The sequence below is a fragment of the Thermobia domestica genome, chromosome 9 (genome assembly GCF_964235325.1).
Source record: "Thermobia domestica chromosome 9, izTheDome1.hap1.1, whole genome shotgun sequence".
Lineage (NCBI taxonomy): Eukaryota > Metazoa > Arthropoda > Insecta > Zygentoma > Lepismatidae > Thermobia > Thermobia domestica.
Window position 1 is genome coordinate 60182712 of NC_137462.1, and position 72089 is coordinate 60254800.

Consider the following 72089-nt stretch of genomic DNA (forward strand, 5'->3'; position numbering starts at 1 on the left):
ACCTTAAAAGCCACGATTTTAAGTATGATACTCCATCATAAACAACGAAGGGGAGGGAAAAACCACTCGCACTCAGAAAGGCTTAACACTACAAATAAAATTTCGTTGTGTGTGTTTTTTCTCTAAATAATAATCTATTATGAAAGATAAAATAAACATATCTACTGAGGAAAGATGGTAATAATTTTTATAGAATTCAATATCAAGCTTCAATTTCAACATATCAGTTTGCAATTCCAGTGCAACTAGCTTTCTTTATCTTTATTTCTTTATTTTCCTTCTACGTCTGTTAACATTATTTTAAAAAAATTGTTTCTATGTTCAGTGAGAAGGAACTTGTTTCTGACAAAGGCAAGCCTAGTTTTCATATCAAAACTGTGATAATTAACTAAATGGAACAGGTGTTGACTACTTGTTCGAGAATTCAGTTCATGTATTTGACAGCAATTCATGCTGGGATTTGTTTGTCTATTTCCTTTAGCACTGCCCATGTAACCTTAAGCGAATGCGACCTAAACATGCTTTATAAATGTAATAATCAAATTGTAGGTCAGATTAGTAAATTTAACTACCATCATATTCAAGTCTGTTTCCAACAAGATTTTTTTTTATTTTAACCCTTAAAGCACCAAGCCTAATTCGTCAACGTTGTTTACCAAGCTGTAGTCTTCTAGAGACCCCAAGTATTATTTTAATTTCTCAACTTATTTTTTTAGCGCATTTTTAACGAACGTATCACTGATCTAATTATGTAGCAGATATCCTAAAAGGATGCAGGGCACATATAAAAATCAAGAATAAATTGGTTCTTATAGTTGCAGCAGTATATTAAATATCACCCTCTGGGGTCCCTAGAGGACCCCATTTAGTGTGTTAAGGGTTAAACAATATAGTTATGACAGATTGTGCTGCCCCGTGCAAATGCACGTGTTGCACATATGGTAGAGCTGACACTGTATGAGCTGTCCCTGTTTGATTACTGGTGGGAGAGCATCAAACGTATTGTGATTCAGATCTCACTTTAAAGTGTGGGTTTAACATACTAACCAATCAATTTATTAGAGCCATGATGGTTTACGGGTAGAGTGTTTGTCTCTGCTGCGATCCCACGCCATATAAGCTTGTGGTAGACATCGAGGACCTGTTTCTTTTCGGTATCATTCCAGCTCCTTCCATTGTATTCATTTAAGCAGCACATTCACGGTAATTTATTTGAATTTATTTAGTCTTCCAAGGCCTAACGGTCATAATTTTATTTTCCTGCCTAGAATACAATTATTAAAAGGTCAGATTGAGGCCAGTATTTAAACACAGGTACAGAGATGTGGGCCGAGGATGGCAAATTTCGAGAGATGGCACATTAATAATAATAATAATAATAATAATAATAATAATAATAATAATAATAATAATAATAATAATAATAATAATAATAATAATAAAGAATGAAGTGTGATATATGAAAATAAGAGAATATATTGAAGAGAAACACTTAAGGGAAATAAAAATGCTATTATACCATAGCTATTATAAGGAATTTTCTTGTTACGATGCTATTGGCGGTAGAAGAAGCTGCTGCTGTTGCATATTGACTGCCACTTTAATCCATGTATTGATTCTGTACGTCCATTCCGTAGCTAGTGACTCAATAGCCCAGTCACTAGAAGTTTTAATCTAGTAAAAAAAAAGAAAAGAAAGGAAAAAGAAAAAATAGCTTGAGCTGAATGAAGACTGTTATATTTGTTTCATTTGATGCCCTATACAACATAGACCTATCAAATATTCCAAAGTTTTCCCTATCCTTGTCATGGATTACCAGGCAATTCAATGTATGGAGCGCTGGAGAAACGCGAATTATCACTGCAATAGTGGTTACATGCAAACAGCTGGGCACACGCGGTTGAAATTAGATTTAAATGAAAGAGAAGTATATAGGTTTTAGATTTAATTATATATTGTTTTATTTGAGCTTCATATGGTGCCACAGTAACCGATTCAAGTCTACAAACCATAAAAGAGAAAAGCCTTTTATCTTTGGACGCTTCAATATCGCAGATCTTTCGAAAACACTCAATATACAAGCTTTTTGCACTGCCTTAGCTTTCCATAAACACAAATTTCATGTGTATGCTGCCAAAAGTTACAGAGCTATAGGCATTTGAATGGAAACACCAAACGCCGATGTGGTGGTATTATTCTAGGCTCGTAGAAATTTGTAACCAGTTATGCTTAGGGATGCACACGAGTTGAGACATGTCTCGAATCTTGACTCGGCTCTACTCGAATTCGAGTCGAGATTCGAGACGAGACACACTTTATAAAATTCGAAACGACTAGTTGAAGACCGACCGTGACCCGAATTGACCGACCCGACCCGACCCGAGTGATCCGACCCGTGATCCGATCCGATTGACCTGACCCGACATCCCGACCCGAGCTGACCCGATTGACCCGACCCGACAACCCGACCCGATGACCCGAACCGATCCGTAACCCGACCTGAGCTGACCCGACCCGTTTGAGAGTACTAGGTCACGACACTGAGTGAACGCCAAAATGCACTCCCATTGGGAATTAAGCCCGGACCAAGTGTACCGAAGTCTTACACGTTAACCACTAGCTAGATTCGTATATGCATCAAGCGGGGGATTTGTATATGCATCTTAATGAATATTTGGCACTATGGTCTTTCATACTATACGGAAATCAAGAAAATATGCTCATCGCTACTTCGTGATTATCAAAACAAGGCCAAGAGCAAGCTTACTATGCACTTCGTCTTGCATATCCAATCTTTATCTTATTCTTGTATCGATGTTCTTGGGCTTGGTGAAATAAAATGAAATATTCAGTTTAAGGTCCCTCGATTCTGCACCGAGGCTAAGGGATATGGTGACCATGAGAAATGAATGCAATGGTGGAATGAAGAAAGTGGGAGGAAACAGGAGAACCTCGAGAAAACCCACTACATGACGTTTCTCCGCCACAAAGCCCACTTAGCACAAGCTGGGATCGAACCATGGACACCATGCACCAGAGATGAATTCCCTACCACTGAGCTACCGCAGCCCTGTTTGGGCTTGGTCGTCCATATCCAATCTCTCTTTTGGTCTTGCTTAAACAACTTCTAGTTTTGTACTAAATCCAGACTCCATATTGGCGTAGATATTAATATTACAGTCGATTGGAAAAATTAATCTTCCACATTTAAAAATTAAAGTACACACAAGCACAAAAATAAGCATTTACCATAAAAACATTAGCTGCAAGTGTTCAAAATAGATTTATGGCTTCTATAAAATCAATTCAAAATAGCTATTTTTAATTAGGCAGCTAGTGAAAAACAGCAGCTTTAGACTGCAGCCGAGTTTAAGCTCAACCTAAACTCAGTTGACCAAAATGAACTGACCCGACTGACCCGACCCGATAAACCGACCCGAGCTGACCCGATTGACCTGAACCGACCCGAATAAAGCGACCCGAGCTGACTCGACTGACCCGACCCGACAACCCGACCCGAGCTGACCCGACAACCCGATCCAACCCGACCCGACCCGTAACCCGAATCGATCTGACCCGACCCGATCCGTAACCCGACTCGATCTGACCCGACTGATCCGACCCGATAACACGACCCGAGTGTACCTGGCCCGACCTGACCCGTAACCCGACTCGAGCTGACCCGACAAGACTTTAGTCGGGTCGGGTAACGGGTCGGGGCGGGTCAACTCGACCCGTTTGAGAGCACTACTCGATACAAACGTATTTCTCGACTCGAATTTTCGAGTGAGACTGCTCGTAAAAGTCTCGACTCGACTCGAATCTTTCGAAAATCTTTCTATAATTTTAAATATTATTTTGAAAAAGTGAAAGGAACTAACATCAGACTTTAATGCTGGGCAAAGTGCAAGTGTGTTTTTAAACACAGTGCACCGAACACTCCTAACGATGGGCGACGACCTATCCATGTGCGAATGTTAACACTGAAATGAACACGTGACCATCGTCACTGGACCTTGGCACGATGGCAGAGCGTTGCAATGTCTGGTGAATCCTGATACCATCTTCTTCATGATGATGTGAGGGTGCGAATCGGTCGTGTTCCAAGGAAACAGCTCCTTGACACCTGTACTGCGGGACGGAGAAAGCTGGCCGCGGCTTAATTATGCTCTGGGGAACATTCACGTGAGCTTCCATGTGTCTAGTGGAGCTCGAGCAAGGCACCATGACGGCCAAGGCATATCGCACACTTCTTGCAGACTATGTACACCCCTTCATGACGACCTGTTTCCCAACGGTAGTGGCATTTTTCGACAACATGATGCACCATGTCACAAGGCCAGGAGTGTGATGCAGTGGTTCGAGAAACACAGGGGCTAGTTCCAAATGATATGCGGCCCCCCAACTCGCCGGATCTGAACTCAATCGAACACATCTGGGATTTGATTGAACGTAACATCAGAGCACATCACCCCTTCCCCGAAATTTAAGGGAAGTAGGTGACCTGTGTGTGTACATGTGGTGGTATCTCTCTCCAGCGACCTACCAAAGACCATTGCGTCCATACCAAGACGCGTCGGCGTTGTTATCTGTGCCAAAGGTGAAGATACTGACAATTAGATAGGTAGTCATAATGTTCTTGCTGATGTGTGCGTATATTTAACTCGTATATTTTGTCTCGACTCGAATTTCGAGACGTCTAGTCTCGAATTCGAGTCGAGTCGAGACAGAAACATATTTTTGAGTCGAGACAGCATTTTCTCGTGACAAGTCGAGACAGGCTTAAATCTCGACATCCCTCGTTATGCTCTGGTTCATGAACACTTTTTAACTTGAATACATGATGATTTTGGAGAGAGTATATAATCGAAATTACGGTTGGTGTTAACAATGAAATTTGACATATCTCCTTTGTACTCAACATTCCAGCGAATTTCGTTTCACTTTCATGAGTGTATATCATTACTAGTGTTGTGTGTATGTGTATCGGATAGTCAGTTAAAAAATCTTTATTTGGAAATCTATATATTAATTTTCAAAACTACAGAATAACAATCCAATTAAACTAACAGTATTTTGTTTAATTTGAATATCCAATATGATAAAGCTTGGCAAATTACTATATAACTTCCTGTATTCAGCTCTTATAAATTATTATTGAAGTTCTCAGGGGAAAAATAACCTTCTTTCATTCAAGTTAAAATTCGTTGTCATCTTTTCATCTATCTTTGCAACGTTAATAAAGCTATCGGTATTTGCTATGGATATTTGCCAATAGATGGTCAGCGTATTTGCTTTATTACAGTTGATCAACCATTATTTGAAGAATGCTATTGTGTGTCTGGGAGGATTTCATTTTCTCATTTATCTTTATGAAATCGATAGAGCATATCATAGACGGTAAAAGGATACCAGATCTATAGCACGAGGCCTATGCTAAGACCTCGATAGTTCATATACTGACAGGAGACTTATTTGCATGATACATCAAGAGAATTTAATTAAGCTTTCGCCTAAAACAGTGATGGCCAAACCGTCGATCCCGAGCTAGTAGTAGCTCACCGGGACGTTTTCGGTAGATCGCGTTAACGGCCTGCTTGGGTATCCTTGGTTCTTCCACTGATTCCTCCATAAAGAAATGTTTTCTTAAAAAAAAAAAAGACGTTGGTAGTTCTTTTGGTTGGTAGCTCACTTTAGAATTTAAAAATGGTAGCTCAGAAGATGGTTGTGGTTATATGTTATGTTTGGCGACCACTGATCTAAAAGATCATTCCTAGCTGATGTTCAAGAAACACAACACAATACAACACAACACAACAACACAACACAACACAACAACACAACACAACACAACACAACACAACACAACACAACACAACACAACACAACACAACACAACACAACACAACACAACACAACACAACACAACACAACACAACACAACACAACAGAATTCCTTAATAGCCAAGTCTCTTGTAGTAATATCTACAAATCCTCTTGAGACACTATATAGAGCCTTGGGAAACGAATGCAACTGTCAACTAATAGTTATATGTCAGCATTTTGGATACAACATTGGCTGTAAAATAATCTAAATAATTCAAAAAGGTAAAAGTGGTAAATTTCTTCCTCAGCCCACCTTATTGCCATCTGCTCCTGACATACTTTGCTACTGTATCAAACAACATTTTGTACTGTTGCCGACATTGTTTCGTTCAATCTTGATCGGACTGAGTGTAGCGAGTCTCTCGTTAACATGACATCAAATCTGCTGATTATTATTTTTGGATATACGTGAATAGCAGGTGAATAATGATGAAAGAATTGGTGGAATGAAAAAGTAGGAGGAGTATCCCGAGAAAACCCATGGACACGATGTTTTCCACCACAAACTTACTTGGCAGGGAACCGAACTAGGACCCCCCGCACCAGGGGTAAGCTGTCTACTACTAAGCCATTGTGCCCTCTGAGGTGTGAAGGTAAGTTTTGCATCTGCCCAATTTGTGCCGATATTTTCATCCCATTTGCTAGCGTTGATTTTCCAATGTAATCGTTTAATACGGAAATGAATCAGTTAACCAAGTATGTGAAGTGAGTGGATATATAAATGGAAATGTTAAAATTTTAAAAAAATCTTTAATAGAAATTTAATATAAATATTTTTACTAACAGAATGACCTATTTTCTAACGGAAAAATAAAGGTTATGAAAAGTGAATTTGAAAGATATGTTTCATAAAAATTCAAGCCCTCTTCCCATTTGAGAAGACTCTTTTGGATAGCCCTTCCTGCGAAAGTATGGATTTTTCCCCAGACGCCAACACGAACTTTCTTTTCTTGTTTTGAAGCTATCGATCACTTCTAGCAGTTCTATAGTACATAAACACCCTATATATAAGATTATATTATGTCCAAGGTTTCTCATCACCACTATTTCGGCATGTAAGGAAGTGATGTAAACACCACCACGTTCTGATCGCTTTTACTTCGCACCCACATTGTCTCAGGGACACATTTGACAGAGCTTCTGAGCTGCATTAGGACAAAGGTAAAAGAAGGAACATTTTTCATCCCGCCGGGAATTAAATCCAGGTTGCATGGCTTATGAGTAAACGCCTTACCAATTAAACCACCGCGACTTTTATACGCATATTTCACTTATAATTCAACTTTTAAAAATGTGGAATCCGTAGTGCTTACCTCCTTTTACAGCATCGCAGTGGTGTACATAGGACTTCATCAAAAGCTAGAGGTTTAATTACCTATGTTGATATCGTTTCTGAACGTGCACGATTTTTGTAGACATAAAATAATATAGTAAAGTTTTAATTTTACATAACATTTGTTGAAAGGAGTTTAATATCCGTAACCCCGCCCCCTTTTCCATATACCATTTCATCATTGATGTTGTATAAAGCGTGAATATTACTTGTACTAACTAACTAACTCTATGGCCTATGGAACCCGGAGGTTCAATGCCGCGTTCACAAAAGCTCTCCACTGACTTCTATCCTTAGCTAACTGCATCCAGTTTCTACTTTGTATTCCAATCTCTGCGAGATCCATTTTAATATAGTCCTCCCATCTGCACCTAGGTCTTCCTAATGGTCGTTTTCCGATTGGTCTTCCAGTCAAGACTTCGAAAGCGTTTCTACTTTCTTCCATTCTAGCTACATGACCCGCCCACCTAAGCCTCCTAGACTTGACGACCCTAACAATGTTGGGTAAACCGTATAAATTATGTAGTTCCTCGTTATGAAGTTTCCGCCATTCCCCATTCCCGTTCCTCTTGGGTCCGAATCCGAATATTCTTCTCAGGATTTTGTTCTCAAATACTTTCAGTCTATGTTCTTCCCTCAGAGTAAGTGACCATGCTTCGCAGCCATACAGAACAACAGGCATGATTATCGTTTTGTATATTTTAAGCTTCAAATTCCTCGACAGAATTCGCGACGACAAGAGATTTTGAACCGAATAGTAACACGAATATTACTTGTACTCCCACCGAAAAATGAACCCAACCTTCTGTGTCAGAAACCACAGAACGACAGCTATGTGTAATGCGTTCGTTGAATGAAATTAATCATTTACAGGGCTTGTTATTGCAGCTATATACGATCAACGTAAGTAGCTCAATTGTTCTATGAAAAAAATTAATATTGATACAGAGAGATTGTTATTTTATTTAATTTTCAAATGCTGCATTGTAAATTAGTTTCTAATGTTTCTTTGATGTCTGTTAATCTAGAATTATTATCACGGAAAGAGAATTAATATTTAATTAATTTAGGTATATGAAAAGCTTAGTTTTTCTCTTCGTAATGAATATATTTACTTTATACATATAAATTATCGAGAGGTACATTAGCATTTTTATGAATTATAAATATTCATAGTTTTAAAGAGCATGAAGAGATTTTTGTAACATAAGAATATGAATTTACGGTATTTCTCTTTTCATTATTATTATTATTATTATTATTATTATTATTATTATTATTATTATTATTATTATTATTATTATTATTATTAATATTATTATTATTATTAGAAACACTACTCAATGATAAGTTAGAGAATGAAGCAGAAAGTGGGCATCAATGGTTCAATACAAGATATAAACAAGGTGACTAGACGTCCCGTTTTAGCCGGGACAGTCCCTTTTTTCACACCGTTGTCCCGTTTTTTTTCTGATTCTCGAACGGGACGCCTAAATGTCCCGTTTTAAAGTAAAAATGGCCTAGGTGTCCCGTAATTATTATTCAAAACATAAATCTTCAATGCAAATTCTACTCTCTTCCGTACCAACACTCGTTGCCAAGGTTCAGCCGTGTCTAGAACTTCTGAATTTTCAAATGGGAATTGTGTGTTCGTGGTTCAAGTGGGAATTGAGTGGGAATTCTGAGCGTTCAACTAGTTAAAAGAATTGTTGGGTTGAACTTGCAATCGTGAACCATTATTTGTTGTGCGGTACACGTAAAGTTAGAAACGGTGTCTTATCACTCTTACCTGTGTATTTTGTAAATTGAGAACACTGCTGAGTCCCAAACTGCAATCTGGAAGTCAGATATCCCCTCCCCCCCGTAGCCGATTCGTATGCGTCCCGTTTTCGCAAGTGAAAATTCTGGTCACCTTGGATATGAATCATGTTTATTTACACGGAAGTGTCAGAAAATATTTTACTTAATGTATGGCCATTACTCCTCGCTTTTCAATCTTCACTTTTTCTGCAAAAAATAAAACATTGATTTGCACACTTTCTTTTCCCTTTCTTTTGACTTGGTTAGAACATTGAAAGTAAGTAGCTGGAATACCTGTAGTAATATCTTCACTTATTATATAGTTTAAAACGAATTATACAGGGTGTTACAAAAAAGGGGTCGCAATATTTTGGGAACGATTCCTCACATCAAAATAAGTATAAAAGTTCATATGGACCTGCGCTCAAAAGTGGGTAGTTTCGGAGTTATAGGGTGCCAAAAACGTGAAACTAGTGAATTTTAGAAGTTCATAGCTCCACTACTATGGGACCTATTAGTCGGGTCAAGATATCACTGAGGAACTGGTATGTGAACTATCCAAATGTTCATGCTTAAGAATATCCAGTACTCACACACCAATTTTTAAAGGTGTAGGTGGAGAATGACCAAAACAATCTCTCTAAAAATGATTGTGCAAGTACCGGAGGTTCTAAAAGATGGATATTTGGATAATTCACATACTAAACATACGCCACATTGACTTGATCCCTAGTCTTCCGTTGCAAGCGCTGCTATCGGTTGAAGGAATCCCACTCGCTTTCTCTCGCTTAGCAACAGCTGAACCCTTATTGGCTCAACGCGTGGGTGTGTGTGCTTTAGTTCGCATTTTTGCCACGACTCAAGACATTTTGGCAGCACAATAGTTCCTCAGTGATGTCTTAACCCGACTTCTTGGCCGCAATTTCATCCCTAAGTAATAGTAATTTTCACGTCTGTAAGAAACACAATATATTTCAGTAAAATGTTTTCTTTTTACGAAATTTGTTTTGAAACTCAACACTGAGATGAACTTACGGTTACTCTTGACCGACTTCAACCAGTTGACCAATGAGGAAGGTCAAATAATTCTAGAACTTTTTTTAAAAAAGCAATAATAATAAATTCTTTTATTATGTGTATGTAGAAATTTATACCTTTATTTTGAATTTTATTTTATTTATTTTATTTTATTTTATTCAACACAACAGGCTCTAGGCCCAGTTGCAGTGTTGTTCCTTACAAATACATTTACCCTTAGTAAAATATATTTACCAGATGGAAGGTTATACATTTATATATTTTCATTATCACATATTTTTCAGGCTATTCTTGTATACTGTCTCCGACATTCCAAAAACATCTATAGAAGTTATCCTTTCAATTGCATTGTAGGAAGCACTCATTCTTCATATAGGAGACTTAGCGAGGATATTTGTTCTTGCCTTTCTGCAGTAAAATGTACTGCTATTTCCTACGCGGGTTTTACCTGATGGGACATGCAATTGAACCTTCGAAGTAAGACTAGGACAGTCAATTTCACCATGTAGTAATTTGTGTAAAAATAAAAGATCCGTATGTTATCTCCGTTGTTCCAACGTGTTGATATTGAAGTTTTGAATTTATCTCCCTCCCAAATCCATTTATCTTTTGTTACTTATTGACAGAAGCAATTAAACTGATTAGAAAGGCTTAAAGAAAGTACACATAAACAATGTTGAATCAAAGCCTTTTTTTAAAAGAAAATTTACAGCGAAACATGGTTTTGTTATCACATTATGTACATATGTTCAAACTTCCCATTTAAATTGAAATTAAATGAAATCTCTCAGTTTAACGAGCTGCGATAATTATAATCAATGCCGTGCCGTGGAAAATCAGCGCTCGGGGCGAGACTATACGACGGCGCCCCCAGTACATATGAGTGAGGTCGACAGACAGCGCGTAAGAAAATTTTCAAAAAATTACAAAAATAACCCTGTTTTTCCTTGATTTTGCGTAAGAAAACTTTCAAAAATAAGCTCTGTTTTTTCCTTGTTTTTGCGCACTTTGCATTACTTTTCTCCTTCCATTTTATATATGTGCACAAGTATAAATCTGATTCTCATCAAATTAAACATTAGATTGAAAAATACTACTGTTGATCTAAAATATTCCAAGTAATTTTTCCTATCTCTATTTTTATTTCCTTCTTTTCTTTTCTTTTCCCTGTCGAATTTTGTCCCCCCCTTACTTCGGCGCCCGGGACCATCGTCCCCCTAACGGCACGGCACTGGCGATAATGCCGTTTAGGCAAAGGGAGGTGGATGACTAAGGGAAGTCAATGATGATGGAATATTTGGTGGAATGAGAATGTAGGACTAAACGAGAGTACTAAGAAAAAACTTCTCGGACACAAAACTTCCAATTTAAGATTGGAAGTTAATTATCTCTTAATTTTAACCTTATTATATACGGATTTCAACCTCAATCAATATACGTATTTCCTAGACTCAATGTAAACACATAGGGTCTACCAAACATTCAAATTGGATGAAACTTCTGAAGAAAAGAAGACGCAAATGTTTCTTAAGTCGAATAGCAGAAGTTTGCTTTAACAGTGTTCTTACATTAAAATATAATTAGATAATAAGCCCACGAAGTATCTAATGATCTCGAAATAAAAATAAAATACCATACTTTTCGTGTGTTCGTCTGGTTACAAGACAAGTAGTAGCACTCTACGCTCTTACGTCAAAAGATGTTTGCTTACGTCATTAGAGAGAGCTAGAGTGTGATAAGGGTATTCGTCTGCTGTTTGTGGCGGCTCTTCTCAGCTGGAAATACGAAGAAGAAAATAAAGATGTTACCCTACTGAGCTGATATTTTCTCGTTTTTTTTCTTTCTTTCTTTCTTGATTTTCAGCAAAGCAGACGCTCTGCAGGGGCCGAAAAGGAAGAAAGGTCACGTGAAATGAAAGTTTTCTTCACTAGATGACATTTTTGTACTCTGCATTTGTAAGTATTTCGTTGCCTTTGGTCCAAACGGTAAACGAACGAACCTCATAATGGACCTTTAAATTGCTACATTTCCGCTTCCAGTTTCTTAAAATCCTTCACAGTTTCCCCTGAAAGACCCAGAAGAAGAATCCTGTTGCGGTAGCTGACACGTGGAGAAATGATTTTTCTCCCTTTTCTGTCTTTCTATTATTTCTTTTTATCTTCTGAGAAATGTCTCTGTGTTGCTGTTTTTGTTATTTCATTCTTCCCCTTTCGTACTTTTCGTGTTTACAACAAAGTCATTCAAAGAAATGTCAAAGGTAAACATTTTTTTTAAAAAGAAAAATTCTTTCCAATTTTATTTTGATAAGTATGAATGATAGAACGACCGTAGCGTACCCGGTAAGGCCTCTATTTACCAAGCAGACTTCCTGATTCCGATCTCAGTGGAATTAAAAATCCTGCAAATACACACTTATTTTTGTAGACCACTTAAACTATACTCTGGGGTCTGGCAGACCCTGGAGAAATCGGTTTAAATACGGTTTTGGAGATAAGTAATAAAACTATGTGAGTGGAATATGTCTCGACATACGATTATAATAAGTAGAGAGTTAGTTTTAGAACAGTCACGTGAATTTCTAGCGTAGACGATCACAAAGTCAGCTTATCATTGGTGCTCGATTCAAAACAAAGCGTACTGTAATGTAATGATTTTAGTAACATCTAGTTGTGATATATAACAATATATGTGTGATGAATTACGAGTTGTAGACAATATATATATATATATATATATATATATATATATATATATATATATATATATATATATATATATATATATATATATACAGGTAGTAGGCATTAAAATTGAAACATCTGGTAGAAAGGCATAGTTTGTATTTAATAAAGTGTTGAAACGCTTTTGGTGGCCAGTACAGCTGCAACGCAACTTGGGAAGGATTGAAAGAAGTCCTGTACCGTTTGCAGAGTAATTTTCAGCCATTCTTCTTGAAGCACAGAGACAAGTTCAGCACGTGCACTTGGTGAAGGGAAACGTTCCTAACTTAACCTTTAACAAACCCATACAGGATCAATAATGTTGAGATCCGGCGATTGAGTGGGCCATGGCAGATGTTCAACCTCACTGTCATACCCATTGAACCACTTTGTGACAAATTAAACAGTGTGAATGGAGCAGTTACAATCCTGGAACACTGCACCATCGGCCGGGAAGAGTGTGCGAACCGTATGGTCCTAGAATCCTTAGCAGTGAAACGACCCTATAGAACAATTAATGGGCTAATTGCACGATATTGCATCCCAATAATCACGGATCCTCCTCCATGTTGGACTGTGGGCCCAGCAGTCTGGGTTCAATGATCAGAGAGGCTTTTCCAAAAGAACACTCTCCCAGTTTTTGGCAAAACAGTGTAGCTGGACTCATCCGAGAATATAACACGTTTTAGGTCATCCAAGGTCCAGGTTTTATGCTTCTGACACCTCTGAACCAGCTTTGCAGCATTTGTGCTAGTGGCTAAAAGTATCTGTATAGCAACCCTTTTATAGATGTTGGCCTTACTCAGGTATCGACGGACGTTTTCTTGCATGTAGGTTCTATGAGGTGTGTATTCACTTCTGCAATGATTACCGATGCAGTGGTTTTCCTTTTTCGTGCAATAACTTTCCTAGATAATGTCTTGATGTCCCTTCCAGACAACTTCTATTTTCCCCTTTAGTTGCTCCTACTGGATGTGATTTTTCCTTCCTGTTTGTGTGACACTCATACTGGATATTGTAGCACGTAAGACGTCACAAAGTATTGCAGTTTTGGTCACAGATGCACAGTGCTAGACGCGCTCCTACGATCTGCTCTCATTTGAAGTCGGATATGTCCCTTACTATACCGCTTTACCCACACGATTTGACGTTCACTGACGAACCTCTTCAAGTAGAGTGACTACCAATTACCCGAACACATGACTCGTTGCCGAAAATACCATATAATCTACCAGATTGCTCTGACTCGCCTGTGGTACATGGGGTTCCGGATTCGGTTCCCGATGGTAAAGAATTAAACATACTATAGTGATACAGATTCTACTTCAGAAGACATAGACTTGAGTCCCACGTAGACTCCTTACTAGGGTAAAAAGGACACTAAACCTCAACAAACGAAGTACATAAACAAATGATTTCAGAAGCAGACTGGAAACTGAATTTATGTCAAGTTTTATTCACCATGTTGGTAAAATCAATTCACAGTACAAATTTAAAATGTGATTTGTACAACTACAGAAGAAGCTTGAGCTGGGAAGATAAGGAAATAGTGGGAATAAAGACTTGAGAAAAAGTATTGTACTGTGTGGGTCGGAAACATGGACATTACACAAAAATGATGAAGAACGACTGACAGCTTTCGAAATGTGGATGTGGAGAAGAATGGAGATAATTAGCTGGGTCGAGGGGAGAACGAATGAGAGGGTATTAGAAATAGTAGGGGAGAAAAGAACAATTTTAGATATAATTATTAAGAATAAGAGAAATTGGTTGCGACATTGGCTAAGAAGGAACTGTGCTAGAGACGTGCTAGAGAGGGTATGATATCAGGAAAGAGAGGGAGGGCGCAATGGAGACTAATTAATCGACGATATCAAAACAGAAAAATTGTACGAGAAGACGAAGTTTTTTGTCAATTTTGAGATATTTTATTTTTATTTATTTATTTAAATCATAGTGGAAGACCATGGAGATTTAAGCTTCTCAGTTGCGGCAAGTGGTCTGTCAGTAATGGCAGAATACCTATGATATATACAAATCACAACGATTTCACTAAAGACAACAATGTATAAGTTTGTTGTTCTCTTCGGAACATCACTGCACTCAAATAATCATTTCTAATTAACGTCCAATTTGGGTAATTGTTTCAAGTTGAGCTGAAAATAAAGCTGAACTTGCAACTGTCGAGTAAAAACTTATTAAAACTTTATAGCAACGGTTCTAATAATAACAGTAACTATATAGTTATAGTTGAATCGTCGCTGTCTAAAGTGACACTAAATAGTGATATGAAATCTTTGAGTTTTACGTCCCACGCTTATGCCGGTTAGGCTGAAGGAGACGGTGATGATGAGTAATGAATTAAATGGTGGAATGAAGAAAGTGGGAGGAAACCCACGCACACGGTGTTTGTCCACCACAAGGTTCACTTGGCGGGGGCTGGGATCGAACCCAGAACCCCAAGCACCAGAGGTGAACGCTCTACCACTGAACCACCGCGGCCCCACACTAAATACTGAGTGTAAGATAGTTATAAACTGATGAATGAGTTTATAACTCTCATGACCACTGATGAATACCAACTAATCTAAGGGTAAAAGTTCAACACACCCCATGATTGTCACTTGAAATTCACTGACAGATACTCCTGTCTTCCATTTTTCAACCTTGTGCGTCTCTTAAACGTATAGGCTCTCACTGCTGTTATCTGTTTTTAAACCTATCTTTTTCTAAAGGTGAACGGTTCTTCCGGGATGATGTATCTCTATTTTCAATTGCCTTGACTTTGTTAATTAATATCAATGTAATTATTACTAATTGTCATCTCTTTTTGATTATCGAAAAATATACAGTATTACAAACTTTGTTTGCTTCTTTTGATACCTCAAACACTGCAGTACCTTTCTTATTTTACATATAAATCATAAAACCAAAATGTTATAGGTATCTGTTTATTTTCCTTGTGACTTGATATTTCTCCTCTTTACAGCTGCCTAGTCAAAGCTTTCCTCTAGCGGAGAAAAATGTGAAATAGTATCGAACACAGTGACATGTGGTTCTTGTTTTGAAACTTCTGCTAGATTCTGAAATTTTTACTAATAACAACTTAATAAATTGAATTAAGCTTACATATAGTTTACAAACAAATAGTTTTGTGTATTTTATAACTATAATATATATCATTGTGATATGGAGATGTCATCCTCCAGAAATTTTGAAAACAGTTAATTTTCTCTGTATTGGTAATCAGTGTTACTGCTTTCAAGTGGTTTGAACAGTTCCACTCACTCAATATCAGACGCATATTTAAGTTTCTTTTTTTTTTTCTTTTTACGCGGCTAAAAGACAAACTTTTAACAATAATAAAAAAAGGAAGGTAACGGAAATAAACAAATATGATACCTGCGTTACGTTTCAGAAACATGAGCACCTATATTAATAATAATTGAAGCCATGACTTTCATAACGACACAAGTCCAGCTGAAGAGTTAATGGAAAAATCAATAAAATGTGATTATTTCTTGGAAATGTGAAGTTGAAAATCAGATTCATTTTTTCATACTTACACTTTGCTGAATAACAAATGTCACTAAGTATTAAAATAACGAGTATTACAAGTAATTTGTCTATAATAAAGTAATGAAAATACTGGACTTGTGTTATTATGGAACTCATTCGTCTGTTACATTGGTTTTAGACACTATAACTCTGATTTCGAAAAGGAATATACTGATGTTTAAGCAATAATGTCTGGAAATGAAACAACAAACAGTCACTGTAGGATAGACACTCCAAACTGCTGAAGTTAGCAAAACCAAATTTGGCATGAATGTTGATCAGAAAGCGCAGGTGACGAAAAGATACAAAATGTTCAAAAACGCGAAATCTCTTACTAATTTATGTATGATACAAACAGGATAGAAAATAAAAGTGATAATGACAAAGAAATAAAAAATAATGGAAATGGCAAATACATTAAAAAAAAATAGTAGTATGCGTTCTATGATGCTTCCAATCTCTGCTGCGACTTCTAGACAGTGTTGAATTCAGACATTTTCACCCGGGGGGGGGGGAATGTGAATTCCTCGGGGGATGTTTTTTTTTTTGTATTTTTGCAAGAAAGCAGCATATTTAACAATTCCATTCACATGCACATCCTACCTAATATTGAGACTAATTGCTGATAAATATTTAATGTGAGATTATAATTAAAAAAAAGAAAACAATCGATTGATTTTATCTACAACATTAAATAAAGACTGGTAAAAATATTTTAGACTAAATTTTAACTGCTATTTACAGTAGCTATTTTTGTTATTATTTCCTATATTCAGTAGTTACTGTTTGTTACTAATGTAGAAGTTTTTAAAAAGATTTAAATTAACTCAAATATTTTTTGTCCTAAAACAAACATACATAGGAATATCTTAACAAAAAGTTATCATTCTTTCTCACACTTCTGATTCTAAATCAAGCATATTAGCCTTAGTTTCTTCACTGCATACACATCAATAGTTTAGTTTACGAAATCTTCAGTAGATTAGTGCCGTGTCGTGGAAAATCAGCGCTTGGAGCGAGAGTAACAGTTATACGACTAGGGATGCGCTCGAGTCGAGACATGTCTCGAATCTCGACTCGACTCGACTCGAATTCGAGTCGAGATTCGAGTCGAGACACACTTTGTAAAATTCGAGACGAGTCGAGACAAACGTATTTCTCGACTCGAATTTTCGAGTCGAGACACGAGTCGAGTCGAGACGGCTCTTAAAAATCTCGACTCGACTCGAATGTCTCGAAAATCTTTCTATAATTTTTAATATTATTTTGAAGAAAGTATTCACTCAGAAACAGCCTTGAAACCAATTCCAGCTTTTATTCCTTCAGAAAGGTACAGAACGCATAAAATTAATAGTTAATCTTTAAAGATGAAGATTTAATTTTCAGCTCAATTCAGTTAATTAGAACTAATAGTTAATGTCGTTGTATTTGGTTGTACTGCAAATATAATGATAATAATAATAATAATTGATTATCTAGTTTGTATAAAACTATTATCCGTAGTCTAAATCTAGTTTGTATAAAACTATTGCGATAAAGTGAACTTCATAAATTCTCTGAATGAGCAGTTGGTAGTCTATAGTAATTTAGCATAGTTATAAATATTGTGTTTTCGTTCCCATGAACGCAATAGGGTTACGTAACTTCTGGATTATTCGCTTGCCCAACTATTCTGAGGCTTTAATATGTTGCAGCATATCACGAGCTACGGATAATATATAATGTAACATTTGTTGTAAATCACATATTATGATACGAGACTATTTTTCATAGTATATCTTATCTAATATAAATAAAATAAAGAGTTTGTTTGTGTGTTTGTCTGTCTGTCTGTGTGCGACCTGGGGACCAGACGAGTGGACCGAGAGTTCCCAAAATTTGGTCACGGATACCTTAGTCCAGGCCCCAGATCAAGACGAAGAGTTTTTTTTAAATTTCGAACCAGGGGGGTCTCGGGGGGACGTTTACTGGGACCGACCTGGGGACCAGACAAGTTGACCGAGAGTTACGAAATTTTGGTCACGGATACCTTGGTCCAGGTCCCAGTCTAAGGCGAAGCGTTTTTGTCAAAATTGGAACCAGGGGGTCTCAGGGGGGCGTTTAGCGAGACATGTAGTAAAAGTAATCCAAATTGACCGACATTAGTGTCAAATCCATAGTTTTCACGGTCGCTGAGATCAATGGTGACACTTCCATCAGCGATGACTTGCAAATTCCGCTACTACTGTATGCGGGCCGGGTGTCAGCGGGTGAGGAATACCGAGACATGTATAAATAGCCCATATTGATTGATACTAGTGTCAAATCCATAGTTTTCGCGGTCACTGAAATGAATGGTGATACTTCCACAGGTGTTGACTTCCAAATACAGCCCCCATGCGAAGAATGGGTATATTAAGCTAGTATTACAATAAATGGACTCCTTGGATGCCAAGAACTAGTACAGATAAGTACCATTTACTTCTATGAATAGGTATTTTTTAAAAGGATTTTTGTAAACACTAAGTTATAAAACAATGAACTACATACAGTAGTTACGGTTTTGGTTCCCAACATAAAAGAAATATGGATTGTTCATGAGATATTGAACTTCAACTTTCACTCCTGGAAAATTTCAATTTTGGAGTTAGGCCACTTGGCATCCGCACATTAGTAACATAGTTGTTCAGGGGCCTTCGATTTCCATCCTCTCAAATGAAAGCTGAACGATTGCTTGATACATGGAGAAATAGGAGGAGAAATAGTGTATTAAGCTTTCGAGCTTTGGTGCGTATCCGTATTTACACTCTGATATAACTTTAAGTTCACACTCAAATCGAGCTAATTGTTTAATGCATTTCGAAAGCTTTTGTTTTTATGCAGCTCATAAGGAAAATCTATTTCATAATCGTAACATTTATGTACTAAGAAACTATGAACGTAAAGTGGACTCGACCTAGCCCCGTGGCCGCTGTGACTCAGTGGCACAGCTCTCACCCTTGATGTGTGAGGACTCTGATTCTGTGTGTGTGTGTGAACTCCGCGGCTAGTGTACGCGTCTTTGCCGTGGAAGACTCGGGTTCAATTCCCGGCGCGAGCTCATGTAGTTCGGATTCCACGTTAATCAGTAGGTCTACATTTCATATATCCTCGCTGCTGAAAGAGACGGTAAAGTCAAAATCAACTCAACAATATATATGTGTGTGTGCTTATGTGAATTTCCTCGTGGCTGTATGGTTAACACTTACACCTTGATCGCGGGAGACTCTGGTTCAATTTACGGTGGAAGCTCATGAAGTTGTTACCGGTATCCCACTTTAAACTGTAGATCCATGCCTCATATAACCATAGATATAATATATATGCCTTTGATACACTTATTTTCCGACTTGGAAGCCATCGAAAAGTCCCGTAGACCAAAAATGAGAAACATTTGTACAGAGTAAAACAGCCATAGAAATTTAAGCTTTTTAGGCTAACTTAATCCTTACATATAATGCAACTAGCTTGGCCAAGTTATAATGGAGGAAATGCTATCATTGCAACACTCTGAGAATAGAAAATGTTCGTCAGGTATTACTATCCCCCCCTCTCCTGCAGAATGAAAACCCTGACTAAAACTCAATATATATATATATAAAACTATTTTGTGTAATGTAACAAACAGTGGCGGATAGTATTCATGTTTCCTTGCAGAGGTCCTTACGAGGGTTCGCTTCAATCTTCCTCTCCCCAAGAACTAAAATAAAAAAATTGCTATTACTTGTTAATCTTGTACAAAGGACGCAATTAAAGTCCCAGTGTAACACCCCTTCACATTTAGATTTTTCCCCTGGAAGAAAACCAATTATTATTGTTTCTTGATTTCTCAGTCTCACCTACATAAACATACGAATAGAATTACAGGATAGGACATGTTTAGATTGCTTGCACGTGACATCTAACTATATTTCTCATCAAATGTGTCACAGATGAAAATTTCCGTTTGTACTGTCTCTGTTTTCTGGTACATATGTTTCATTTATGTTATGTTGCTAAAGTTCGTTAGGAAACAAGTACAGACTGCGCCTATGTGCCTGACAAAACGTAAATGTACTGGATAATTATTTCTTCACTTTCTTCCAGAAAAAAAAGTAACCCATCTCATGTCGGCTAACAAAAGGAGGTAGCGGACCAAAGATAGCCGTTGTTTACCTAAGGTCGTTACACAGCAGGGGTTTCATTCAGTCAGAGGGACAAGAAAAAATAATTTAAGGTTTCTACATTTGTTTTGAACTGCAATATACTTCTTCCTTTTATTTTAAGAACCATTTCCTTCTCATTTGTCTGCATCAGAAAAAAACTGCAAAAAAATCACTAGAATGTGCCTATTTACGAAAAGTACGTACTAGATCACTAGTTCAATAGTAAAATCACTAAACCTAGTACGAAATCATAAATGTGGCATCCCTGGGTTGGAGCGAAAGTAATGGTTGGAGTAAAAACTAGTCCGTATTTCTACTGCGTTCTGTTGTTGAATTCACAGAAATGTTCAAAAATAAATTCAAGAAGTAAAACACGATCCTACAAAAGACTGTTTACTTGCTCACTGGTTTTCGTATTGTGAACTGAAACTCAAGTGCGCAGTCATGTTGAATACTTCTGTCCCTTTCTACTTTACAACTTGAGGTGGGATGAGGGTCAGAATAGATCTAGTGATATACCGCTAAAGGAAGTGCTTCAGTACAGAGTCGGAAGCGGTATGTATTGTTTATACTAATTACAACGTTACCCCCCACATAAAATATAAATTCACCCTTTCTCCCTTCCCTTTTTCGAATACAATGAACCGACTCTTTTGCTGAAGAAAGATGCTAAAAGAAAATTGAAACATCTGTGTGTAAACTTTCTTTGAAGCGCAGTCTTTTGTATTTGTAAGGTTTTGCGAGTGTTTTCGAGATAGCCAAATCTTTTACCAAGGACTCCTGCTGCGAACTGACCGTGAGTAAACACCCGATCTCGCTGTGCTCAATTTCTCTCGCACACGTGAAATGGGTTTGATGTTTCCAAACCAAATAGGAAGTTACCTTGTGCTTTTGCATTTCTGCACGCACACAGGTACCATTGTTGTTTTAATGATCAGAAGAAATATCAAAACCATCCGATATATATGATACAAAACAGCTAACAGAGGGAGGCAAAGATAAAAGTAGGCCTATACCAAGTTTTCCGGGTGGTACCATTACGGAGAATAAATATTTGATAAAGTCACGTAGATGCGCTTAAACCTATTCCATCTGTCCTTATAACTTTTCTGGTCTCATCAATTTCTCAGGAGAATACGTACAACATACGTCCAAATTTCATATATACTCTTTCTAAACTAATGAGTAAACTCATTAAGAACACCAACTGATATCAATAAACAGGAAAGAAAACAATACTTTATACTTCTATCATTTGGTACACATCTCTATGAAGCACAGCTTGTTTCTTTTCGAAATAGCTCCTTCGTGTCACAGCTGTGGTTAGTTTGGTTTTGTGTTAGGATGAAAGAGAGAAATGCAACATTTGCTTCGCGGTGAAGTTATATATATTATTAAGATGAGCGGTGATAAGCGAGGTTTAACAAAGAGTGCCTTTCGGATGCACAATTTAACGGGTAGTTGCAGTCCGTGTTGAGAATCGAACCAAAGCTTTCTAAGACATGTTATGACAAATCCAAAAGGTGTGTTGTATCGGTACAGTACCAGTTTTTCACGTTTTTCAAAATGTTCCAAAACCCAAAGAATAATCTTTAATTTCTGATATTTTAGTCGTCACAAATTACAATTTTATAATGTAGTCAATGTTTATAATTACTGGGCAGTTGGGCGTTTAAACTAATGACATCATAATAAAGTCAAAACCATAATTTTGAGTTGAATTGTTTCTGAGTTTAACGTCCCGTTCAGCAGCGATGCTATGTGAGACGTGGACCTACTGATTAACGTGGAATCCGAACCACATGAACTCCCACCGGGAAGAAAGCCCAGGTTTCCCACGCCAAAGGCAAGTATGCTAACCGTTAGCCACGAAAGAGCTCCACCATAATTTTAGTGGGCGTTAAGAAATATCTCGCCAGTGCTTTTACAATAAATAAAATTTTATAAGTATTAAAGAATAGTGGTAAGAGATTTTATAATAGCTCTTTTATTAATGAGATATGAGTATTTTGAAAAAAACAACTAAAGAATAGGTTGGCGGAACCACAAAAGACTTTCTTATAAATACATACGCACCTTACTCACCTTTTATAATTGCCATGCTTACGTTCTCCATAAAAACAGAAATTCTCTTTTAGTGATACTTTACACAAGATCATGAAGTGGATTCAAATTTAATTAAAGGCAAAATACAATACAATAATCCACAAATATTGCCTCAAGTGAGTTTAAAGATTTCTAAACACTAGTGCGAAACCGGGCTCTGCCGTTGCGATCGATTTACAGGTCTTGAGACGAAAGTAAGAAGGGACTTACGCACACAGTAAGTAAAAACAATTAATATGACTGTAACTCTCCCCCAAATGAGTGTATCTTAAAACTAACCTCACCATTATTTTTCTAATTAAAATCTAGCCCGAAATTATGTATCATATTACCCTATTCCCATTTTGAAAACTTGACCTTAATTAAAAATGGCGGATTTCAAGATGGCTGCCATCAAGGTCATATCTACCATACGACTTGCCCCCAGGACTTATATGTATCTACATGGTTTTTCTTCACTTTTCTTCGTTAACGCTCCGTTTACAAAGGGTAGTAAGGGACTTCTGTAGTAATCTCTAATAAGCACGTCACAACTCTTAAAAGTTATTAAAAAAATAGAAAACATGCACCATGGCAAAAATTTGTCATCACAAGTAATGATGCATACATGCCTTCTATCAGCAAAAAAAGTTTCATTGAAATTGGAGCCGGACATTTGAGTGATGTCCCTTGTGGGATGTGATTGAAGGTGACGTCAGAGCACATCGCCCCCCTTCCCGGAATTTACGGGAATTAGGTGACGTGAGTGAGCACATGTGGTGCCAGCTCTCTCCAGCGGCCTATCAAGGATCATTGCGTGTATGCCAAGACATGTCGCCGTTTTTATCCATGCCAAAAGTCGACATACTGACAATTAGGTAGGTAGTCATGATGGTCTGGCTGATGTGTGCGTATATTTTAACTCGTACATTTTGTCTCGACTCGAATTTCGAGACGTCTCGACTCGAATTCGAGTCGAGTCGAGACAGAGACTGTCGAGTCGAGACAGGAACATATTTTCGAGTCGAGACACGAGTCGAGACAACATTTTCTCGAGACGAGTCGAGACAGGATTAAATCTCGACTCGACTCGACTCGAATGCATCCCTATATACGACGGCACCCCCGTACATATGAGTGAGGTCGACAGACCAGTCGCAAAAGGTGAGAAAATTTAAAAAGTAAATCCTGCTCTTCCTTGATTTTGAGCACTTTTGATTACTTTTTTCCTTTCATTTTATATATGTGCACATGCCGACATGTGCACATATGTTTCATTCCTCTCTTTTTCTTTCCTTCTTTTCTTTTTTCCTCCCCAATTTTGCGCCCCTTACTTCGGCGCCAGGGGCCGTCGCCCCGTTTGCTCCTCCCCCATGGCACGGCAGTGAGCAGGATCTTCGTAACCTTCAATAGCAATCTTTCACTTATATACTACTATTATAGTGATAAATTCTAGATAAATATCGAACCCAGGAGGGATAACTTTTCCTCCCTGATCTCTCTGAATCTCACCCTTTAACTGACTTATTTTTAATTAAAGAAAGATGTGTTTATCTTAATCGTCAAACAAATTTAGGTATACGTCTGTTACTTCCGATGCGAGAAATGGAATTTAGGCGCTTTATTTCAAATAATGCAAGAACTGTACATTTTCAAGAACTGAAGTCTGCTGTCATCAGAGATCATATGGAATGATCGAAAGATCTTCCCTATCTTTCCTTTCGTATCTCAATATATGCTAGTGCTACCTACTAATATATAATACAGGGCGTAAGTATAATACCTACTAAAATACAAACCTTTCTTCAACAGTTAACAATTTCATGTTCTGCCAAACTCGCTCATAGCGTTAAGAAACACAGGGTTTATTGACTATTTGGTATTCTATCTTAGATGTTACATGTTTAATATTTATATAGACTGCATCTGCGTCATTTATATGTATATTGAGAGATCGGATTTCGTCTGCACGTGCACGGAAAGAAAAGCAAATAATTGAGTAAAGTAATTTCTACACTTTGTGATTGAAATTTTGGGAGTTTCTCCGGGGGGAATAAATTTTCTTCGGGGGGAGATTCCCCCCGGACTACCCCCTGAATTCATCCCTGTTTCTAGATCTTCTTTGAAAATAGTGTCACATGTATTTTTCTGTTTTCATATTTGTCTCACCGTTTCCGATTTATAGGGGTGCCCATAGACTTTTCAATTAGTTTTTGTTTACATTTTGACCCACCGCCATTTTGCACAGGGTTGTCGTAGAGTCGAGACTTGCTCCATCTTCTTTCACTTAACAACAGCTTTCAAACGATGTGCTACTTAACCCATATTACCATTTGAAACGTTTTAGTTGAACCCCACCTGGAACCCTGGCGCAAACTTTTTTCCCCAAAAAGTGTGCTCTTGAAAATGATGGGATACGTGTTCGCCGAGGTTACCATCTACCCACTGTTTCCGAACAAATGACCTGGTTCAAACTATTCTGCCAGCTTTGTAGCTTTCATGTTACAACATGTGCTCTAACTCACGATATCCCGACCGATGGCACGTATAACTTTAGGATTCCTCTAGTTATATAACATATGAAATGCAAACAAAATTATCTTGTTCGGATCTCAGCGGAGCCATTTCGTGACCTTCTCTTGTAAGATTGACTATGCGAATAAAATATTCAAATGCAAATATTTACATGTTAATTTACATATTAATATGTAAAATAAATGAATAAAAAGAATTTACATATTGATACGCAAAAATATGAATATAGGCCTATATAACTACATGAATTCACTCACTCACTGACATAAAATGACAGGTATTTTCGGTTGACGTGGAAAGTTGAAATTTGGCATGATTGTAGCTTATCGGGACTAATTGCCGAAAGTGAATATTTTTAATTTTTAGCGGGTCTAATAGGGGGATGAAGAAATTTCCAGTTTTATTTAAAAGGGCGTTATTTTAGACCCATAATCTCATGTTTTATGCACTTGGAATTAAAATAAACTTGAAATTCGGTTTGCATGTACGTTTTCGTTAGCGTTAAGTAAGTAAATCATTAAAAAAAATCACCCAATCATCAGTGGTGGGGTTTTATGGGCAATAGAAAAACTCCTATAAATTTCCCATGTTATTTATATGGCACATCTTCTACACCCTAAAATATTCAGGCACTTTCACATTTAGAATGATGAAATTTGGCACGATAATAGTGTTCTGAGACTAACGCACAAGGAAATTACTAAAACTGAATATTTTTGTTTTTAGAGGTCTAAAGGGAAAGAGGAAAAATTTCCATGTTATTTAAATGGGTGTTTTTATTGAGATACAAAAGCTTATCTTTTGGGTAGTTGAAATAGGAAAAGAAACTTGAAATTCGGTAGAATTGTGAGTTTAAGAGGTGTGAGACCGTAGGCCGAACTCACGGGAGTCTGGGGAGAGGTCCCCAGCTGTCGAAATGCAGGAAATATTAAGTGAAGAGGCACGAAATTCACTCTTGAAGCTAAAACTGATTTATATGAGATGTGAGGCCATAGACCGAACAAACGTGGGGGGTCTAGGACGAGGCCCCCAGCTGGCCAAAGGCTAGTTGACAGATATAATCTTATATTGGATAACATTTTAGTTAAATGAAATTAAAATTTCAGAGTTAGTGATAATTTTAGACAATATCTCATTAGCCATACTAGGTAATGTCGTCTTGCTAGTGTCATAAAACAAAATCTTTAAGTTTAACTTTCCACGATTATGCCCTGTAGGCTAAGAGAGACGGATGATTAATGCAAGTGAATGATGGAAGAAGAATTGGTGGAATGAGAATATGGAAGGATGCGGGAGTACCAGGAGAAACCCCACCGACACGAAGTTGTTCACCAAAAACTTAGTTGGCAGGGGATCGAACAAGGGAGTCCACATAAGCGTCATAATGAAGAGCTGAATATGGATAGAGTTCAACGCCAGTTTTACTTCAACAAGTGGCATGGTTCTCTTACAGCAGGCATGTTAAACTCGCGGCCTTTAAATTGCGCATTCTGTAGCACTCGGTCCACCGGATCAGGTAAAGTCATTCGAAGTCTCGTCTGCCGAGAAGCTTCAATGTTTGAAGACTGAATTCGAAGAAGGTTCTGCTATGTCATATTTTTTGTTCCTGTTCTCTGTCTTTTTAGTAATCATATTATTAGTTATTTATTAATGCCATTCTTTCACCGCTTCACATAAAACTGGGCCTCACCAAGCAGTTTGTAAGGGCTATGGATCCAACTGGTTTTGCATTTGAATATCTTGCTGAAAATTTTGCTTGTCTTTCTGCTGCAAAAATAAAGGAAGGTGTATTTCCGTGCCCTCAGATTCGAGCACTACGAAAAGATCACTGTTTCGAAGAATGTCTGACAGAAAAGCGAGCATGGACATGTTTTCGCAAAGTAGTGGACAATTTCTTAGGAAGAAACAGAGCTTCCAACTACAAGGAACTAGTGACTGAAATGATTGAAATGTATAAAGAGATAGAATGCAACATGTCTTTGAAAGTTAATTTCAAGGATTCTCATTTGAACTTCTTTCCGGAGAGTTGTAGTGGTGTATGGGACGAACACGGAGAAAGGTTTCATAAAGACATTTCCACTAGGGAGAAAATATATGAAAGGAAGTGGATGTCTACTATGTTAGCAGACTGTTTTTGGACAATTACTAAGGACAAAAAATACGCGAATTACAAAAGAGAAAAATAGTTAATAGACCTGTAATTTTATGGAAACCAATTAGTACATATACATTTTTCAGTATTCACTGTAAAGGTAATATATGCATTTAAACCTAATGCATACCTGAATATTGTCTTTATTATGTCTAATATTGTAAAATATGTGGCTTTTTAATAGGTTACAATTAGTACGAATATGTATAGTTTATCTGGTTTTGAAGTTCAGCCAATCAGTTTGAAATTATGTGTAACATAATAAAAACTTATGACATATTTAAAGAAAATTTGTAGTAATAATTACTTTTAAATTATCCCTGATAGAGAAAAAGCAACAACAGATTTGAATTCTGCGTTAAAATTCAAGTGAAGATCACAACTTTTTGTTCCAGAAATAGAAAAAAGTTATTTTTTGTAGAACAGTGTAATTGATAAAAATGTATCATTATGAAAGAATTCATTGTCATTATCATCATCATCGTAGGTATTCTGCTATTATTGTCAGGTCACTTGTCGTAACTGAGAAGCTTTCATACTCCACCGTCTTCAGCTAACCTCTTCGTCTTCACGTATATTTTTTCTGTTTTAATATCGTCCATAATTGTAGCATGCTTCACCCTTTTTTCTCCTTCCTGCCACCATACCCTTTAGCACATATCTCATGAAACAGTTCCTTCTTAGTCACTATCCCAACCAGTTTCTCTTCCTCTTCTTAATAATACCTAAAATAGTTTTTTTTCCTCCTCCACCATTTCTAACACCCTCTCATTCGTTTTCCGCTCGACCAAACTAATTCTTTCCATTCTTCTCCATATAAACAAATCGAAATCTTCCAGTCTTTTATAATCATTTTAGCCGTAGAATTAGTCTGACAAAATACCACTAATTTTGGTTGCTGTGAATTGTTTATTGTAATTTCTGAATTCTTATCGCTTTTAACGAAATCAACTTCTTGAAAGTTGATAAAGAATAAAATTAGATCTGATAGCATTTAGACGGCAACTATAACATTTAGAGGTATAAATTAAGTTCAAACTTAATTTGCATGTAAATTGTGTAGTCTTGAAACTGTAAACTTAAGATCAAATTTAAATTGACCTGCAAAAGTTAGTTTTTTTGTTTACTAAGATAAAATATTTCCTTTCTTTTGAGTTCGGATAGTATTTCAATCAATATTTAATTTGAAAAGAACAATGTGCGTTCTACGTATATTTCAATAAAGGATAGAAGACATAAGATTTTCTTTCCGGCAATTTCTATCCTGAAGTGTGAGGTCTGTTTAAGGAAACGCAAGGGGGGGCTTTCGGAAAAGCTTGTTTTAGGATAGAAGACAAACTGGCGCGAAGGGAATAAGGAAGAAATCTTTAAAATGAGGATGTAGTATAAGAAACAAAGAAGCAAAAGAGAGAAAGAAGAGAAAAGACAAACGAAACAAAACAATAGAAACTGAAGGGTTAGCACGTGTACCATACCAAAAACGTTTCCTGCTTCTTCCCTTTTTGACTTCCTTAGAATTCCCTTTGGTCCATTTCAACAAGCACTTGCAAACGTTTTTTCTGCTGTTGGACGACGTTTCCTGCCGAAAAGGTCAGCGAACTACCAAACAGAAAGCAAAAACTCGTTTCTATCCCCTCTGATCCTTGTAGCAATTCCTCTCTCTTTTACGAATTCTTAGATAAGTTATTTGAAATCGTTTTAGTCTTTTATCGACTTCCTTTTATGTTCAAATACTCTTTTATCCACCTTTTTCTTACGATGTCTTTTCTATACTATTATTTCATAAGGAAAAATACGAATATGACATTTTGTTATATTACCAGAATTGTGAGGGCAATGTTATGTAACATCGCAGGTAACTGAGTTAAGAATTTGGACAATATTGCTTGTGATAGAAAATCGAATAAAGGAAACAGAAATGAAACAAAGAAAATGATGAAAGCACAAACGGGTTTTCTCCTTACTTTTGTAGTATATACAAGTCTAAGGTATTGACTTCAACGAAATTTTCCAACTACAGATCTCTCGTGGCTCTGTGGATAGGTACCGTAAGCACCCTTGAGGTGGGAGATCCGAGATCCATTCACGGTGGGAGTCCACGTGGTTCGGATCCTACGTTAAGGTGTAGGCCCACCTCTCATAGGCTACAACTTCGCTGCTAAACAAGACGCTAAATTCAAATCCAATCCAATAAATCTCCGAATTAGAGCTGAGTGATTTTTCGATCGATTGATATTTTTCAAATTTGGATATCAAAAAATCAGTACATATATCGATGTTTTCATTAGTTCGATAATTTCAATATATTTCGATATAATCCCTAACAGCACAATTACATAGCAGGCATATGCCTATCATGTTCCCTCAGATACATGGGAATCTGTCCAGTATGTGCCTTATGTATCTCTGAGAGATAAATCACATGGATGGCAAGTGATACCTATAATCACAGTCTATGTCTGCCCCTAGGCACATGCTTGGCATGTACCGAGGAAACTTGCCTAGTATGTTCTAGGTTAATTCCCATGCCGTAAGCGCCAATGAACCACAAAATTACTCCCCCAAAATATGTTAAGTCGCCTATATGCGTAAGTGTTGACATTAAGGTCAATCTAAACAACACTTTAAGCAAGTAAAAAATGTACCCCAGGGTGGGCACGAACTACCAACCTTTGGATTACTAGCAGCGTGCTCTTTCAAGTTGTTCACGGAGGCGACGAAGAGAACATCGCTTGTAGAGGAATAAATTGTTGAGGTCTTTTGAATTGGACTAATCAGCGTGGTCCTTTAACCGAGTATATTCGACGATAACCATTTGGGATCAGATAAAACATGCTCGCCATGTAATTTTATAACAAAATGACGAGTGTCTATTTACTTTATTACATGGTTCTTCCATATTCACTTTCAAATGATCGGGGACAGTTGCCATTTAATAAAGTTGATGCGTTTGTTGCTTCTAGTATGCAATCGCTTAGAAAAGAAGCAACAATGCATCAAATGTGGGAGATGGATTTAGAACACCTAAATGGCGCATGTCTAGCTATCTTGTCCTGTTAGGGTATCTGCAACTGTATGTACCTGAAGGACGTACCAAGAACATGACACATATATGTCCCAAGTGACGACAGGAAAACAAATGACTATTAGAGTGCTAAACTGAGCCAGGTATATAAATGTTATATTTGTGGTACATAGTTACAAATACCAATTAGGTATAACAAGTACCTAAAACTGTAGGTAGCTGAAGTACATATTTAGCACATGAATATCATATGTGCCAAGTGTCGGGTATCTAAAAAGTAGCTGGGACACCTAAATGGCACATGCCTAGCACGTCTTGTGCTGTTAGGAATTAGAAATTTCGATTTTTGATATATCGATTGTGTATCGATATTCTGTCGATATCTTTTTAGATATCCAAACCCGAATATTTCAAAGCCTTACTCCCAATAAAAGATAGCCCATACACAGGTTGACAAAAATGCGTGTAAACGGACATAAGAAATAATTTTTCTTTAAACAAATTCAATATCAATGAGCCTTTTTTTAAATAAAGATTATATATATATATATATATATATATATATATATATATATATATATATATATATATTAACAGCCACAACTTTCTAATGCTGTAACGTGACCTATTGTTCCTACAAGTTCGAAACAGTTTCAGTTTAAGCTTTATTTGACATCATACTAAAGATTTAAACATCTAGTTATCAAAATAATTAAACATTCTTAAAAATGCATTTAATATGACGGATGGGCAATGTTTACCCTACAGAATTGAATTGAGCCATCGTGTAGTGAAGGCATACTACCCCATATATAAGTGATAAATAATTTCCACAGGAGTACAGTTGCTTTCTTCACTCACATGCAATGCGGAATTCTGTCCCATCATAAAAAAATAGAAGAGGATATGCTGCCCCGAAGTCTATTTGCTAGGCTTGACAACAGGTATTCAATAATGTTGAGATCAGGAGATGGAGGTGGCTGGGAGTAAAGGTACATCTGTACCATAAGATGAACTTGATCACGTAAAATGCATATATAATTGATTGATTGATAGAGGTTTAATGGGGACGTAAGCATCGAGACTTTTTTCCCCGTCACGATCACACACATAATCATTGGCAGTGACGCTGTATATCCGGAAGTTGAGGCCACACTCGCTTCGAAGTTGGAAATCTCGAAGAATCCTTTCTCGCTTTGTTTCGATTCTGAAAAAAAAAAAAAATCTTCTCTAATCTCGTCTCAAAATTTTGTCCCTCTCTTTTTTTTTTTTTTTTTGTAAAATTATATTCAAACTTTATGCCTTGATTTTTTCTTAATTTCATCTAGAAGTTATTATAATCCTTCCATGTAGCAGGAGGTCGACAAAGTTGTGATATAAATTAAACTATGTTTATGACTAGAGTATATTGTGTAGGACTTGCGTATCATTAAAGGCCGATATATGCTCTTCATTATGTCCTTACAATCTATTTATCAATTTATAAATTTTACTATGGATTATGTAATATTTAAACAAACCTTGAGATCTAACGTAAGTCTTAGTTGAACTAGTGTCCATGTGACTAGTGAAATTTCTGGTCTCGTTTCGAATAAGGTATCTCTCGTCCAGACTCCAGGACAAGAATAAAGACGAAACAAAAAAAAATTATCCCGTGAACAACACTATTAGAAACACGGAAAAGATGATTCACTAAAATCATATTATAATCATCTGAAGTCCACTTGACTTGTTCTATCCTCGTTATCCAAGAACACCCTAACAGCACAAGATGTGCTAGGCATGTGCCATTTATGTATCCCAGCTACTTTTTAGGCACCCGACACTTGGTACATATGATATTCATGTACTAAGTATGTACTTCAGCTACCTACAGTTTTAGGTACTTGTTATACCTAATTGATATTTGCAACTATGTACCACAAATATAGCATTTATATATCTAGCTCAGTTTCGCACTCTAACAGTCATTTGCTTTTATGTCGTCACTTGGGACATATATAGCTGTCATGTTCTAGGTACGTCCTTTAGTACATCCTGTTTCAGATATTTTAACAGCACAAGATGTGCTAGGCATGCGCCATTTAGGGGTTCTAAATTCATCTCCCACATTTGATGCATTTGTTGCTTCTTTTTCTAAGCAATTGTGTACTAGAAGCTCAATGGTAGAGTGTTCACATCTGGTGCATGGAGTCCCGCGTTCTTACCCTGCTCTCACCAAGTTAACTTTGCTGTGGACAAACACCGTGTGCTTGGGTTTCCTCGGGGTTCTCCCGTTTTCTCCCACTTTCTTCATTCCACCATTTTTCATTCATTTCTCATCATCACCGTGTCCTTTAGCCTAGCCCCAGCATAACCTTTAGACGTAAAACTCAAAGATTTCATTTCATTTCATTTTGTGTACTAGAAGCAACAAACGCATCAACTTTATTAGACGGCAAGTGTCCCCGATCATTTGAAAATGAATATGGAAGAACCATGAAATAAAGTAAATAGACACTCGTCATTTTGTTATAAAATTACATGGCGAGCAGATTTTAACTGATTCCAAACGGTTATCGTCGAATGTATGCGGTTAAAGGAGAACTCTAATTAGCCATATTCAAAAGATATCAACGATTTATCCCTCTACATGCTGTGTTTTCCTCATCGCCTGCGTGGCTAAGTCTGAAGAACACGCGACTAGTAATCCTAACAAGGGACATCACCCAATTGTCCGGCTCCGACTTCAATGAAATTTTTGTTGCTGATAGAGGACATGTATTCATTACTTATGATGACAGAAACTTTTGCCATGGTGCATGTTTTTTATTTTTTAATAATTTTGAAAGGTTGTTATGTGGTTATTAGAGATTACTGCAGAAGTTCCTTACTACCCTTTGTAAACGGAGTGTTAATGAAAGAACAACCATGTAGATACGTATAGGGCCTAGGGAGGAGTCGTATGGTATGTATGACCTTGACGGCAGCCATCTTAAAATCCGCCATTTTGAATTAAGGTCAAGTTTTTTAAATTGGAATAGGGTAATATGATACATACTTTCGGGCTAGAATTTAATCAGGAAGGCAATGGTGAAGTTAGTTTTAAGATGCGCCCATTTGGTGAAAAGTTACAGACATATTAATTGTTTATACTTACTATGTGCGTAAGTCCCTTACCTACGCTTCTAACCCGCGTATTAATGATAATAAGTAGATAAAGGTTTCGGTAATCCATATTATGCCTAGAGGGAAGTGATACGATAAGGGTATCATTGACGGCAGCCATCTTGAAATCCGCCATTTTGAATTAAAGTGAAGTTTTGAAAACTGAAAACCATAGCATGTGGCACCAAATTTTAATAGTAAATTTTCCCCAAAAGCCAATGGTATGGTTATTTTTGTTCTAAAGTTAACCAGTATGAATTTATGACTCTTCTAATGTGCACGAAACGTCCATTATTCGATCTTTCAAGCTGGCAACACTTCTAATTTTCACCGCATGTTTTAAGATTCCAAATGGCACTTTGCAATTGTTGCCATGGCTCGTGTTTTCTAAATTTATTACATTTTTAAGAGTTGCGATTTGTCAGTTCATAAATAGTGTTGGAATAAGCATCCAGCAATCTTTCTGAATTTTAAGACTTGCCATGTAATTATTAATTTCCTAGGCAGTGTAATTATTTATTTTAACCCAGAGTACATGTGGAACCTATGGACCTATGTGATGTTAAGAAATACAAATGAAATTATAAGTAATTGGTGTAACACGAACTCAAAATTATCACGAAATGTAGTCTACATGTTGCGCAAACGACAAACAGTATTTTTTAAAAAAATAAACACAACTTTACAACTTTAAAGGATCAGCAGCAATGATAGAACATATCAAAGAGACATAATATGACTGTTCCCAACACACTGTTTGTACCATGAACAAAATATGAAAACAGGTAACTTGTTTATAAAGAGGTGTAACTTAATCGAGTTCCCGATCAATACTGATTATAAATCTTACAAACATGAACCATCGACAACAATCGCTAGAAAACGAACGACGTTTTTGTCTGACTAGCAAAAATATTGCCATAGAAAATAAATAAATAAATAAATAAATATACAATAAGCAAATAAATATAAAACAAAACAAAAGACCATTGATTTTCACAACAATCATATTTCGTTTTCTTTTTTGAAGTGAATTTTCAACTTATTTTTCGTCTCATCTTCTATCCATTACAAGCTATGTCTCCGGTATTACCTGAATGCAAAGTTGGAGTTGTTTCGTTGTGCGATGATTCAAGTCAGTAAACGAGTTTTTGAAGGGCAGGTGTAGGAAATAAATAATTACATTGCCTATGAAATTAATAATTACATGGCAAGTCTTAAAATTTCAGAAAGATTGCTGGATGCTTATCCCAACACTATTCATGAACTGACAAATCGCAACTCTTGAAAAATGTAATAAATTTAGAAAACACGAGCCATGGCAACAATTGCAAAGTTCCATTTGGAATCTTAAAACATGCGGTAAAAATTAGGAGTGTTGCCAGTTTGAAAGATCGAATAATGGACGTTTCGTGCACATTAGAAGAGTCATAAATTCATACTGGTTAACTTTAGAACAAAAATAAGCATACCATTGGCTTTTGGGGAAAATTTACTATTAAAATTTGGTGCCACATGCTATGGTTTTCAGTTTTCAAAACTTCACTTTAATTCAAAATGGCGGATTTCAAGATGGCTGCCGTCAATGATACCCTTATCGTATCCCTTCCCTCTAGGCATAATATGGATTACCGAAACCTTTATCCACTTATTATCATTAATACGCGGGTTAGAAGCGTAGGTAAGGGACTTACGCACATAGTAAGTATAAACAATTAATATGCCTGTAACTTTTCACCAAATGGGCGCATCTTAAAACTAACTTCACCATTGCCTTCCTGATTAAATTCTAGCCCGAAAGTATGTATCATATTACCCTATTCCAATTTAAAAAACTTGACCTTAATTCAAAATGGCGGATTTTAAGATGGCTGCCGTCAAGGTCATACATACCATACGACTCCTCCCTAGGCCCTATACGTATCTACATGGTTGTTCTTTCATTAACACTCCTCTTACAAAGGGTAGTAAGGGACTTCTGCAGTAATCTCTATTAACCACATCACAAACTTTAAAAATTATTAAAAAATAGAAAACCTGCACCATGGCAAAAATTTCTGTCATCACAAGTAATGAATACATGTCCTCTATCAGCAACAAAAATTTCATTGAAATCGGAGCCGGACAATTGGGTGATGTCCCTTGTAAGATTGGTGGCTCGCGTCCAGGTCTGGGTACGTTTTCTTTTACTTTTTTTTTTTTTACAAATGTTTTTAGACTCATCTTAATGTAAACAAATTACATATATAGTTGATTTAACATATTTTGGGGGAATAATTTTGTGGTCCATTGACGCTTACGGCATGGGGAACATACCTAGAACATACTAGACATTTTCCCCAGGTACAAGTCAGGCATGTGCCTGGGGGCGGACATAGACTGTGACTATTGCTTGCCATCCATATGATTTCTCTCTCACAAGTACATAAGGCACATGCTGGACAGATTCCCATGCAACTGAGGGAACATGATAGGCATATGCCTGCTATGTAATTGTGCTGTTAGGGCAATGGTTTCGAAATTGCAACTCGACCACAAATGTTGAGATTGAACATTTCCTGCCGGCTTACGATTGTTGTAACAGGCTGCTCCACATAGTGATTGAACTGCGTTATCACTTTTGTGGTTTTTGGTCTATGGTCCTTGGTTACAATCGTTCTCAACACTTAATGATTTCATGACACTAAGGCCTCTCCTCCCTTTACTATTGGTCTTTGCCGACATTGTTTTGACATGAGTTCTGTAGGACATCATTATCTTGAACATTATTCCTTGGCGTCACTTGTAACACATTGTTCACCTTAGATACCCTTGCATCGCACACTCACTATTTGGCTTGTTCGTAAGTCAAAAGGAGCTTCATTTTGGCGTCACGTCGTCTGGCAACTTCTACACATGCCTCCGCCCTTCCTCATCTGATGTACTACAGATAGTCACATAATACATCGTTAACAACGACTAGATGGGGAACGTTCCATACTGCTTACAGCGGCGCAAATCTGTCTTCAGCATTGGGGAGGGAGAGGTTGGGTAAGACCGTTCCCATATTTTTTTAAGCGGTGTTCAAAATATTTATGAAGTTGAAAAACAATTCTGAGAAGGATCAGGAAGCAGAGTTGTCCTCAACATTGGAAAGCGGATAGATTTAAGTCTTATTCTGGGGGGGGGGGCATCAATTTCATCTGACTTTCTTTTGTAGCAACAAATAATCACATTTCTTCTCAAAAACCACACATTTCAAATCGGATTATTGGGGGGACAGTCCCCAGTTCCAAGAGTGGAGGGGACATGTCCTCTCATGCCACCGGGATTTGCGCCAGTGACTACCTTCCTTTATTTTTTTTTTTCGATACCTGACAATTCAGTCCAATTACTTTACATATATTCTACGGTCTCATTCGAGAACGTATGCTCATAGCAGTTTACGGCTCTCAAGCGGTGTTTCTTTAAATTTGATGCCCCGTAGTTACCAGGTTTTGAAATGGGTGTTGAGAACATTGGAGAGGGTTAGCTGTTTAGAACAGATAGGCAATGAGAAAGACATATCGTAATACGCAACAATAAAAGTTGGATTTAAGTACACAAAAAAAAGATCACTTAGAAAAAAAAAATATATTCCAACTAACATGATAGAACGTATGATATTGGGGAAGCAAAGTGGTAAGTTATCTCTTTAGCGACTGTTACTTTAAAACATAATCTCTTCAGATACGCAATATAAATAAATAAAGAAAAAAAGAAATAAATTAACAATTTTCAAGCGAATATTTTTACCGTCCAATTTTGTTTATTTACTACATTCATTATCAACAGAACAATCGGCTGTGTGTTTCTATGCCACTCACGTCTCTGAAGTGTTAATTGACAATGTCTCATAGGATTCTTTGTTACCGATGGAGATATCACTTCATAAGAAATGTTTTTGATTGTAAGGGAGGTAATAGGGGACAGTAAATACGCCAACTTTGTTTTCTTGGGGGATCAAGCGGAGGGGTAAACATAATTAGAGGGCAACTATGTTTTGTATACTGAAAATGTCTGTTTTATATTTCTTGACCTACATTACGATACAACATGTCTCGTTGGCAGTTGCGGAGGGGGGGGGATTAAAATCACCTGGGGAATCCGCCCGCTTGTCCCCTCCAACGTCGTCACTGGTAAGGGGAGGTCAAAAAGGAAGTTATTGATAAAAGATAAGAAACGACACTACATTTCCAAACATTAGAGACATTTTATAATAACCTAAGGTAAAAAAAAAAAAAAAAAAAATGTTTGTTGTCACTGGAACTACAACTCCAGGTCATTTACTGCCTTGTTTGTAAGAGACCATCTGGCCTCACGACATTTATTGTAAAATCATTTTTTTTTATCAAACCTGAAATGTATGACGTCAATCATTATACTAGAAAAGAAGGAAGAAGGAAACCCCCGATGATGAACATATTGCATCAACAAAATAAAATAAAATAAAATTGATTTTGTTTGAAATCAGAGCTTTGTAGTTCACGGAACAAATAAGCAAGGCTTTCTGTAACACACCATTAGCTTTCTCCCGTTGGATTTCCAAGCGGTAATTGCCAATTAAATTCTTCTTTTTTTTTTTCGTTCTTCTTTTACCGTTGACTGTGTTACTGTAACATATTGTAATTGTTAAGGTTCTCTAGGATAGAGTATCTTCCGCGTTGGTTGATTTTTGTTGAACTTTGACCTTCTGTTGTTAAACATTTAGTACAGAGGGTGGACCATGAGTAGGGTTGACAACCATCCGGGACAGTTTTTGACTTCCTTGTGCTGTGTCCGGTACGACCTCAAAACCGGACGCTAAATGTACGGTAATTTTCCACTTACTAGTCCTGTTCTCTGTTCTATTCAGATTATTTTGGAGTAACAAAATCAATCGTTTGTCGATGAACACAGTTAAAGCAAAGCATATAATTCACTTTGATATCGATCTGTCGTGCACGGAATTTGCTGAACAGTTAAAGCCAGGAAAATCTACTGAACTTACCAAAACTGCTAAAAGTCAACAAAAAGTACATTATCAAGAGTGCAGCTTAATCCTCAGCTACTTCTTGCAATTAAATAACGCATCCAGACCTAAAGCTTGTGACAAACATCTTGGCATTTCAGCTAAACGAATAAAACGCAAGCTCTGACGCAATGTTGCCCAGTGCTAAGTGGTGTGGCTATGGCTAAGCAGACAAACTACAGCGCGATCTGGTGGCAGGGGATAGACGTGGATGTGTACAAAATAAACGTGGCAATACCGCTGGACTCTCATTTGCTAGCAGCATTTAAAGGGAATTTGGAGCGCCGCCTTCAAATGCCAAGATGTTTGTCGCGCCGTTTAGTAGAAATATGTAGGCATTATGAGACATAAGGCTGGTAAGTCTTATTTTTCAAGTACATTTTGTGCATGCTATAATCATATTGCCAATTATATTTGTTTTCCCCTTTTAGTCGATGTATTATTGATGGTGGACTTCAAAAAAATTACACGTGCAGACTTAACCAAAAGTGGAATAAGTTTAAGTTTAACAAATGCTTCAAAAGTGACTGAAGTTATTAAATTCGAACTTCAAATCGCTAAATTTTATTGAAGTAACCATTTTCAGGTTGTTCAAATTTTTAACGAGCGATGATGTCACAATATTAAGAGTAGACTTATACATACTCCAGGAGGGTGTCCCGTACTTCCATTTTCAAAAGTTGGCAACCCTAACCATGAGTACCTTGACAAAAAATGCATTTAAAACAGGAGCGTCATTTCAGGTCTTGGAGCAAAACATTTCGGTAAAACTGGAATATTACGTTTTTCATTACTACCACTATTATTATAATATTTCTTTATTAGTAGACCTATATACTAGTGATGGAATAAGTTATGAGTCACCAAGTCTCTCCGGTCAAGACTTTTACCCTGGTCATCCGTATCTAGGTCTCGTTCTTAGATCCTGTCTGACCCGCTAACTCAGACAGACCCGGAGACCCAAGCAGATCCGGCGACCTTGTCAGACTCGAGGACTCGAACAAACCCGTTAACCTAGAAGTAGCCGAGACTCGATGACTTGGACAAACACGGTAACCCAGAAGCAACGAAACATCAGCTCTGCAAGATTACTGCAGGATTTTATCGTTGGTTAATAATGTTCACTTCTTGAACTTGAACATTCACTTGCTTGACTCTAGGTGTGACAATTCTTAATCAAGATCCTATGGTTTGAATATTTCAAACACAATTTCATGTTTCTTCATTTTCCCATACATGGTTTTTGAACATAGCACGTAAACAAAAGAACTAACAAAATACAGTACTGTTTGTTCTCAGCAGTATCGGTCATGAGTGTATTATATTATTTTAAAAAACAAATTTTACAAGTCGATTAAACTTCGACGATTTTTCATAAGGTACTAATTTAGTTTACGTTTTTTGTGATTCTGTCGAGTTTGAACTCTGATAAACATTGTAGTTATCTTTTAGTGCAATGTTTGACATACAGACGCAAACAAAAGGCGAGAAGAAAATTTTATTTAGTGAAACAAAAGGAAGCATTTGTTCACCCAGGTTGGTCTATACTTTTTGTCTTATCTTGGTGTCAGGAATCACCGTAAGATGTAAGATATCAGCTTACTGTTCGGAAACAAGGTTTGTAGCGAAAACACAGCATTCGTTTTCACCCTTCTGCTGTGTCAAGCTATTATAACTGATACATAAATGACATATATTAATAGTTATTTAATAACTTTCGCCTAAACAAAATTAGCATTTCCTCTTTTTTTTTCATTGAAATGGCAAAACAAAAATAATATAATGAAAAAAAACTCGATTGGGGCAGTGTTTGGCTCCAATATGACCTATTGAGTTAAAGGTCCACTTCGTGAACTGCATGGATGGCAATTGATTCTTCGGTAAACAGCATATGAAAGATAATAACAAAGTCAATGTTGACTTTGTTAAGGGAATTATTTGTGTGAAATGATCATGAGTTCATTTGCGTACAATTTTAAGATTAGTTAAGAAAAAAATAAAAGAAAAACTGCCATCTGAGATTAATAATGTAGATAAAGATGATCGCCATATTTCATTTTCTGTTTTTTTTTTTTTTTTTTTTTTGCGAGATTTCCTTACATAATTATTTTAAACTTAGACAACATTATTTCCAAATTTACATATAAAAATAACTAATATTTTATTGTGACTCTAATATTTTAATGTGACTCTAATACATTTAAACAATCTACTTAAGCTATCGCTTAAGAATCAAAGTTATGAGAATAAAAATAATATATAGCTAAGATACAGAAATGAATAAAAGATCATAAGATATTACGTATATAAATTCCAGTTGAAAATTATGGAATGGATGCTGACATGTAAAAGTACACTAGAGTTTAATGTGTGTATGTATTTGAAGTTTACTATGGTACCGTATTTGTCACCCTAGGCGATGATGAGAACTAATCAAATGAAAAGAAATGGAAGAGCCCTGAGAAATCCCACGCACAAAGTCTTTGCCCATCACAAAATAGACGTAATTCATTCAATCTTGACAAAACTTAGGATCGCGGTAGACCTTGACGAGCACAGTAAGCATACAAAATAGAATATTTATAAGCTTACACTTTCCTATACTAATTCCACTTTTGTGCTTTTAGTCTCTAAATTTCCACTGAAATTTTTAAGAGCATTTCTCTCTCTCTTATTTTGAGTTCTCTCTCTCCTTCTTTTATTCAGTTAGAGGAGGCGAGGAGAATTTTTCTTACTATGATATTCATAGTTCCCCAGTTATTCGCTATCCAGTTATTTTTGTTTTTTAAAGGAAGTCCAAACCTCAACTTTAGTGGCCAATAATTCGAAGACCAAAAGCCGGCACACCATAATACCTCAAATTCACTCTAAGCATGTTAAGATCTATCAGCATGTCCTATTTGGTTAAGAGAAGTTCATTGGTTCTCGAGTAATTGACCATCAATGTTGGAGTTTGGACTTAGCCAAACTTTGATTAGAATTAGGAAATAGATTTCTTATCTTTCGGCATCTATGGATATGCTATCAGGGTGACGTTCCTCGGCGATCACACTGCTCGGGAAATTGTGGAGGAAGAAAGGAACAGAGTTGGAAAGAAGCGGATTAGAACCATTATGTTAGGTACAATCCCGACATTTGTTTGGTGAGAATGAGGAAAACACTAGAAAACATCACTCAGGATTACTGGTCTCTAAAAGCTTTTACATTTTCTGAACCGAATGTGCCCAACGGGAATTGAACGCGGTACCGCTACCACCAAAGACAAGAGCGTTAGCGACTATACTCGACGGGGTCTCTCAAACTTTCAAAAAAAGAAGAAAAGAAGAAACACTAATTAATATTTAGTCGCGATTAATAAAACTCATTCGATCTTGCCGAAATTTTTGTATGATAATACTTTAAGAGTTTAGATAGATTTTTCGCAATAAGAAAACTTACTAATATATTTTTAGAAGAACAGCAGATCTTCTTTAACACATTCGTTTCCTTATAGTAAGTTCAAGAGTTTAAATATATCACATACCAAAGATTTTACACACACCTTCAATTCTATAGTAAAGTATTTTTTATAAGTGAGCGTGTATTAAAGACGTGCACTATTTTCTTTTCAATGCTGTTAGTTATTTTCTGCTAAATACGTAACATTGGAACTGAAAGATAGTGCTATACTTCAAAGAAACAATACAAAATTAAATACTAGAGACACTAGAAATTAAAAGGATCTGTAGTACTATTCTCATATCAACGATTAACAGTTTTCGTTGATAAAACTGATTTGTTCGTTTGTTTTATATATATATTTCTGGAATGCTGGAATGTATTGTAGAGAAATTGATTATATTGGAAAGTTACAAAGACACAATAAATTAAAAGTGTTTATTTAATTATAAAAATACATAATTTTCTGTAACTTGACAGGAAATCTATCCCAGAAGGCCCTTGGCCCCAAGGGAAGTAACACCGAGTCCTGGTCCTCCAGCAAGTAATGGGGCACCTGCAAGTGCTGGTGCACCTAATGGAGAAGCAGCATAAGCAGGAGCAGCTGCTATTCCTGGTGCACCTAATGGAGCAGCAGCAAATCCTGGTCTAGCTTCAAGCAAAGGTGCACCTAAGGGTGCAGCACCATAAGCAGGAGCAGCTGCAAGAGCTGGTCTAGTTCCAAGCAAAGGGGCACCTAATGGAGCAGCAGCGAAAGCAGGAGCAGCTAATGGAGCAGCGGCAATTGCTGGTCTACCTCCAAGTAAAGGAGCACCTAATGGAGCAGCAGCCAAAGCAGGAGCAGCGGCAATTGCTGGTCTACCTCCAAGTAAAGGAGCACCTAATGGAGCAGCAGCCAAAGCAGGAGCAGCGGCAAGTGCTGGTCTGCCTGCAAGAAGAGGTCCAGCAAGAGGTGCAGCAGCTAAAGCAGGAGCAGCAGCGAGAATTGGGCCAGCGGAGTATGCACCAATGGTACCAGCAGCAAGAGCAGGAGCAGCTAAGAGAGTTGGAGCGGCCGCAATCACTGGAGCAGCAGCTGCATATCGAGCATAACCAACCGTTGTTAAAGGAGATACTGCAGCCGCATAACCAAGACCAACGGCTCCTCGTTTCTCCTTTGTTTCCTTCTTCTCCTTAGCAGCTACGAGAGCAGCCAAAGTGACAAGGATGAGAGCCTGGAATAGATGTAAAAATGAAAGATCATTATTAAAGAAGCTAACATTAACTAACAGAAAACTAATATATTTTTCGTTGAATTTTGTCTTCTTGACAGGTTATTAATTTAAAACTACTATTGGCCCATAAACTTCTTCAGATTAGGAGTTAGCTGGTTTCTATAACAATAGTCTTGCTAGCTACCTAGTGGGAACCTGTAAAATTGTCTTGCAGTTAGTAAATTGTCAAACAGCAGACCAATGGAGATATCTCTCAATCCAACTAGCAAAATACTGGGATGGAGCTTTTCAAACAGGTCTTGACCAATTTGAAATTTCTTCTCGTGTTTCATTGATAATTTGCTTCAAATATGGAATCGCTTCTAATCGATGTCCGAAACTTTGTTTCAAAATAAATAAATACACACATAAATTTTATGTGCTATGTTATATCTGTGTACGAGTAATCAATTGAAGGGGCAAGAACATTATCACAATTGCAATAAAATCTGCGATGTAGTTGTAGAATAGTTTCCTAAATACTACATTTCCATCTCAAGAAAGTATTTGTAATTTGAATAAAACTTGTGATTAGCACGTGTCAGTGACGAATCTTGAAATGAAATGAAATTTCTGAGTTTTACGTCCCACGATTATGCGGCTAGGCTAAAGGAGACGATGGTGAGAAATGAATGAAATGGTGGAATGAAGAAAGTGGGAGGAAACGGGAGAACCCCGAGGAAACACACGCACACGGTGTTTGTCAACCACAAAATCCACTTGGTGGGAGCAGGGCTTGAACCCGGGATCCCATGCACCAGAGGTGAACGCTCTACCACTGAGCCACCGCGGCCCCAGTGACGAATTTTGCCTGATCACGTAGTCTGATCAGGGGCGTCATTTCAGACTTTGCTTGGGGAGGGGGAAGAGCACCACCGACATAAGAATTTTGTTTTGTACTAGTATATTAGTAGACAATCGACTAAAGTATAATATTTGTATTGCTCAAACTACTGGGGGGGGATTGTCCTATCCTGGCCTCCATAAATGACGCCCCTAAGTCTGAAATATTGTGTTACAGAAGGAAATGTAAATATTATTGTATAGTGATTTGTTCAGTCGCTTTGAAAACGACTCCAAAAGTATTCAGCGTACTTGATACAAGTACATTGAAAAAAATAGTAGATCATGAAACATTAATATCACAAAATGTGTACCATTTCTTAATAATTACTACCTCTTGTGATAATCTCAAAAATTTTATCCAAGAAGATACTATAATCACAATACTATAGAGAATTACAATATTATCCTTTGAATATATATATATATATATATATATATATATATATATATATATATATATATATATATATATATATATATGCGATCCCGAGGGTTTACGTTTTGTCCCGTTTCAATCGTGACAATCTCTTCACTTTATTATTTGTGTAACCTATTTTAATTGCAGTATACTAAAATATTACTAATATTTAGGTATTACACGCTTTTATTATTAATAGCTACGTACATCATCTTAATTTATAGTACACTTGAGTATTGTTAGAGCACACCATGTCACAGTATATAGTTTATATTGTTATAATCGTTAGATTTAAGATGCATGAACTTTGTTGACCATCATTACTGATACGTATAAACAACACGAACGAAATAAAAAAGGCTCTTTTACCGTTAAGTACTTTCTAACTATGGAAGGAGTGAAATTATCCCCCCACGGGGGTCCTGAATGGTAACCGTACATATATGCTGTACTCTTTTATAGGCTAATTATATTGGTAATGTATTCATTTGTTGTCAAAAAATATCGTGAGATATAATAAAAATATTTGTAACTCAAATTGTAATAGTCAACTACAATGGAAAATTGATATACAAAGTTGTAATAAACGTTATATTTAGGACCCCAGGCCCCTGCTAGATGCACCACTGTTTAATGCTTATTTAACTACATACAATTCAATTAAGACTCCTTTAAACTGTAACTGTGGTTACCAGCTGTAAACCACTGTTGTATAGGAAATGTTTCAGTTTCTGTTATTTTTTAATGTCAGTCTTAATCAACATTTAAAGTTATTTTTTTTTACTGCGTATTTCATTATTGTAGAAATGTTTATTTTGTACTAGAACTGAATTTTTCTCTGTCTCTCCAATGACTCCAGATCTCAAAGTTTTGTCTATTTCAAAAGTGTTTATTTATAAAAGCTTATAAAATGATTTGCTTTGATTCTAAATTTAGCGGTCCTTTTAGCAGCGATGCTATATGAAACGTAGGCTACAACTTAATGAGAAATCCGAAATACGAGCTTCCGCAGGGAATCGAATCTAGGTCTTTGACGACAAAGATGTGTACACTAACCGCTAAGCCACGATGGATCTCAAAATTTTAAAATGAGAAGGAAGAAGTTTTTAGTGATACTATACTCATATGAACTAGAGTTAGGTGCTTTAATATTCAAGAAGTTATGGCTACGTTGTTAGTTCCTGTCTAGGAAGTGAAATTTCGAAAAATTAAACTCTTCCCTAAGAATCCATCTTAGATTTCTCTTCATAAAAGTACGACGTAATGGTTCCTATCAAAATTGAAATTTAAAATGAGTTAAAAAAATACTTTTTGTTTCAAGACACTAGAACAAACTAGTTGTTGATGATAAGGCAAAGTTTGGTCACTTAATGGATAAATAATTTTCAATATACTATATATTTTTTGGTACACGTACTCTGTAATTTAAAACTCTCTAGTACAGCTATAAAAATTTAACATTTTTTTTTTTTGGCTTAGTTACGAATTAGACTACTTTAGATTTTTGATAAAGGTAAATTACAGTATATGAATGAAATGTAATTGAATATCAGAAAAATATATTTCGGTAAATGAAATCTAATTATTCTGTAATGGGGGATGAACATCATAAATTAGTTTCAACTTTCTAACTTTCCTAACTTTATACCGGTACATCAGTGGTTCCTGTACGTGTACGGGACACTAGTGTGCCGGGATGCACAGTGTGAAACTGGTTGACATGGACAGTGGCATAATCTTTGGTTGCTACAGAGAAACTATTGCTATAGAAACTGTCTTGTTGTAGATAACAATATGTTAGTTTTGGTAGAAGAAATGTTCACATAATATGCCACTAATTTCTTGGAGACATTGATATTTCAATAAATGTCTGAAAACGCAAAAACTTGTAATTTTGTATCGTATCAAAATGACCACTATTTGGAAATGATGAAAGACAAAAATAAAATAATGACTATTTGTAACTATTTTTATATACCAAAACGATACACAAAGTAAATTATTATATTATATTTGTTTAAATGTCATCAAACAACCTATGCTGGACTCCTGATATTCCTGCTAGTAAAAATCCCTTTTCAGTTCGATTTGAGTGTACATAATCTGAATATAAGACGAGTGCTTACCAAGACCTTCATGTTGGTTGGTTAATGTGTGTTGAGACGTGGGATAGATCTCCTGCAAAAGAAATGTTGAGTTGCCTTTTTATACAAGATTTGCAACATTCTGCTTTCACAAATGTACCGTTTGTTGATGATTCTTATGCAAATTCTACAGTTGCTAACAACAGTCACTCGTTATTTTAATCTATTTTATATTAGCTTTATATGCTACTGTAACTGTCAGAAATAAAATTAATGTCTGTTATTATTGTTGCCTTTTATTACACGTGCAAAGTATTATATTATTAACATATTTCATACAACGTCTTAAGAAGTGAACAGTATTTTGCCTATATATGAGAAAATTAATTATCACTAGTTTATTATTTGTTTTGAATATGAATATGAATTAGAAAGCATTGGTGGCAGCTGGTGACATGTTTAAAATTCAGCCGTCTACAACATTAAGAATTTTCTGTTTTTCTTACTCATAAAGATAGTATTGCCGGATTAAATAGTGGAGCTATTTTGGTCGTGTCCTAATGAATAGTCGAAGCGGGGTTTGTCAACAAAGGGTCGCAAAAGATTTCGAGAAAGATAAGTGTAATTAGGGACTAGTACAGAACCGGATGTAGAAAGTAAAAACTGGGGTCCAACCACAACACAGTACTACAAACTTTCAAAAAATATATAAATAATATATTTTAAAATATACATAAATATTTATATATATTTTAAATATTTTAATATTTTAAAATATTTTAAAATATTTGTAAGATATATAAATAATTTTTGTCACTCGAAAAAGTGGGGGCGTAGGTTCCCCGGCCCCGGGCTAGATCCGCCTTTGGTCTAGTAACGGAAAATATTTTTAAAGATTATTTTGAATTTCAGATTTGGATGGACATATTTTTATTTCCGTGTTTACTGTGAAATTGTTATTTCTAGGCTTAAACACACACACACACACACACACACTTATATATAGATAGCCAACACTATTTAATGTCTATCTAGAAGAGATAGTGAAAAAGAGCCTACATGATGGTGATGGCATCTCGGTAGGAGGTAGAATGATTAGATGCATAAGATTTGCAGACAATATGGCGCTTGTTGCAGAATCTGAAAAGAAAATCAATAAAATGTTAGAAAAAATGAGAAAGGGCTTTGAAGAATATGGGATGAAAATAAATGTTAGAAAGACAAAAGCCATGGTGATTGCAACGAAGGGGTCTGTGTCAAATATAAAAGTAGGAGGGGAGAAAATAAAACAAGTGAATAGTTTTCGATATCTGGGTAGTATTCTTAGTAATAACATGAAGTGTGAACGTGAAATAAAAGCAAGGATAGGAATGGCGAAAGAAGCCTTTAGGAGGAAGAAAAGTCTGTTTTGTGCGACCTTGAATAAAGAGTTGAGAAAAAGACTCATAAAATACTTCGTGTGAGTGTTGTACTGAATGGGGCGGAAACTTGGACATTACGTAAAGGTGACGAAAATCGACTGGAAGCCTTCAAAGTATGGGTGTGGAGAAGAATGGAAAGAATTAGTTGGGTCGAGCGGAAAACGAATGAGAGAGCGTTAGAAGTGGTAGATGAGAAAATAACACTTTTAGACATTATTAGGAAGAGGAAGAGATACTGGTTGGGACATTGCCTAAGAAGAAATTGTATCATGAGAGATGTTCTAGAAGGTATGGTGGCGGGAAAGAGAGGGAGGGGACGAAGGAGACTACAATTGATGGAAACGGAAAGATATTAAAACAGAAAGATCATACGCGAAGACGAAGAGGTTAGCGGAGGACCGTGGAGCATGGAAGCTTCTCAGCTGCGGCAAGTGACCTGCCAATAAAGGCAGAATACCTATGATGATGATGATTTTATATATATAGAACTGTGAATAAGAAGTAGGAATATTTTAAAAGCTCATCACAAACTGCAAATTACTTTTGGGGGTTGTTGGTGATATTGGCTACAAGACGAGACGAGAAATAAGACTTTCTCATCTCGACCTGAGGGTTTCACTGTCTCGTCTCGAAAATTTTCTTGTCTTATTTTGCAAATGTATATACAAGATTTATATCCTGATGTTTTAAAATTAATCTCCTCTAGAAGCTATCAGTATGCTTCAGCATCACGAGAGGTCCGCAAAATGTGTGATATAACAACATTCAAATACCATTCTTTATGAAGTATATTGTGGAATGATATGCGTATCCTTAAACATTAATAAATGCTTTTCATTATGTTCGTGCAATCGCGTTATCAATTTATAAGTGTTGTACAGTACTTTTTAAAAAGAACTCCCTAGTTTTAATATGTCCTAGAATCTGTACAAAGTGACATACACTATTCTAGTTTGTAGTGTTTGATTTATCAACTCTCCAAGTTTGGCTTCCCTGCAGTTGGCAGGTCTGCTTGACCTTGAGACGGCACCAGTGCTGTTCTTTTCCTCTGTTTCCTCAGTTCAGTCCAGGCAGGTGTGCAGCGCACAGCAACTCAGCAACAATGTGTACTCCGCAACAGAAAGCGCAGTGTGTTATTTGGCTTGTGCAAACTGAGTCAGTTATAACAGTGCAACGTAATTTTAGACATCAGTATAGTGGTGAACCATCTACAGCAAAAACTATCTGTCATTGGTTGGGTAAAGTATTTCAAGGAAACTGGTGGTGTTTTAAAAGCAGAATCACCAGGTAGACCGAGAACTTCTGAAGATGTTGAACAGATCGGTGTTTCTTGTGTTCGGAGCCCGAAGGAGTCATTGGCCAGACGTAGTCTACAATTAAGAGAGCCTAAAGGTACTGTGTATGATGATGTGCCTAAAGACTTAAGTTGCGCGCCTACAAATTGCAACTGTTACATGAAATTAAACCTACTGATAAAATCGATTGGTATGAGTTTGCTGCTGACTTTCTACACAGAATTGATGATGATATCAATTTTTTTTAAAAAGATTCTCTTTTCTGATGAGGCTACATTTCATGTCAGTAGAACAGTTAATCATCATTTACGGGAAAGAATCGTCGCGGCGGTTGGGACAGTTACAACTGAAATATTGGTGAATACGTGGCGAGAAGTGGAATATCGCCTCGACTTGTGCAGGGTCACAAATTGATCTCACGTTGAAGTCTATCAACATTAAACAAAACTTGAAGGAATTCTCTTTCATGATATGTACTCATTGATGTAATTTTTCATTCATTTCCCAATTAAATTTATACTTAAAACTAGGGAGTTCTTTTTCAAACACCCTGTATAATGAACAAAGAAAATATTGGGAGTTAAAAGAGGAAGCTGAAGATTCAGTTGAGTTGAAGTTTAACATCCCTTTGAGCAGAGAGGCTATATGAGACGTAGAACTACTGATTAATGTGTAATCCGAACCACATAAGCTTCCGCCTGGAATCAAACCCGGATCTCCAAAGCCAAAAACGCGTAGGCTAACCACTTAGCCACGAAGGAACTCAAGCTTCAGACTGAGAAACTTGAAAGAAACATTTCCAGCCCCAAACTTAAGATTAAGAAAAAAAAGCACTTAGTCCCAGGAAAGGCAGAATACTTAATAATAATAATAATAATAATAATAATAATAATAATAATAATAATAATAATAATAATAATAATAATAATAATAATAATAATAATAATAATAATTTAATGAATTACGTATGTTTGAGATCTAATATTTGGGTGAAGTAGTGTTGCCCACGAGACTCGATAAATTTTAGGGATGGCCACATTTTTTCGAAAAATGGCTTTTTCGAAAACGAAAAACGAAAAACGAAATTTTTTTCGAAAAACGAAAAACGAAAAATGTTTCGAAAAACGAAAAACGAAAAACGAAAACTTTTTCGAAAAACGAAAAACGAAAATTTTTTCGAAAAAACGAAAAATGAAATTTCCGAAAATCGAAAAACAGATTTTTCAAAAAAGGCCATCCCTAATAAATTTCTCTTTTCGTCTCGAATTTGCAAACTTACTTCTCAGCTCGGCTCTTGTCTCGGTTTTGAGACGAGAATTTTTTTTGTGTGGTGAGCAACACAAGTCGCTGGTAGGACGATGTGATAAAAGGAGATAGTCGTATGAAAAAGTTTACGAAATCTCACAGTAGATAACGAGACACAATCTAAAGTGGATTCTGGTCCCACCCTAGGTATGCGTATTTTTCACTCTTCTCGAAATTTCTATATTCTTCCCTGTCGAATTAGAATGAATGACAAGTAGGAGTTTCACTTCACGAAGTACACTTTCAAATTAAAGGGGCCCAGTGTTTTAATCAGGTTCCTGCTCCAATAGGCTGATACTAGTAGGAAACCGGGAGTGTATACATACTATTTCTGGTTTCAATGCAGGCCACAGAACGAAGATTATACCAACTTTGCGAAAGCAAATTCACATCAGAAATTCACAAACATTATTTTTGCTATTTGTGTTCTGTTGGGAATGCTAATGATGGCGGAATTTTATTAAATTTCTACCGATTTCAGTTTCAGTAAAGCGTTAACGATCGAAGATAGCATTGACTGTTGGAATGTTAATTCATACAGATCTATACATCTTTCCAAAAATGTTCTAACTGGAGACGCAGAATCAAGTTTAATAGGAACTGTATGCTTTTAGAATAGTTAACTTGCATGTAACATCTAAAATTATGATCGATAACCGCTCATGTATTTGGTCTAATATCTGGGCAAATATCAATGACACGACCTTGTGTGCCATTAGCAAATTATTTTGTTTATGAATGTATGGCCCAGTTGGCCTAGTAGTTCAGGCCCGGTTCAGGTTAAACACAATAATTAGGGTATCAACACTGTCAGCGATTGAGAAGTTTGGCCGTCTGGCGTCAAAGGCACTCGTCAGATTCTGATTAAATTTACCACCGAGGGAAAATTTACTTTACAACATAGAAAGCTAATCTAAATCAGTATACCTATATCGAAATTATGCATGAAGATACGCACAATTAAAGTATTAACACTGTCAGCCGTTGAGGGCCTTCGTGGTCTAGCTGCGAACACTATCATTAGATCCTTTTGTTATATCCGTGTGAGCACTGCTGAAGCAAACTGTTTCAAACAAATAAATACAGTGATCTAAGTCGGTGCATCGATGTTGAAGTAATACCTGAGCATATCAGTGAAAAATTTACACCACCAAACTCCAGGTGATTTCTTGAGTCAAGCAAGTTAGTTTCATGGTCGATTCACAGTGTGAAAGTATACTAGACTTACAAACCACGGGAATTCAATATTCAAACTTGAAGTAGTACATCTATAGCTACTGGTTGAAATAGATTAATAAGATCAAAGATAGAACCTGTTCCTCGGTCGATGAATCCATATCAAAAAGCCATTACTCGTTATGCTTTTCTGTTTTTGTTCTATAGCGATAAACCGAAATTTTAATCACTTTGCGATTGAATAATGGTTAAGAAGGTGATGTAAGGTACTCTTGGAAAGCTGAATCTATTGCAAAAAATAATAATCTCAATATCTCTTACCGTTTTCACTCTACGAAAATGAGTATTCGAACCACTAATCAGTAAATTTTAACCACTTCCGGTTTTGGTAGATTGCTGCGGGTTGTCATGATAGGCTCTTGAGACTCTGAATTGATAGCAGAAAACCACTTGTCGCAATCTATACTATATTTGTTCTATGGTGATGCATGTTAAAACCAGAAATGTTTAATTTGAAGCACTTTCGGTTTGACTAGAGGCGTAATGGAGAAAGTGGAACCTACTGTTGGGAAGCTGAATCAATGTGCAAAAGACCGCATGCATCTTGATATCTCATAATTTTTTGCTCTAATGAAATCAGTATTGAAACTAGAAGTCGTAACCGGTTCCAGTTTTGGTACATTGTTACGAATTGTGGTGGTATGTTCTTTTGATACCCTCAATCGATTTCAGAAACCCACTTGTCGTTATCTAATACCACTTTCCTATGGCGGTAAATGTTGAAACTGTAAATGATTAATTTGAATCACTTCCGGTGTGAATAGAAAATTAAGGGAGGAGATGGAACCTATTCTTGGGACGATGAATCAATTGCAAAACACTTCATTACGGTATAACTTACCGTTTGTACTTTATAAAAATCGGTATTGAAACAGGAAGCTTTCAATTTCAAAAACTTTCAGTTTCGGTAGAGTGTTAGATGCTGTAACGATGTGCTCCCTTGGTATACTGAATCCTTTGCAAAAAATTACTTCTCACTATATGTTACCGTTTTCGTTCTACAACAATACACATTGAAACCGGAAATGACTAATTTGAACCATTTCCAGCTTGAGTAGGGAGCTACTGGAGAAGATCGTACCTACTCTTGGGACACTGGATCAATTGCAAAGAAACATACTTAGATATCTTTTACAGTTTTTCCTCTGATACCTGTTGATTTACAGACAGAAAGACCGACAAACATGGCCATTCTATTAAACTTCTGACACGTATGCATAGCAAGTTTGAAAGTCTAAAAATCAATACTTTCAGTGTTATATATTGGCGAAATGCGAAACATTACGTTTTAAAACGCACTGAATTGAAAAGTATGCGACTATCGCAAGCAATTCAAATCATTACACAGGAACCAGTGTGCATTCTAGCTACATATCAAGGTTCGAGAACTATCTGGACCCGACCCTACGAATTGTATAGATAAAAGTGGGGTATGGGGACACACTTTTAAATGCTAATTAATAATAAATAACAATATTCAATTAGATGACGTTTGAAACTGATTTCATTTCTCTGTTAGCAATCGAAAATGACTAATATCATCTTTCCATTTCATGCAACATTCAAAATTAATTTTACAAAATTGGACAACCACACATAACATATTTATCTTTAAATGTAAGTTTTTTAAAATAGTAAAATAGAATGAAATTGCAATATTAAAATTGATTCAGTGACATTTCTAAGAAGTTATTTATTAAACTTGCTTTGTTAAAGAATAAATATTACGATACCATCATATCTTATTGTTATATAATTATTTCTATCTGGGAAATACTTATGATCTAACTATTTAATAAGAGTGAGGAATTGTACAAGTTGATCATTAGATAATACAAATTTATAACAAACAAAAATATTATTGTTCAACTGACAGATAATTGAATCCAGATCTGTCGTTTGACAACGCCTACTCTACTAGTTATGTACTTCTATTATATAATTTTTCTAAGTCTGTTGCATGTCACTATCAGAAAAGAAATCAAACCAAAATTACTTTACAGCGCTAGAAATAAGCGAGACCTACAAAGAACTGGGTTGCCATATTGGAGTTATGCTAAAACATTTGAAGATTACACGTTCACGAATACAGTACAACCCCTCAAATCCGAACTAATTGGGGCTGAAGCCTGTTCGGATTTCGGGGGGTTCGGATTACCCGGGAAATAATATTACGTACTTATTTCGTCACTGAATTGGCGGTAAAACAACGACTGAGGTTAGACAGGGGTGGCCCAGTGGTCGAAAGGGTAGTGACCTTGACTGGCGGGTGTACACTCATGTCTAAAATGATTGTCGCATATCTATAACTATCTTCTTGTAAGAATATAATTAGATAATGATTTAGAATAAGCACTAAGTGTAAAGATGTAAAAAAACCTTAAAAAAACTAAATTTGTGTGATTAAATCTATTTTTTTTCATTTTCCAGCTGTAGTTATTTTTTTTTTCTCCTGAGAACGTGTTCGGATTTGCCGGGTTTTCGGATTTGAGGGGTTGTACTGTATTCATGTATAAACTCTTGAATTGTGTTTAGCCTTGATTTTACTATATTATATATATATATAAATCTGCAAATTCCATAATCTGAATTATATGGAATGGGTACGCGTATAGAAAAAAAATAATAATAAAAAATAATAAAATAATAAAAATAAAAAAAGTATAAAATAATAATAATAAAAAAAGAAACACCTAGAACGGAAGGAGCTTTCTCCCTTTGAGTAGCAGCTGCCTCTTATTAATTTAAAACATTATATACATTCAGCCTCAAATGTCGACGAAATATTTGATTGACTCTGCAAGATAGATAATTATTAGAATCCATCTGGTCACTTACAAGGGACATCACCCAATTGTCCGGCTCCGATTTCAATAAAATTTTTCTAGCTGATAGAGGACATATATGTATTATTTGTGATTGCAGAAATTTTTGCCATCGTGCATGTTTTCTATTTTTTATAATTTTTAAGACTTCTGATGTGGTAGTTAGAGATTACTGCAGAAGTCCCTTACTAACCTTTATAAACGAAGCGTTAATGAAAGAAACACCATGTAGATACATATAAAGTCTAGGGGGTTGTTGTATGGTAGATATGACCTTGACCGCAGCCATCTTGAAACCCGTCATTTTGAATTAAGGTCAAGTTTTTAAATAGGGATAGGGTAATGTGATACATAATTTCCGGCTAGAATTTAATCAGGAAGACAATGGTGAAGGTAGTTTTGAGATACACCTATTTGGAGAAAAGTTACAGGCATTTAATTTTTAACTTACTACGTGCGAAAGTCCCTTACCCCCGCTTCTAATCCGCGTATTAATGATAATAAGTTTATAAACGCTTCGGTAATACATATTATGCCTAGAGGGAAGTGATACGGTAAGGGTATCCTTGATGGCAGCCATCTTGCAATTCGCCATTTTGAATTAAAGTGAAGTTTGAACAATGAAAACCATAGAATGTGACACCTCATTTTAATAGCAAATTTTCCCAAAAAGCCAATGATATGCTTATTTTTGTTCTATAATTAACCAGTGTGAATTTAGGACTGCTTCTAATGAGCACCAAACGTCCATTATTCGATCTTTCAAATTGGCAACACTTCTAATTTTCACTGCATGTTTTAAGATTCCAACTGGCACTCTGCAATTGTTGCCATGGTTAATGTTTTCTAAATGTATTACATTTTTTAAGAGTTGCGATTTGTCTGTTCGTTAATAGTGTTTTGATAAGAACCCAGCAATCTTTTTGAATTTTAAAGATTTGCAATGGAATTATTTATTTTAAACGAGAGAAACGAAGAACCTATGGACCTATGTGAGTAAAGAAATACAAATGAAATTATAACAAATTGGTGTTATACAAACACAAAATTATCAGGAAGTATAGCCTACATATTGCGCAATCGACAGATAATAAAATATTTTTAATAAATACATTATTTAAGAAACAGCAGCAATGCTAGAAAATATCAAAGAGGCATTATATGACTGTTCCCACAACATTATTTGTATCCTCGTCGCCAGAAGTGCCGTTACATCGCAGTGACGGGTATGTAACCGTGAAGTACTCCAAGGAAGGGTTGGTTGTATAAGAATTTTTGATTAATTTTGAAGAGTTTTTATTTTGACTAGGGAATTAACATAAGTATAGGGAGTAAAGACACAGATTTGAAGCATCAGTGCACGAAAAGATTAGTATTTTCAGTTTTTCTATTTATTGTTTTATATGTTAAGTTAAACACCACGATATGTATCACTGATATCGCAGATCGTATTATTTTGTAAAATCGTGTCTGTAACCTATTGTCAAAACATTCATCTCCAGACATGATGTAGAGAGAAGAGAAAGAGATAAGACATCTGTAATATATGTATATGTGACTCACTAAGTAATTGTAGAAATTAGTTAAAGGACACGTAAGAGAGCGAAAAGGAGGTCTAGAAGTCTGAACTTTTTATAACGTCCTAGATAGGTGAAAATACAGTTAAAAATTGCAGAAGATATCATGTAATTTATCTTTCTTTTCTTATATCCTACTATACTTTTTCTTTCACATCCAAACATCTCTATTGAGAATTACGAGATATAGGTGAAGAGATAAACATTTCCATCTCAAGGATTGTATCAGAAAAAAAACTTTTGACTTAGACTAGATTTGAAATTACAACCTTTGAATCCAAGAGTCAGCGCTCTACTGATTGAGCTAACAGTTGCTGTTGCAGAAGCCTGATTTCTACAACTACCGGTTGCTGAATGGTGTGTATTAAAGAAATTGGCCGAGATAATTGCTTCATATAGCTATTGCAATAATAATAATAATAATAATAATAATAATAATAATAATAATAATAATAATAATAATAATAATAATAATAATAATAATAATAATAATAATAATAATAAAGAGGAAGAAGAAGAAGAAGAAAAACAATTTAAAAAGTCGCATTGTTAAAAGTTTGGTGTGCGAAGTTAGTCCTAATTTTTAGATTTTATTTATTATATATAATAAATGTAAGCGTGGTTTATTCGTGCGTGCTACTCAAACTGCGCAACTCACTACCGTAGTCTCATAAGGGTTGTACGCGTGTCCCCCAACCGTGAAGAAAGTTTCAGTTTGAACCTATGCGTGTCCTAAGAGGAAGGAGGAGATTAAAAGAAAGAAAAGTGGTTTAGAAATTATGCAAAAATAGAATATCTCACGAGGTGAGGTGATATAGAGTTCAGCGTGTCTTTCAGCTGTGACTCTATACAAGGTGTGCATCTACGACTTAACGTGGAACCCGAACCAGACGACTCCTGCTGGGAATCGAAACCCGTATCACCTCTAGCTCTATCATGGGAGACACAGGGACATGTAAAAATAATCGAAACTGAACGATATTAATGTTAAATCCATAGCTTTTGAGGTCCTAAAAATTCCTAATTGACAGATATGAGTGTTTATTCAATAGTTTTCGGGGTCACTGAAGTGAATAATGTCACTCCCAATACCATAAAAGCCCATGTTTTTATTCTTCGTTAGCGGCAAGTTGATTCTTTTGCTCCTGCTGGAAATGGATTCGTACTATGTCATTCCGATTCAAATATGTATTTTACTGGGAAAACTAATCTCAAATATATCTTTGAAATAAAATCCTATTCTTCCCGTGCAACGCCGGGTATTTCAATTAGTAAATAAATAATTTAAGAAACAATGAGTATATTTAATGGAAACAGACATATGTATTTTTGAATGTTGTATATGTATTGCCAATTCATACTTTATCTAGTAGAAAATGGTGCACCCATTATATATTCTGAAGCAATAGGGAGAACTAATGAAGGTATATTTTATTATATCTACTGCCGAATTTAGTGTGGAATAATTTCACACAATTTATTTCGAAACTATCGAAACGAGACTGAGACCGCTATTTGTCGGTTGAAAGGAGACTAGGTAATACTGTAAATAGTCTCATATTGTCTCGTTTTGATACCAGTCCTACTTCGGGGTTTCTTCTCTAGTAACTGGTTGCGTAGTGCACCTACAGTATATAAAACGTCGTATATTTAAATGTTTGAGAACTTACCTCACCTCCACTTGACGGATCGTTCTAACTAAAACTACCAAACTGTTTATGTAATTTTGCGTTATTTTCTTGCAACAGAGAATGAAAAATATAACAGTTATAATGTTGATCGCGCATAATTCTGTATAGATGAAAGACACTTTATAGAGTGTCGGACTCCGTGGTGTAAATACAGTAATTACTGGCTTGGTAAGTTCATCACTGAACGTGTTTCCGTCATACTCGTGCAATGACGTCACCTTTGACACATGCTCGGGACAGGACCACAGGAGGAGTAACGCTGTTGTTTGCTTACTCGCTTGCTGCTCTGTATTCTCTTTGGAACATGATGTGAAATTACTGCTTTCTCCTTACTTTCAGCTGTCTTTGCTATTTCTAATTTAGTTACATTAGTGGAATTTTATTCCATCATGGAAATATATTTTATTTCTTTTTAAATGTACATAAAAAGAAAAGTCTATTTGGACCAGTTTCTCCACAACTCTAGAGGTATTGTCTTGGATGCGCTTTTCTTTTCTTTTCCTTTAGGGCCGCGGTGGCTCAGTGGCAGAGCTTTCACCGCTAGTGCTTGGGGCCTCGGGTTCGATCCCAGTCCCCGCTAATTGAACTTTGTGGCGGACGAGAACCGTGTGGGTGGGTTTCCTCGGGGTTCTCCCATTTCCTCCCACTCTCTTCATTTCATTCATTACTCATCATCACCATCTCCTTTAGCCTAACCGGCATAACCGTGGGACGTAAAACTTAAAGATTTCATTTCATTTCTTTAACACAAATGCAATTAAAACCTGACTCTGAGAGCGCAACAATGTTATCTTGTTCGAAGGGTCAGTGATTTTGTGTCGAAGGTAATGTCGCGTAGAGACAGGCTGCGCGTGGGCTTACCTTGTCTTACGTTTGGCAACATTGCACTTGGTCAAGTAGCCTATTGCTTATGCTTTTAGGTATTTGCCCTAAAGCTATACAGCGAGCTGTGTGCGTTCTGTTCCTCCCTGTCCCTGGTTGTTTGCGAAAATATTATTTGCTTTTCATGCATTGGGATAAGGGGTAAGAGACCTTGCATACCTTGGGACAATGGAAGGGAGTAAAATATAAAATGATCGAAAACGACAACCAATGTTAATGTAGAGTTCATACTTTCGAGGTCGCTGAGATGATTAGGCGTAAAGCTATCAGCTTTTTTCTGTTAGTGGTTTCTTCATATACGTCTACCAAGTTAACCTTGACTTATATGCGTACAGTAGTTGGTTAGTGTGTCCTCGATGGCTATTTTTACTTTTTCCATGATCATCCCATACCATACAGTATTTTTTTGTTTTGAAAAAGCTTGATTTTATCAATTCGTTAAACAACAATGTTTCTTTTTTTCTAACCATGTTTCTTAGTATTATCCTCTTCATTCTAACTAATTTAAATATTTTCAATAATTCAGAATTTTGACTAAAAATGTTACAATGATCAAGATTTGTATAAGAAGAGGAGCCTTCATTTCTAATCATTGTCATAACCGGTTGGGAAAACTTATAAAAAATTGAAATAACTTAGTAGACGTAGAAAATCGATAGAAATAATGAACATCAACTATTAGTTGACTGTTAGAAGTATAGTAAATATAGTTCTCAACCCAAGTCGAAGATTCACTCTTTGCTTCATGAAAATAATAAACATTTTTGAAAAATAATTACAGAAAAGTAATTTGCTGACATTTACTGAGCGAACGTAGGTTACTGGTTAGTGTTGACGCTTTCGTAATTGAGAGTCTCCCGGTTCAAATTTCGAAAGAAGGCATCCTGACTAGTGATTTTGCAGTACCACTGGGCGAATACCGGGATACTTTTAATACATAAGCTTTGGCAAATTTTCTTGAAATCTTTGTTCTTGTGTTGTTAATGTTTCAGTGTGAAATGGTATTTTGCTGCATGGAAAATATTTTTAGTAAACAGAACAGTAGATGAATGGTTAGTGTAAGGGACTCTTACTTGTATGGCTTAGGTTCAAATCCCGACTGTTCTTATTAATTTTTTCTTTTAGCTACGCTCATATGTTGCATTCCAGAAGTTCAATTTTGAATTAAATGTAGTCGCAGCTAGTTTAAACTGAAATTATTTTCAAAACTATTTGCTATTACGTGTTTTTGTTTTACTTGCGATGTTTCAACTTTGATATTACATCTTAGAACCCTAATGTAACTCATTTCCCTACGTCATATCATGATGAAGGTTTTCACAACAACGATAGTCGGGCAGTAATACAGAATTTCATTGTTACTGCAGGGCCGGATCTTGAATCCTGCGAACTACGCATTCGCATGAGGCATCAGGTAAATTAAAATAATGAATTTTGTTTTAAATGTAAATATTTATTTTTAAAAATGTTATGATGAAACATTTTCCTCATATAGCTTCAAATAAATATTGTACAGACTGAGATACAGATAAAATACATCAAAAGGACAATAAAGTCGAATCTTTGCGTGGTTGGCTGTAAAACGTAATATACCAACCAGGGAGATGACCACCCTAAAAAATTCTTCGGGCCCCCATGCAAGCAAGTAGGCTTTTCTCATCCATTCGCCCAGGAAGTGGAGCGAATACTAAGAAAAGACGGGCGGTACAAATGGATTTTTTAAAAATCATTTCTAAGGGAAATTTTAACTTAAGTTCCTAACGGCTCAAATCGCTGCCCACTGCTTAATGCTCACTTTGTTAATATCTATTGGTTCATTTGTCATTCGTCAAGATTTTCATTTCTATCCTAAGTCGTTTCGTTTTTGTTTTATTTTTTAATTTATAATGATGTATGCTTTCACTTTTTAATAGTACTTTGTTTTTCATGTAATAATAATGAGCAACGATATTGAGCATTTTATCGGAAAAGAAAGCTACAAAACATGAAAGAAGATGCAACCTAAGGCTCTTAAAGTTTTTTTTCGCGTTCTGGACAAAATCATACAAATGTTGAGGTGGGGAGTTGTCAAGACCAGTCACTGTTAACGAAGCATTTGCAGGTCGACATTCTTTTGAAACTGTAAGGTTATTTTACCTTATTGCAGTGATTTAATTGTTGAATTAAAATGGAACGATACAGTCATTTCGGTTACAGGTCTGAATTAGATTTCATGTATTTTAAAATATATTTGAATACAATTAGTTTTCACGCGGCATATAAGTATATAACTTGAAAGGATATAATTGAAAGCGATGAAAGGTCATGTGGATGACAAGTAGTTTTTTTCAGTACTCTCACTTCCAATCACAGCAGCGTATACAATGCTTTTTTAAAATTATAACAGTATAACAATAATTATTAATCCATTCTCTGGTATTAAATTTAGATGGAGCGATAATTTAAATTAGTAATAATTCTAATGTAAAGTAGAGTTTTGATTATTAATTACTTGTGTTCAGGGATTCACCGACACAGGTGCTAGGGATGCGCACGAGACGAGTCGAGACAGAATTTTCCAGACAATATTCGAGTCGAGACACGGTTCTTCCAATAGAGAAATATATATTTTCCGAGTCGAGACATCTCTTTTATAGCACATTTTCGAGACGAGACAGCTACACATCTTTTCTCGTGAGCATCCCTAATATGTGCAGTGTTTCTTTCAGAAAAAATCTTCCGGGGGTTACTCTTAGTATTCAGAGGGCCACTGCTCCTACTCTTTTATTTATTATTATATTACAGACGTATTATTTTGATCTCCTCCCGGGGGAAAGTGTCCCCCTAAAAATATGTGTGGACGAAACATTATACAGGTAGTCTGAGAGTCTGGATCCCCCAATTAGCACAATGTCAGGGGCAGATACAGAAAATTATTTGGATTTGTAGGCTATTCCGAAAAATCTTCGGACCCCAAAGATAAATCTTGGGTGCATCTTTGCTTGTGTTTACATTGTGTTACTGCCTGATTTCGTACGTCTATGTTGGAAAGAAACATGAAAGAATTGAATTGTTCTATAGGACTAAGGGGCCCTGAAAAGAATTTTTGCGAAGGAACCTGATTTTAAAGTTCTGCCACTGGATCGAGGACAAATTAAATATCAATTAAGACAAACACTTTTGTCATTTGTTGTGTATTGAACTAGTTTAACTAAAATTAATAAAGAATTATTTGAAATCAAGTATATCTCAAGAACGATTAAATGGACTAGCTTTGATGGCCATTGAAAATTACATTCTGAATGAAATTGATATTGATGCAATAATAAGAGATTTTGCCAAATTGAAAGCCAGAAAAGTGTCTTTATAACATGAACTTTTCAGTAACGAAGAAAACGAGAAATTAAGCTAATTACCATATTTGTATCACTAGAAAACACTATTTAAATATGCTTTTAATGAAGTGTAAGAGGATATCTCTTTGTCAAAATCAAACTTGTGATAATCTTAGACTTGAAGCTCATGAGTTTTATTCTATTTCGAATTTTATGTTTCAACTATATTTGTCAAAATACATCTTAGGTATACATTTTAGTTGTTTCCTGTGCTTATTTAATAAAAAAATATATAAATTATTAAAACTGGAACTTTGGTCATGATTCATCCACAGTTAATTAGGTTTAATTTCGCCATTTTCCTTTAATACTCACAGGAAGACTGAATTATTACATATTGAAGAAATTTGTAATTGTAACAATTATCTGAAGAATGTTTGTCCATTACAGCATTCTATTCCTTTATTATCATTTAGGCGGGGCCGACTAAATATTGTTTATTTACACTTACAAAATGACTACAACCGATCCTGTTACTGTTACATATATATATATATAAAGAGAGAGAGAGAGAGAGAGAGAGAGAGAGAGAGAGAGAGAAGGTTTTGACTCACAAAAAGTACAGAGGGATTTCAAACGAAAAATACGTATACATTATCATCTGAACAATTTAACCCTATAAAAGCTTTCGATCACTGAAATAAATTCCTGCCTACGCTTCTGTAAAGCAGTAAGAATTTTAGGGACTGATCACGGGGTAATGCCTCCCTGGAGCAACGACAGTTCCCCAGAAATCATACCTCTGATAGGTCCGGATGTGACACTAGTATTTGTGTATTACCAGTCCTCACTCTCAGTGTATTGAAACTTAAGTCAAAGGAACTGTTCTGAAATCTTCACCGGTTCTCTCCTCTGAAACCGCATGCGAATGGGGTGTAGCGTTCCCATCCGCCGTCAAAGTAAGAAAATTGCCAAGTGTCCAACACACGTGGATTAACAAAAAGTCGCAAGATATGTTGATCAATCAGCAACACCCCCAACCAAATACAGAGGGATCTACGCGAGCTGATGTCCTCATTTGTATCCAAAGGAGGAGTTTGGCAATAATAGATAATTCAGCATTCACCAATGAATCAGAAAAATACCACAGAAACCACTTAATGAACTTAAATCTAATAAATAACAACACACACAACTCAACTTAACAAATATTTATTAACAATTTATTTACAGATCGATATCTGATCCTTCAGATATCCGATGGCAACAATAAATTCGTCGTTGAAAAATACTACGTCGTTGATTCAATTTTTCCAGTTCCAATTTAAATACTTTCGATATTAGCAAAAGTCAATAAGAAAAATATTCAACTCTCGAAATTTACAAATAATATTCAAATATTAAAGTATTTATTATTTTCAATATTCAATTAAGGAGAGATTAATGTTTCATACTGCCTCAAAATTATCAACAACACGCGATTCATAAAGTACTTCGAAATAGTCCAAACTCTGGGGGGAATGAATTCTAAATGCAATTTCAATATCAATAATCGATATCTGATCCTTCAGATATCCGATGGCAACAATAAATTCGTCGTTGAAAAATACTACGTCGTTGATTCAATTTTTCCAGTTCCAATTTAAATACTTTCGATATTAGCAAAAGTAAATAATAAGAAAAATATTCAATTCTCGAAATTTACAAATAATATTCAAATATTAAAGTATTTATTATTTTCAATATTCAATTAAGGAGAGATTAATGTTTCATACTGCCTCAGAATTATCAACAACACGCGATTCATAAAGTACTTTCGAAATAGTCCAAACTCTGGGGGAATGAATTCTAAATGCAATTTCAATATCAATAATTCTAATTTATTTAAAGTTTCAGCAAGGGGAATCATTAGCAAGAATTCAACATAGATGGCGATAACGCCGTTTCTCACCCCGTAATTCTTTCTCATTAAATCTCCAATCAATCTCAATATTAATCCAAATTCTAATTATACTCTGTAAGCAATATATCAGGAGACAAAATATATTAATGCAATACCAAATACTCATACTAATACGAAAAACAACATCGGCTCACAGCCAAAAATGTTAAATGCTGAATTATCCGTAACTTGATGATTATAGACGCATCGGTAACGAATCGGACCATAACGAGGAACAATGGATGCAAAAAGACGACCAACAAAAAAAATACACACACACAACGGACAAGCCAAAGTAATAATAAATAGTTCAACACTCACCTCACACTTCATTCGGTTCTATAGTTACCTCCTTGTACATTGGTCCTGGGACTGCATGTCGTCTTGCAAGTGGAAAGGAGGAATCGAGAATAATTTGGTCGTTGCTGTATAATCTGAACAGGAAATATTGAAGTTTTGACTATCCTTAGTCAATTTGATGGAAAAACACAGCTTTCCAGTTTGCATACAAACTGCTGCACTTTGCGACGCTCCCTTGCAACTAATTGTAATTGAGTGCCAAACATTCAGAATTCAAAACAACTCTTTAATTGGGCCCAATAAGGATATTTCCGGTATAGATGCTCCACTTTCTAATCAAATGACTAAATTTCTGCCTCGAGACTTCCCACATCCGCATTCCACCATTTGCAAAAACGGCAAATTCAAGAAAAACAAAAAGCACTTTCTTGAGGTGACGGGAATAAACCTCTTAGGACAAACCAAAGGTTTAATTGCCATACGCACTTACGTTGCCCACATAACCATTTCACCATTCAAAAAGAATTTACTCTATCTCATAGAAACAAGCACTATCTGAGTTGCGTTCAACAAACAACTCTTTGGAATGTTTATACAGACTAAAGTGGGATCTTTCAGCCAGTTCAAGCACAAGCTACCTTCGTTCTCATTCCACCAAAAATAGAGAACTGCAATATAATATAGTGAGCAAGGGATTTCCTTGAACAAGGTAACTCGGCGGTTTGACCAGCCTTAGTCTAATGTATTTTCATATATTTTTTCATTCGTCCGAAACACGGCAGAAAAGTGAGGAACAAAAATAATGAATTTAACAGGAAAATCGAAAAAAAAGAAACTCCACTCGAATGGAAAACACAGTTGGGCACAAGCAGCACTAAAACTTCATTCACCAAGTAACACTGTTCTTTCACTGCACTTCTTTTTTGAAATTTACACAAAAACAATTCACAGCAACAACTTACTATTCTCATTCCTGTTACTTTACGCACAGCGATGAAATCCAACAAGAACTCTGGTTTGAATCGAAAGAAGAATCCAATGTCCCATTAACTGAAGTCCGCTTTCTACCATATCGAACGCTAACAGAATAGCCATTCTCCTTCCTCCGAACAACCAAACCAAGACATCTACACGCACCGGGTACTACATAGTCAGTTCGCCGTCACTAGGAACGAGCGAACCCACCAAAGTACTTGGCGCCACAATCGCGTATTGTGAGAAACGCGTAACGTCCACGGCCTTGAGGCAATATGACAGAATACCTCCCCTCTGTCTCCTTAACTACAAACCCAGCTGATAAATAGTTTGCAACGTACAAATTCTTTTCTTCATTTCTCTTCCTTTTTTTTAAATAATCAAGATGGAAAAAGATACATAAATTCAGACATTCTCTTTCATGAGGAAAGCATGATTTACAATGATAAGAAATTTTCAAGTCCTTTTCTTCTTATTTTGTCCTCTCTCCACAGCTCATCGTAACGAGATCGTTACAGGCTGGCCACCGATGGAAAAGAAAAATTCTTCTTCCAGGAATTTTTCATGACAGAACAGTGAGGCTACGAAATATACAAACATCATAAGTACAAACATAAACATACATAAAAATACTATATAAAACTACAAATTATCTACAATATTATATATATGCAAGCAACCTTATGATAATTTACCATTATATAGAATAAATCCAAATCCTTATGTATATATTTTTTGTGTTCATCATATCCATGATGAAATAACAAAGAAATAAATTTTTATGACACACTAATATAACAACGAGAATCATAGCCTCATATTTATATATATATTTACAAAATTCCTGTTTATGTCAGACAAACGGTCTAAAATTATCATTATTAATTATGCCTGCTTCGATAAACCTTAATCTCAAATACGTGAGAACGTCTATAAGAATCTTCCGTATCGTTTTCATCCGACAGTAAAACTGTATTCGGAGTTAGAAACCTTCTGATGACAAATGGTCCATACCATTTGTCACTCAGAGACTTAGCTATCTTGTCCATTAACGACGACTTAACATGCGCCTTCAACAGTACCTTTTGCCCAACGTCTATATTAACTTGATTTCTCCTCTGCAGCATTAGCTTACGTCTAGAAGCCCAGCTTTTCTCCATATTACATATCGCCTTCTTCCACAGTTCTGCTGACGATTTACCTCCGAAATCGGAATCGTTGACGCACCATCGATTCTCGAGCAGTGTATTATAAGGACGTCCATAAAAGACCTCGATTGGTGACATCTTCAATCCCGAATGTTAGCTGATGTTTAAGGTAAATTGTAGCTCTGGGATAAAGGATGACCATAGATGCTGTTTGGTGGAAATATAAGCTCTGAGAGAAGCTTTCATCGTCTTGAAAAATCTCAAGCTGCGTTACCACCAGGATGGTAAGTCTTATGTGTTTAATACCTAGGCCAACCAAGAACTTCTTAAAATAGTCTGAAACAAATATAGAGGCATTATCAGTAGACAGGGCCTCCGGAAAGCCTAATCTACTAAAAATTTCCATCATTTTGTTGGCCACCACATTAGAACTCAAACTTCGAAGACGTTCAAGCACTATAAATCTGCTTGCATTGTCCACCCCGATGAGAATATATTTATAACCGCTGGAATTAGGCAATGCTCCAACGATGTCATACATCCAGTGTGCGTTAATCCTTCGGCTGAAGTTAGAAACTAAATGTCCCATCTTCTTTTGGTTTGATTGTTTTACTTTGTGACATATATCGCAGGTACTGACGAAATTTTTAACATCTTCTTTCAGACCGTCCCACGTGAATTTCTTCATCAGCTTGCCCAGTGTCCGAAAAACGCCAGCATGGCCACCAACTAGTGCGTCTTCGTGATAATACTCAATGAGTACTCGTCTCAAATCATTAGGGATTACAATCTTATACGGATTGATAGCTGAATTCGTTCTTTTTAACAATATTTTCTTGTTCAGGATATACCCATTAACATCCTGGCCATTCTCCAATTTCTTAATGATATCATCCACTTCTGGATCTTCTCTCTGCAGTTTGTCAATGGGTTCCTTTACCAATGGTAAATCCCACAGATGCGCTAATTTCATATTTTCCTTAAATGCCGCCAAACCAACTGGGCCGTCTAAAACACTAAACTCAAAGGGATCATACATCCGCGTTAGAAAGTCAGCGATGATGTTCTTCCCTGATTATATGTGCGGATCTTAAAATTGAATTGACAAAGTGTCTCAACAAAGGGACCATATTTCAGAAGTCTTTTACTGTTGTTAAGGATCCAAGACAAAGCTTTGTTGTCGGTCAACACATCGAATTCATTAACAAGATAGTGCCTATAGCGAGAAATGGTTTTAACTAAACTAATAAATTCAATCTCATAGATGCTGCGATGTTTATCAGCCTCTGACAATTTCTTACTATAGTAACACACCGGTTGAAGATCTCCGTTCGCATTTCTCTGAGACACGCAGCCCGCTATACTTTTCCCAGTCCCGTCGACATGGACTACAAACCGTTTATTCAGATCTGGAGTTTTCAATACAATATTCTCAATCAAAATACATTTTAACTTCTCCAAGATCTGCTGATGTTCGGGTGTCCAGACAAATTTTACCTTCGGAGATTTAAGAGCACTAAGAAGAGCCATAAGCTCTTGTAACTCAGAGGCAAATTTGGAATAGTAACTGAACACACCTAATATCTTTAACAAACCACGCCTATTACGAGGAGGTGGGATATTCCTAATAGCAGACACTCTACTCGGGTCTATCTCCATCTGGTCTCCCTCAACTATATATCCTAGATAATTTATCCTCTTATAAAACATAAAACACTTATCAGGTGATACTGTAATTTTATATTCCTTGAACCTTTGTAGAACTTTTTCCACCATTTGCATATGTTCTTCTACTGTATTGCTGGCTACTAAGACGTCATCGAAATACACCTTAACGCCCTTATCAGTTAGATCTCCCAACACTTTCTCCATAGCCCTCGATAACATATTACTTTCCGTCTTTATACCAACGGGTACTCGTGTATACTGATAACACCCTTTAGGTGTAACAAGTGTAGTGATGTCACGAGATGCTTTATCGAGGTATATCTGATTGTAGGCTCGCTTTAGATCAAATTTGCTGTATAATTTCTTATCAGCCAGTCCCGTTAAACATGCCTCTAAGTTTGGGGATGGATACACATTCACTATTAAATTATTGGCTTTGATGTAATTACCAACTATTCGAAACGTATTATTCTTATTCTAGACAAGAAAACATCTACTACCATAGTTGGAATGGTCCACCTCTTCCAATATCCCTTCTCGAACAAGATCATTGATTTGTTCATACAAATATTTTTCCTTATTTTTGGGAACTGGGAAAGGTGTATCCTTAAGTGGTCTACTCTCTTTTAAATAGAGTCTATCTACAAACCCTTTAATGCATCCAACCCTTTCTGAAATAACATCAGAATACTTGACTTTCATCGAGCTGATAAATTCAGAAATCTCAGGGGTCTCGTACTTCCATGAGTCCTGACCCATGCTGTGATCTTTCACCTGTGTGTTAATCTGATTAAACACCTGTGTGTTATTCTGAGCACCATTTGATGAACCCAAGCAACGGTCAATAGGCTGGAACCTTTTATTACGTTGTATAAGTTTATGAAAGTTCTCAGACTGTTCAAAATCCACGTCTGACGCTTCTGATCCACTGCTACACATATTTGATGAAATACTATTACGGTTTGCATCATCCACCTTATCACTCTTATATGGATCACTATCACCACAAGGTCCTTCAAACCCATTATGTAGTTTAGAAGATTCGGTGACTTCTTTCTTCTTTCTTTCTTTTCTTCTTCGACGACGTTCACGTCTTTTCTTGCAGTACTTCTCGGATTGTCCAGTGTTCGAAACGTTTCTTGCCGTTGAATCCAAATTGTGAGCAATAATCACATTATCCAAAGGCTGTGCACTATCTAATGTAGGATTACCACCAGACACAGATTCTAAAGTTCTACGAATATCATCTTGCGTTTCGGTGTTCAAAACCCAATTCGATGATTTACTATCAGCAAAAGTTTGATGACTATTGGACATTCCACTCGCACCAACTCCATTAGCTGAACGAGAAACTTCAAAATCACAAGATTCAGCAGTAGAATTGGTAGGTGTCACAAGTCCTGCAGTTGAAGATCCCTGGAAGGACATTTCACTTGCACCACTAAGTCTATCTGAAGTTCCAGAAATCCAACAATTCGGATATCCCATGTAGGAATCCTCATGCACACTAACTTGCATCCCTTTGGAAAGAGTACTATTTTCAGAGTTCCATTCAGAATTAATTGAAGCTAAGCTTTCACAACAACGTTGACGAGATCTGGATGTACCCTCAACACCACCTGTACTTCCGAATTCTCGTGCCGGAACTGTAGTACATCTAACCGCTGGTCTGTAGTTCTGTACAATAGTACCCATTGGTCTCCTCCTACATGTCATTCCACTAACACCAACTCGTCCCATCGAGCTCCTAGATGTAGCACTAGGATTTCCTGATGTTCTTGAAGTTGAATTTCTTATTGGTGAAAACTGGAATGGGGACACTTCATTCACTCCACCCAATCCACTGGTCGATGATTCCATGCGACAAGCACCTGCCATGCAAGCCAATGTATCTTCTATAGGACTCCCTAAGTCCTCCTCCGAGTCGATCATAGCTCTAATTTGTCCCAATTGGATGTCATCTGGGACTCGAATCTCCAACAGTCTCGATTTAGTATCTGAGGAATCCAGATTACATTGGATTCCCTCATGATGTAATCCATAGTTGAAGATATCCTCGTAAATGAAAATCGAAACCATACTATCCTTGGTTTCAATTTGATTCAATTTCCGATGCTCCTTTGTATCGTCCGAACTTGGCTGGCCATCTCGAGATACTGACTTAAATCCCTTGGGATGAAATTCAGGTTGACGAACCATCTTCTTAAAGTTCAATAATATACGTCGTTTTATATTGCGGAGCACTAAAAGATTCTTCGAATAATCAATAACGGAACATGTAGCACGCAAAAACGGAGTTCCGAGTAAACATCTGCAAGGTAATTGTTCAACAACCTTGAACCCTACTCTTTCGAAATGACCCGAAAGATTCAAAGTCAAATAATTTCTTGGTTCGTGGTAAAATGCAGACCCGAAGGAGCATTTACATGCTTTTCTTGCGTAGTCACTATCTTCTTCTCGAAACCGCAGGCGCGAACCAAGTCCATCCGAACTATGTTGAAACTCGAACCGCCATCTATGCATATGTCCGTCACTTTATTATGAACTTTCCCCACAATGAACGAAGCAACTGTATTGTTCATCTCAGAAAGAATTTGCGTTTGACCTGGTCTCTCATCTCGTCTAGGCTCAGATATGTAAAATTGACCCTTGGAATTCCGAAAATTCCCTGAGTTTCCAATTAATCTACCCGATCTATTTTCATTAAGGGTGGATCTACTTTTATTGTCTGACAAAGATTCATTTACCTTTAATTTATTCTGATATGCACCTTTAGACTGATAACTGGATACGAATGTATTCACTTTCCTTTTATTATTACCCATCTCCTTATTATAATCAAATTGCTCTCGGAAATTCAACACATGTCTATCGGCTATATCTAACAACTCCAAACGAGTTGCTGGAATATAGTTATTAAGCATTCGAAACCTTTGATTGGGGTTTATACCACAAATTATAATATTTACTAATTCCGATTCCGGACCTGAAAAACCTATCACATTCATTGCAATAACAACCGATCTTACATAATCGTTTATTTGTTCGGACAATTTTTATCTTCTATAAATATAATCCGAAACAAATGCATGACGACTAACAGGAGTAACAAAATTATTCAATAATTTCTCTCTTAAATTCTGCCAACTTATGTTGTTATTAATAGCAAATAATATTTCCCTCAACAAGGCCCCTGTACATTTGGCAACAATCACAGTTAATATCATACTAAGGGAATAACTTGTCTCTAAGAGAGTATCTTCGATCTTAAGAAACAATTCAAAAACCAAATTACTATTGCTCCCATCGGTCACAACTAAATTCTTGAATCGTAATTCAAGAGATTCACTATTTCTTTTAAATGCATACTTAATCATCAGATTATGTTCGACATCATTCAAATCAGGTCGGTTACTACCACTAGAAGCACCAGGTTCTAAGTTATGTGTCCCTATAGACTTACCAATGGGCTGAAAAACAGGAGAACTTACAGGAGCTTTAGGAGTCGAATTCCGAATTTGAGACACTCTTCGTTAATAATCTCTAAGATTTAAATATCTATTCGAACCGTTACATTAACTATTACCAACGGCATTCTCTCTCGAAGAAATTCTATTTCCCAAACCCATTTGCATGGGTTGATTCATCGGAGCTTCAAAAGCAACCTGTCTCATATCCCTCTGTGGTTCTCGAGAACTAGATGCATTTGCTAGCCTACTGAAACCATAGCTCTCATTCACTCTCCCAAAATTACTATTGTTTCCTAAGGAAACTCGCCTAGCATATAGGCTTCCTTGCATAGTCGGAGTAAGAGACATACTTATATTTCCAAAATCCAAATGCGTATCCGCTTCACAATAACCCGTTCTGTCACGTGTGACCAATTCCGAGTATCCTTCAGGTATATCAATGCTAATATATTCAGATCGATTATTCATAGTACTCAGTCAAAAATTCAACAAACAGTAGGATAATAACACAAGAAATATTACAGGTTATT